The sequence below is a fragment of the Pinus tabuliformis genome, chromosome 5_2 (assembly GCF_031772625.1).
Source record: "Pinus tabuliformis cultivar Carrire ecotype Pingquan chromosome 5_2, CPIR1, whole genome shotgun sequence".
Classification (NCBI taxonomy): domain Eukaryota; kingdom Viridiplantae; phylum Streptophyta; class Pinopsida; order Pinales; family Pinaceae; genus Pinus; species Pinus tabuliformis.
In genome coordinates this window covers 1072621182-1072693270 of record NC_142306.1, presented here as the reverse complement: position 1 = coordinate 1072693270, position 72089 = coordinate 1072621182, and the positions used below count along the sequence as shown (strand labels likewise).

General features: G+C 38.3%; 1 protein-coding gene across 10 annotated transcripts; it reads right to left on the bottom strand.

Moving 5' to 3' along the window:
• Window positions 1-30063: 30063 nt before the first annotated feature.
• On the bottom strand, window positions 30064-54285 carry LOC149162940 (protein FLX-like 1). Of its 10 annotated transcripts, none has more exons than XR_016261955.1 (11): window positions 53174-53285; window positions 52261-52890; window positions 51928-52082; window positions 51620-51705; window positions 51405-51485; window positions 50533-50613; window positions 46714-46957; window positions 45173-45240; window positions 44960-45027; window positions 30939-31028; window positions 30709-30844 (listed from the first exon to the last, which is right to left on the bottom strand). XR_016261955.1 is itself a non-coding variant. In XM_089437464.1 (8 exons), exons 1-8 carry the CDS (start codon window positions 53233-53235, stop codon window positions 30832-30834), a joined length of 1137 nt encoding a protein of 378 aa, XP_089293590.1. In that variant the 5' UTR covers window positions 53236-53285; the 3' UTR covers window positions 30709-30831. The 10 variants fall into 10 exon arrangements, 2 of the variants coding, with proteins under 2 accessions (XP_089293590.1, XP_089293591.1); XR_016261956.1 differs by having other exon boundaries at window positions 31000-31028; XR_016261958.1 differs by lacking the exons at window positions 44960-45027; window positions 45173-45240; window positions 46714-46957; window positions 53174-53285 and adding exons at window positions 30064-30600; window positions 53305-53508; window positions 54096-54285 and having other exon boundaries at window positions 30741-30844; window positions 31000-31028.
• Window positions 54286-72089: the final 17804 nt, after the last annotated feature.

Here is a 72089-nt window from a genome sequence, read left to right as displayed (position 1 = left end):
TATATTATTAGGGCTCGAGTTGGGTTGGGCTGGGAGTTGTGGTCTTAAGTTGCTCTGGGGATTTTGATACAATGTATATGGTGCTGGCAGTGTAGTTTGAGGGAGAGGAATCATTCTAGCTGGCTGATTTATCGGTCTTTGCCAGTTCGACTGCCAGGTTTGACTCTGCGAGGTGGAGGGTGACCATTGTGTCGAATATGCATTATTTTGCCAAAATGGTGGATAGTAAGGGAAGTTTGGCCAATTGGTTTGATTTGTTTGATTTGGCCATGGTGATGTAGGAAATGGCTGTTGTGACCAGCTGGGGAAAGGTGGCTAATTTTGCCACATTCCATTATATTGTTGAGCATTATATGGAGGAGACTGAAAAGAAGAGAATGGATCACTAGATATACCTGTTTGTCGTGGCTGCCATTGACGGTGTTGATTGAGTAGGTACATTGGTTCTGATTCTTCTTCCGCATCCTTGTAGACTGCTTTTAGACCCGGGAGTGAGGGACAGTTTTTTGTGGAGTGGTCTTTTGTGCAAATGGCGCAGACTTGGACTGCATCTAGTCAACACTCTTTATGGTTGTGTTTCTTTCTGCATCTAGGGCAGAATATTGCTAAATTTTTCTCTGCTTCTGCTTTCTTTTGTTTAGCCTGCATAATGTCGAGCTGCGTTATCAGAGTCCCTGGAATATCGGTTTTGAAGTCTTCCAGTAGATTCCCAATTTCTGTGCGGGTTACACCTCCACCGGAGATCTTGTTGTCCCTTGTCATTATGTCACGTTCTGTCGGTTTTATCCTTGTACTGCCTCTCAAACTCCTGACACATAAATTAATAATGTCAACAAAACTTTCCTGATATATGTCACCTTTTCCCGTAATGTTTAATGTTTCAACCCATTGTTCCTTCATCCCTTTAATTAATGTAGTTTTTAACACATTGTTAGGTAAGGGTAAAGATGCATAAGGAGATCTCTGAAGATTGTATTGAAAGCGTTCTACATATTCCTCCAATGTTTCATTAGGTCTGGCTATCATTTGAAATATTTCATCCTTTAATTCTCTAGACCTACAATAATCCTGATATTTCTTTAGAAAAGCACCTTTCATCTGATCCCAGTCATTTATAACACCTCCACCTAACCCCATAAACCATCGTAAAGCTGCTCCTTTTAATGTGGAGGGAAATAGTTTTAGCTTTTGGGGATCGGTGGTATAGTCATACCCCCGGCATAATACATCGAATTCAAATAGAAATGCATCTGGATCTTCCGATGTTAGGCCATGGAATGTAGGAATATGCTGGAGAGGAATGGCCTTCATAGGTGCATTAACTGCAGTATCTACAATGGGATATTGCAGTGTGGAGGTTTGAGGTGTTCGCATATCCTTCTAGGATTTCTAGGGAGTTATTCCTAGGCTGACTAGAAGGAGTAGGAATGGCCTTAACAGCGCTTCTTTGGTCTGGATGATGAATGTTCCTTGCTTAACTATTATCTGGGGTGATTTTGGTTCTTCAGGTTTCTTTTGGATGATTTTGACAGCACTTCCCTTATCTGGGTTGCTTAGTGTCTGAACTACTTCAAGAGGGGATCTTGGTTCTTCTATTTCCCTTGTTTCTCCTCCTCCTTCACAAAGATTACTATAGTTCCCTTCTTGTAAAGAAAATGGGTGATAATTCTCAATTTCTTGGAAATCTTGCTCAGTTTCTTCTGTTTGGCTATGTACCTTAGCAAAGGTTATAGATGGTGATTATGTGGCCCGAAGGGAGCTAGTAGGTTGTCTAGAAGCAACTTTTCTAGGGCCTACTGATGGCTGAGATTTTGCTTTCTTAATGATATAGTCTACAAAGGTCGATCGGCCAAGGGTCACTGGTCCCTTAGCTTTATCAAGTTTGGGTAGTGGTTTTGGATTCTTTTCAGGCTTTTTTCTGCTTAGTCATGCACACAACTCAAATACTTATTTTTACGCAAAGTAATCAACAAATATGCAGGAAAGTGGGCGGGGGAGCAGGGTTGTTACATGCTCCGTACGCAGGTTCTTACCTTCTATTTTTAATACCCAATTCTCTCCTAGTATGCACTTATCAAACGCACACTACTCTTTTTAAAAAAAACAAATGGCTACACTCTCCCTGACAAAAGCGCCAAAATGTTGAGGTATAAAAGGTGTCTTTTGAACTCCTATTTATCCTACATTAATTATCAATCCAAGTATGATTTTTTATTTCAAGAGTGTACTCAGTCTGAGGCGGGCAATTTATTTCAAGAGTAATGTTTTCTAATTTGCAGTACAGTGCTATATACAAGAGTAAACAGTGCTTGAAATAAAATCTAATTGCAATCAAAAGAAAATTAACGCTCTGAAACTTAAATCATTCACTCAAAAAACTACAGCAATTTATCAATCAAGGATGCAGTAGTGATAACTCTTTCCTCTGTCAGATATTTTCAGACTTCGATTACGGGAAGGAGGGAACAGAAGAGAGGACGACTAGGGTTGCAGCTTTCTAAAGGGGATTTTCGCCATGAACAGATGCAGAGGAGGGAGCTCCACTCCCTCCTACAAGGAGGCAGTGGCCAACAAGGGCAAGACTGATCCCAATCGGATCCATAAACGACTGTCATAGAACCTTGGCTAAATCAAGTTGAACAAATCTTGAAGAATCCAAAACAGCAATCGAAAACACCCTGAACCAGTGGCCATGGCAGCCGGCGTGGAACGATGAGGACCTCGGTCAAAGTGCACTAACCGAGGCCCATGGAGACTGTGCAGGAGGTCAAAATAGCCCCTGGGAGCCCCGGATCGGGAAAAGGAGCTGATTTTCGATGCGCGTTAGCGGCATCGCTGGGAAAACAGGGCTAAAATGGTAAGGCTTAAGCACTCGGTCACGTTGGGAGCCAGAGGACCGTGGGCAGACAAAGGTAAATTTCCATCGTACGAAGGTGGGACCCACAACCTAGAAACTGGCGGTTTGATCGAGGCGCCCTTGAACTGTAAGCAATTTTGGAGAAAACGGAGCGAGCACCCTCAGCGATTGACGCATGGTAGCAAAGGTGAGAGAAAAACCGTCGTAATCACGCGTTATCGGTCGAGAAAGTGAACCGTGATCAACGTGCGAATGACGTTGGATCTGGAGGAGCCCAGATCGGACGGCTGACATTGTGCCCGATAGACAGAGCGGAACTGGCAAGGAATTAAGCCGCGATTTAAGGGGATTTGAGATCCGTTGACCGCCATGATGGAGAAAGCAACGAATTGATGACAGGTTGGTGTTGTTCCGATGGGGACACGTGGCTACTTCTCGAGTGTTCATGCGACGCTGAATAGGGAATTCCAAGCACGCAGGCGACAGGCGAATCGACGCAGGCGAGAGAGGAAATGAACGGGCATGGAGGTCGAATGGCTAAAGCCATGAACAGAGACAGTGAACAAGGATCAGAAGAGAGATTCAGATCGAAGAGTCCAAGCGACCAAGAGAGACAGTGAACAGTGAACCCTGAGAGGAGGACTGAGCACAGAGAGCAGTAAAGCCAAGCAGAGGAGACAGAGGGCCGAGCTGACCATAGGCAGCATCGAGCACCAAAGAGCTTGAAGAATCAAGCCTTCCCATAGAGGAATCTATCCGGATTGAGCATCACAGTTGGCTCTTTCCACTGTAGACCGAGGGTCACAGAGCTGGTAGGAAGAACAAGAGTCTGTGTACTCCAAGTGGCTTGGGGAATCCAAGAACCACCCTACCAAGCAAAATCTGCTTCAGGAGAACTCATATTGAGTCCCTGTATTGTAATTTCTCTACTCAAAGACATAATAAAACAAGGCCACCACTGAAGTTGGACCAGAGAGGTAGCCTTGGAGAATAGGGTGAACTCATTATTAAAAATTGTTTGTGTCTTTGTGTTGCTTACTGTATTTATCTGTTGTCTTTCCATTTATTTTCTGTGTATTGGCAATCTGATCGATCCGTTGTTTCAATAACACAGAACACACACCAGCACATGGGTCTGTAATACCTTTTGTTTAATCAATCTTCACTGAGGTCACTCATAGGGTGATTATCAGATCAAGTGGTATCAGATCTCTAGGCTGTAAGGTTAGACAAGCTTGTGTTGGTTTAGCTGTGAATGATCACTAGATCAAAGCTCAAATTAGGAGAAGGAGAATTGGTGGAAACTAATCCTGAAATTGGGAGAGTCTATTCTCGAAAGACAATTTCAGAAGAAGGTTTTGTAGGACCAGACTCTCAATTCCTAGAAAGCTTCCTAGCTATAATGTCCATGGTGGAAGAAATGTATAGGGACTTTAGAAAGCATAAAGGTGAAGATTCATCAGGCTCTAAGCAAGATAAAGAAGAAGATGAATCTCATTCCCATGACCACTCTAAAGGAAAGGGGAAAGAAGAAAGCTTCCCTACACCTCCTAGTAGCCCTGTGCATAATAAGAAAGCATCTTTGATTAAGTTAGATGTTAAATTTGATTTGCCTATATATGATGGAGAGCTAAATGCTGAAAAGTTGGACAATTGGATAAGACAAATTGATGTGTATTGCAGAGTACAAAATATAGACTCAGACAAGAGCAAGATTCAGCTGGCAAGCCTTCGCCTAGGGGGCACTACCTTGGTATGGTGGGAAGGCAGAACCCAAGCTGATATGAGGAAGCATGGTAAGACCATCTCTGTCTGGAGTGAATTTGTTATTGCAATCAAAAAGCAGTTCTATCCATTGGCCTACATGCAACAAGCCATGATGAGCTGGCAAACTCTTCGGCAGTTGAAAGGGCAAAGTGTACAAGGGTATACTCAAGAGTTCCGAAAGAGAGCATTGATGTTAGGTATTTCATTAGACTCACCAGAAACTCTTTTGAAGTACATTGGTGGTCTACACAGCGACATGAGGCACGCTATCCTCATGTTTAATCCCACTAGTATAGATGAGGTATTTGTACAAGCTACTCATCTAGAAGCTAGAGGAAAGAATGGAAATCCAGAAGTTGGGGGACCATCCCAACCCATTGTAAGCAAGAGCAAGGAGAAAAGAAAGCAGAAGTGGAAAGCAAGGAAGGCTAACACTGCACAAAAAGGCAAAGCCTCATGCACTCACTGTAAAAAGGAGGGGCATGATGATGAGCACTATTGGATTCTGCATCTAGAGCTAAGACCTAAGAAGTCCGAGGGCAAGAAGAAGACGACTGTTGCAGCTATTCAGAAGGATTTGGGGTCAAACTCGAGAGATGAAACAATCATAGTAGCCACAGGTATAAAAGGTAAGAATTCTTAAGCATCTACTAGTAATTTTGCTCATTCTGTTATTGATGAATAACATGAGAGAAAAAGGCGTGAGATTTTCCATATTCGAGTTGTTTCCAAATATCAAAAGATTGATACTTTGTTTGATAGTGGCTCACAAGTAAATCTGATTTCTGAAGCAATTGTAAAGAAATTGGGATTAGCAACTACACCTCATAAGAAACCATACCCATTAGGATGGTTGAATGATAAAGCAGAACTACAAGTGACTAGACAGTGCAAACTCAAGTTTTCTTTTGGGTCAGCATTTGTAGATGAGGTTGAGTTAGATATAATTCCTTTGTATATATGTGGAATTGTTTTAGGAAGTCCTTACTTGTATGATAGAAAGGCTATTTTATATAGAGCTGAGAACAAGTATCTACTTGTTAAAGATGGAATCGAATACTTTGTAAGAGCTCATAAGCTCAAGAATAACTATACTCTCATAAACTCAGGACAGATGAAAAGAATGATAAATTCATGCAAACCGTTCTTACTAATGGTTGTAAAGGAAAATGGAACTGATAAAACCAATGTATTTGAGGGTTGTAATTCTGATCAGCAAGCTGATATAGAAAATATTGTTTCAGAGTATCATGTCTTGTTTCAAGAACCTCAAGGTCTGCTACCCAAAAAGGGAATAGAACATGATATTATTTTGCAGCAAGATGTTCCTTTGCCTAACATTGGGATGTACAAGTTATCTGCTTTAGAGAATGCTGAAATCAAGAAGCAGGTGCAGGAGTTGCTCGAGAAAGGGTTCATCAGGCCTAGCACATCACCATGTGGGTCACCAATCATTTTGGTGAGAAAGTAAGATGGCTCGTGGAGAATGTGCATTGATTACCAAGCACTGAATAAAATAACGATCAAAAATCGTTATCCCCTTCCTCGCATAGATGATATTTTAGATCAATTGAAGGAAGTTGTTTATTTCACCAAGCTGGATTTGCACAGTGGATACCATCAGGTCAGAGTTACAGAGAAAGATGCATGGAAGACTGCTTTCAAAACAAAGCAGGGATTGTATGAATGGCTGGTTATGCCTTTTGGCTTAACCAATGCCCCTGCTACTTTCATGAGATTAATGAATGATGTACTCAGACCTTTTCTTGATGATTTTGTTATTGTGTATCTGGATGACATTCTGATTTTTAGTAAAACGTGGGAAGAACATTTAAAGCATGTTAAGCAGACATTAGATGTTTTGAAAAGAGAAAAACTTCATGTTAAACTCTTCAAATTTGAATTTGGAAAAACCTCTCTAAATTATTTGGGTCATATAGTAGGGGGAGGTGAATTGAAAATAGATCCCTCTAAAGTGGCAGTCATTATAAACTGGCCTAAACCCAAGTCTGCTACAGAAGTGAGAAGCTTCTTAGGAGCAGCACCATATTGGAGGAAGTTCATTTCAAATTTCTCCTCAATTTCAGCTCCCTTACATGCTTTGACAGGATTGAACAAGGTGTTTCAGTGGGGAGGCAAACAGCAGAAAGCCTTCGACACCTTGAAAGAAAAAATTAGTACAGCACCTGTACTAGCACTGCCAGATCTACAAAGACCATTTGAGATCCAAACTAATGCCAGTGACTATGCCATGGGAGCAGTGTTGACACAGCACGGTAAACCCATATGTTATCATTCTGAGACTTTTAATCCTGCAGTAGTTAACTATCCTACCTATGATAAGGAATTGTATGCATTAGTTCAGAGTGTGAAAAAGTGGAAACATTACTTAATGGGCAACGAAACAGTAATACATACTGATCATCAACCACTTCAATATCTACACTCCCAAACTAAGTTGCAACAATCAAGACATTACAGATGGATGGGTTTTCTACAACAGTTTCATTTAGTCATCAGATATAAAAAGGGCATACATAACAAGGTTGCAGACATGTTATCTAGACCCATTATAAATGCATCTACCATACTTAAGCATAATTTTGTGCTGCATGAAAGCTACATAGAACAGTATGCTTAGGATATGGACTTTAAAGATGTATATGCAACTTTGAGTCAAGGCAAAAGAGTAGAAGAATTGGACTATCATGTGAAGGACCGACTCTTATACCATTGTGGGAAACTTTGCATTCCACAAACTGAGAGAGAAAAGATAATTAGGGAAGCACACACTTCTCTTATATCAGGTCACTTTGGGGTAAGTAAAACAGTTGCACAGCTACAAAGGTTCTGTTATTGGCCAAGAATGAGTGAGACAGTTTCTAGATATGTAAAGGGGTGTGCTATGTGTGCTAAAAGTAAGCCCAGTAGCAGAAAACTAGGCTTGTACACTCCATTACCAGTTCCTTCTCACCCTTAGGCAAGCATTTCCATGGATTTTGTTGGAGGGCTGCTTAAATCTAGGAAAGGTCATGATTATCTATATGTTGTGGATAGGGTCAGCAAAATGTGTATTTCGATACCATGTAGTAAATAGATTACAGCTAAACAAACTGCAAAATTATTCTTTGAACATGTATGGGTTCATTTTGGATTACCCACTTCTATTATATCTTATCAAGACACCCGATTTGTGGGGAAGTTTTGGTCCAATTTGTGGGAACTAATGGACACCAAATTAAAGAAAAGCACAGCTTTTCATCCACAAATAGATGGCCAGACATAAGTATTTAACAGGACAGTGATCCAGTTACGTAGAGGATATTGCAGCAAACACCCTAAGATTTGGGATGAACACTTGTGTTATGTGCAGCATGCTTACAATAGAGCCAAACACTCTTCTACCTAGAGATCTCCTTTTGAGACCTGCTTTGGTTTCATACCAAGGTCTCCCTTGGATTTTGTCTTTGGTAAAGATACCATGGTTGATGGACACAATGATGTGGACAAAGCAGCTAGGTTCATCGAACAGATCCAGGAGATCCACCAGGCAGTACAGGAACAGTTGGAAAAGAGCCATGCCAAGTACAAGGCTAGGCATGGTAAGCATCGGATGGAGCATAGTTTTCAAGTTGGAGACCAAGTCTGGCTGTATATCAGCAAGGACAAGATGCAAGGTGAAGGTAAGAAGCTAAAACCTATCAGGTATGGACCCTTCAGGATACTTGAGAAGATTAGTGAAAATGCTTTTCGCCTTGATCTGCCAGCTTACATGCACATCTACTCAATCGTGAAAGCAGATTGCTTGAGGTTGTTTGAGCCTTCAATGATTGAGGGCCCTGAAGAGCAGAGTCAATTGCCTTCTGTTGATGACCTACTACCTGAATATCTTAATGAGTTGCAGGAAGATATAGTGTTGGATAGGAAGGTAAGGATGACGCGCAGTGGACAGGTGGAATACCTCAGAATTGGGCTTAAAGGCTCGAAGTCGAGTAGTGCGAAGTGGATTGAGATTGGACAAGTGAGAACCCAGTTTCCTCACTTAATCGATGCTTGAAGAAAAACCAAATTTTGGTGGTCCAAGATCTTTTCAGTTGGGAGGCCGTGATCCGAATCGGATCCATAAACGACTGTCATAGAACCGTGGCTAAATCAAGTCGAACAAATCCTTGAAGAATCCAAAACAGTAATCGAAAACACCCTGAACCAGTGGCCATGGCAGCCGGCGTGGAACGACGAGGACCTCAGTCAAAGCGCGTTGACCGAGGCCCATGGAGACTGTGCAGGAGGTCAAAATAGCCCCTGGGAGCCCCGGATTGGGAAAAGGAGCTAATTTTCGATGCGTGTTAGCGCTCGCTGGGAAAACAGGGCTGAAATGGTAAGGCTTAAGCACTCGGTCACATTGGGAGCCAGAGGACCGTGGGCGGAGAAAGGTAAAGCGCCATCGTACGAAGGTGGGACCCACAACCTGGAAACCGGCGATTTTATCAGGGCGCCCTTGAACGGTAAGCGGTTTTTGAGAAAACAGAGCGAGCACCTTCTGCGATCGACGCGTGGTAGCGGAGGTGAGAGAAAATCCGCCGTGATCGCGCGTTATCAGTCGAGCAAGTCAATCGCACTCGATGTGCGAATGACGTTGGATCTGGAGGAGCCCAGATCGGACGGCTGAGATTTCGCCCGATAAACAGAGCGGAACTGGCAAGGAATTAAGCCGCGATTTAAGGGGATTTGAGATCCGTTGACCTCCACGATGGAGAAAGGAATGAATCGACGAACAGGCTGGCGTTGTTCCGATGGGAACACATGGCTACTTCTCGAGCGTTCATGCTGACGTCGAATAGGGAATTCCAAGCACGCAGGCGACAGGCAAATCGACGCAGGTGGGAGAGGAAACGAACGAGCATGGAGGTCGAATGGATAAAGCCATGAACAGAGACAGTGAACAGGGATCAGAAGAGAGATTCAGATCGAAGAGTCCAAGCGACCAAGAGAGACAGCGAACAGTGAACCCTGAGAGGAGGACTGAGCACAGACAGCAGTAAAGCCAAGCAGAGGAGACAGAGGGCCGAGCTTACCATAGGCAGCATCGAGCACCAAAGAGATTGAAGAATCAATCCTTCCCATAGAGGAATCTTTCCGGATTGAGCATCACAGTTGGCTCTTTCCATTGTAGACCGAGGGTCACAGAGCTGGTAGGAAGAACAAGAGTCTGTGTACTCCAAGTGGCTTCGGGAATCCAAGAAGCACCCTGCCAAGCAAAATCTGCTTCAGGAGAACTCATATTGAGTCCCTGTATTGTAATTTCTCTGCTCAAAGACATAATAAAACAAGGCCACCACTAAATCTGGACCAGAGATGTAGCCCTGGAGAATAGGGTGAACTACTTATTAAAAATTGTTTGTGTCTTTGTGTTGCTTACTATATTTCTTTGTTGTCTTTCCATTTATTTTTTGTGTATTGGAAATCTGATCGATCCGTTGTTTCCATAACACAAAACACACACCAGCACATGGGTCTGTAATACCTGTTGTTTAATAAATCTTCACTAAGGTCACTCATAGGGTGATTATCAGATCAAAGACACCTCTAGAATCAGGCAGAAGTAACACTAAGGAAGGAAGAAAAAACAGGGAAGAGGAAACATAAAGTATAAAAGCGAAGGAGAATGATGGCACAAAAGGCAAGGAGGAAGATGAAAAAACACAGGGAACAAAAGACATGAAGCTAAAGGGACTGTGCAAACCCAGAGCTGAAATCAATCCCAGAGTAGTTTTAAATGACCCAGCGTTGCAGGTGCACAGGGAGCACATGCAGACTTATGCAATCATATACAAATTCATGGGACTATGGCCCATTGAAAAGGCTTTCCAAACATGGATCAGATACCACTGGAAGCCTAAAGGGAACATTGATCTTCATCTAGGATCCAAGGGATTCTTCACTGTGGTGTTTGCAAATATTGAAGATAAAGACAGAGTGTTTGAAGGTGGGCCCTACTTCTATGCAGCAGCAGGGCTCTACATGCAGCCGTGGATGATGAACTTCGTACCAGAGCGGGAAACTTTTACTTCAGTCTCAGTTTGGGTAAGACTCTATTCTCTACCTCTGGATTATCAGCAAATAGAATCGCTCACTGCCATAGGCAATAAATTAGGAAGGTATGTCAAAACTTCTGAAGCCACAAGGAGGGGAAGATATACCTCCTTTGCTATGATCTGTGTAGAGATAGATCTATCTGGAGCTCTTCTGGACGAGGTCATCTCGGAGGTTTTTTATGAGGAATGGGTGCAGACAGTTGACTATGAGCATATTCCATTTAGATGTCGTAAATGTCATGAACACGAGCACCTTCTGAGAGACTGCCCTCTTAGCAGAGTAAAGAACAAAAGAAAACCTAACACAATGAAAGATACAGATAGCTTTCACAAAGGAAAAAGTGGAAAAAAAGGGCCAAAGCAACACCAAAGTGAAGGACAAAAGGTAGGCCGAATCACTTCTAAGTTCTAGAAGAGGAGGAAGAAACAGCAATTGAAAATTAAGTGATGAAGGATGGTTATGATAAACATGAGAAGGAAGAAGAACATGATCAAGAACATGTAACCGAAAAACAGAAAGGGATCATGATGAGTGAATCAGAAACAGAAATGGATCAGGAAATGACCCATAGTGAGATGGAAATGGAGAACAATGAGTTACAGGAGATTCTTGACAGAGAAAACCTAAATCTAGAAGGGTTCTAGAGTAAGGGAACAACGGGTGGGGTAGAATCTCTACCACAAGAAGAATGCAATCGAATAAAGCAATTATTCTTATGGAAAACTCAGGCAAAGGGCTTGGAAGAAGTAAACAACATTGAAAGACAGGGTAAACAAGGAGTGAAAGCAGTAAAAACAACTTTAGCGTTAGCACCAAGAAACCCAAGAAAAAAAGAGGCAAAAAAAAGCAAAATGAGCTACTAATGGAATGTGGTAAGCTCATGGTAGACTCAGGTAAGATGAAAGATCTAACCAGTTACTTCTTTACCAATCTGTAATTATGAATTTCACAACTTGGAATATTAGAGGTCTAGGCAGCAAGAGAAAACAGAGAATGTTGAATAACAGAATGAAACAGGCAGCTCCGGATATAATTTTTGTCCAAGAAACGAAATGCTCCTTTCAAAAGTTAATGAAAATCCATAGTAAGTGGCTCAGCAGATTTGAGTTTCTAGAAGTCAAAGCAGAAAATATAGCGGGGGTATCCTCACCCTCTGGAATCCCCAAAAAATAGGAATAGTTGATGTGGAGGCATCAAGGAATTATTTATCAGTTGTTATACAGCCTGTAGGAGACAAGGACACTTATCTAGTAACGAATGTTTATGGCCCTCAAAGGTTAGATGAAAAAATCAAGTTTATTGATTCCTTGGTGGATCTCTGAACTAGACATGTAGGGCTACCATGGGTTATAGGAGGAGACTTCAATATGATTAGATCTCTCTCGGAGAAAAAAGGGGGTACAAGAGCACTAAATAAAGATTCCTCAGCCTTCCAAATCTTTTCAGAAAACATGAAGCTTGTGGACATTGAGACAAACAATGGTCTATGTACATGGAACAACAAAAGAGGAGGGGATTCCCAGGTAGCTTCCAAGCTAGACAAATTCATGATCTCTGAGGATCTCATGCTTCTAGACAAGGAAATAATAGCAGGAATTCTTCCTTTTGGAGGCTCAGATCACTGGCCGATTCAAATGGAGATCAAGGGCATTGGCACCCCAAGAAACAAACCGTTCAGGTTTGAAAATATTTGGCTTTCACACCTAGAATTCATCAGCAACATTGAAAAATGGTGGGTGGAGGACTTGCAGATTCAGGGATCAACTATGTTCCTACTACATAAAATATTAAAACACATCAAGCTAAAGCTAAAGGATTGGAACAAGAAGGAATTTGGCAACATTTTTACAAGTAAGAAAATTGTAGAAAACAAAATCCTAGAACTCAATCAAGCTTTGATCAAGGACGGCTTTGATAAAGACAAAAATGATCTAGCAGAGAAACATCATCAAGAATGGGAAATGTTGTGTAAACAAGAGGAAATTTTTTGGAAACAAAAATCTAGTGTTCTATGGCGAAAAGAAGGAGAACGAAACACTAAATTTTTCCATAGATCCACCATTGCAAACAGAACTCACAATAGAATCTCTTTGATCAAGGACGAGGATGGCCAGATTCATCAAACCCATGAGGAGATTGAAGCAGTGTTAGTAAAGCACTTTCGTGAGATTGCCAAGGAAAACTTTTTAGTAAGAGAACATTTCATCAAGGACTTAATTAAACATATCCCTAAACTGGTATCCAGAGAGGATAATTGTAATCTCAACAGACCTGTAACGAAAAAGGAGGTCAGTGAGGTCCTCAAGGAAATGCAAAATGGCAAGGCTCCAGGTCCGGATGGGTTCAATGTGGATTTCTTCAAAGCCTGCTGGAATATTGTAAAAAAGGATATTTTAGAGGTAGTCGAAGATTCCAGGCTAAACAAAACCATTTTGAAAGCTCTCAATACCTCCTTTATCACCCTTATTCCAAAACAGGATAATGCTCAAACGCCAGAGAGATATAGGCCCATCGCTTTATGCAATGTAGTTTACAAGATAATTTCCAAGGTTGTGGCTAACAAACTCAAACCCCTGCTGCCCTCGCTGGTCTCGGGGGAACAAACTGGTTATGTGGAAGGCAGACAAATTCTAGATAATATAATTCAATCTCACGAGGTGTTTCACTCGTTAACAAGTAAAAAGAGAGCAGGTATGATCATGCAACTGGACATATCCAAAGCATATGACAAAGTGAATTGGATATACATCAGGAAAGTGCTCACAGCGTTTAGTTTTGATCATAATTGGGTCAGATGGGTCATGGCCCTGGTGACTTCATCCAGCTATTCAATTTTAGTTAATGGCTCTCCATTTGAAATTTGTCTTCCTTCTAGGGGACTTAGACAAGGAGATCCGCTCTCTCCTTTTCTCTTCATCCTCATGATGGAAGGGTTGGGGCGGTCCATTAAGCATGCTAGAGTAATGGGAAGAATTCAAGGACTCCAAATTTCAGAGAATGGTCAAGTTCTGACTCATCAACGGTTTGCATATGATACCATGTTACAAGGAATTCCCACAGTTAAAGAAGCGCTTGCTTACAAACAAATTTTGAATGACTTTGCTATGGCAACAAGTATGGAACTCAATCTTTCCAAATCAAAAAAAAAATTCTTTAACACCCATATTGCTATCCAGAGAAATGTCTCCAGAATTCTAGGCTTTCAAAGAGAATCCCTTCCCTCTAAGTATTTGGGAGTACCTCTAACAGCTAAACCCCGACACAAGAGCATATGGGATCCGTTGATAATTAAAATGCAAGACAAGGTCAGGAAATGGACAATCAGATCTCTAAATCTAGCTGGTAGATTGGTTCTTACAAAGGCAGTACTCCAAGCTATCCCAATCTTTATGCTATCAGCCCTCCCAGCTCCAATAGGAGTCTTGCAACAATTTAGAAATATTCAAAGATATTTTCTTTGGGGTAAAGAGGAATCAAGGAAAAAATGGGCTTTAGTTTCATGGGATAAGATCTGTAAACCCAAGAACCAAGGAGGCATAGGATTGGATAATCTAGAGATTCTTAGCAAGGCTCTTAGGGCCCAAACTTTGGTGGAGGTGGGTTAAGGATCCTAAAGCTCAATGAGCAAGCATCTGGAAGGAAAAATATGCCACTGCCTGGCCTGCTTTTGATATCATACGTATGTCTGGAATTGTGAAAGGCTCTCCCATATGGAACAAGGCCTGGGAGAACAAAGGAGTTGTTCAAAAAAACAATTTCTGGGAAATCAAAGAGGTTGATCTGGCACTTTTCTGGGAGGACAAATGGCAACAAGAACCCAATCTACTGAAGGAGGAATTTTTGGGCCTCAAGCATGAGACAGACAAACAAGGATTAGTAAAGGTGAAAGACTTTTGGGAGCATTCACATAATGCAGGAAAATGGAGAACATGGAAAAAAATAGAGGGCAGAGAGGATAGAACCCTCAACAGTAAAGTAGAGTCCCTTAAGAGGATGCTGGATCAGAGGATGATTTTAGTAACTAAAGGGCAGGACCAACTAAGATGGGGTAACAACAAAGAGGGCAACTTTAATATCAAGGAAGAAAAAGGTATTCTCCTTGATCTGGAATCCCAAGCTCCAAATAAAACTTGGCAGAAGCTATGGAGGCACAAAGGCTGGATGAAAATCAAACTCTTTATGTGGTTGGTTCACCACAGGAAAATCTTAACCTGGGACAACATTAAAAAAATGGGTATGCTGGGACCTTCCAGATGCCAACTCTATGAAGCCCAAGAGGAGACTATGGAACATCTTCTCAACCGTTGCATTTTCACCGCCAGGTTATGGGATTTTTTTACCAACATCTTCAATCAGTCTGATAGAGACAAAGAAAGTATCACTAACACTCTAAACAACTGGAGGAATAACTTTTCGGATTATGAAGTTCTCAACTCTGCCTGGGCTCTCTTGCCAAGTTTCATTATATGGAATGTGTGGAAAGAAAGAAACAAAAGAATATTCAAAGAGGAAAAGAATTCCTCTCTTCGCCTGGTAGAGCTGATCTTAAAACAGCTTAAGGAGACAGTTGGTACCATAGTTAGGGATCTCCCAAAAAGTCCTCCCTCAGAAGAAGAGTTAAGAATTCTCAGGCAGTTAGGCATGTAGGGGCTTATTCCACAAGGCCTAGACAGGAAAATAATCATGAGAGAAAAGGTTGAAGAGTTCTGGTATCCTCCCCCGGAAGGTTTTTTAAAGTATAACATCGATGGAGCTTCTAAAGGCAACCCGGGGAAGGCTGGCTTTGGGGGAGTTCTCAGGGATGATTCTGGTAGCATAATTTCCCTCTTCGATGGACACTTAGGAAAAGCCACCAACAACATGGCAAAACTGATGGCTTTGGAACAATTCTTAGAACTTTTGATATAGGACAATTGCCAAAATGTCATAATTGAAGCTAATTCAGAGTTAGTAATCAGCACAGCCAAGAGAATCAGTGATGGAACAGGGCCGGAAAAGGTTACAAAACACTGGAGGTTAACTCGAGTTCTCCATAAAATTCAGGTACATCTACAGGAACTACGCACTCTCAGATTCATACATGTGCGGAGAAAGGCCAACAAATTGGCAGACATTCTAGCCAACCAAGGTGTCAGCTGTAGGGATAGTGCAATTTTAATGGAGTGGAACGCAATGTCACAGAGCAACCTGAGAAAACTCTACCATAACCAAGAAGAAGAGGACAAAAAAGTGTATAGGAGAAAAACTAAAGAATCCAACTCGTAATGGACAGACGTCAGAGGGTTTCACAATTTTGGACAGAGAGGTTTACGATGGAAGGTGGGCCAGGGTTGGCCTTAGCAGCCATGGTGACCACAATCCAGAATATTCCCAGCGTAGGGCGAAAGGTTTTCTCAGACCGAAGGAATGTTAAAGGTAACAAGTGAAGGCATCAGTTTAAGCAACAACATTACCCAATTTTTCAGTGGCAGAAGTCAAAACCACTACCGGAGTGGTTTTGGTGCGATCGCACCACTTTCATGACAAAGGTGGTTTCAAAAATTTGGCTGTGATGCCATACAGAGCATGACACGTGGATGAGGACCCAGTCTAAAAACCACCCTCATCGCACACTAAAGTTCGACGGCTTCGGTCGCGCGATATTCGGCTTAGCCATCCGATGGAGCAAGGCAGATCAACGCTTTAGATCGAGCGAGCATTTTGGTGGGGCCCGGGGGTTAATCTTCTTACCTCTTCAAGGTGTGATGTATACCTCGGTCGTCAGATCAAAAGATAAGATTGAAAGGCAGCGATAGAAAGATAGGAAGGGTTTGTGTGCATGGTTACATGTGGGGAGGGCTCATAGGACCTGAGATGCCCGATGATTTTACTTGTTTGTAATCTAAAAGGGTTGGGAGGGTACTTTTTGGGAAACTGAGGGTTAGGCTTTAGATGGGCATTTTCCTTTTTTCTTATGACCACACAGTGTGATGGAGTTTGTACATATTGTAATTTTTGTTTGATTTAATGATAAGAAGGCACGACTCTTGCTTTAGCAAAAAAGATAACTCTTTCCTCTGTCAACTGATATAAATGAAATCAAATATAAACAAGATCCGCAATCTGAGAACTTAGGTAGCGATAGCCAATGTCCTTTACAGTTGTTGATCTTACACTCCACACTAAAGCAATTAACTGGAAATTATGGATCACTATGCTACTAACAAAAATGTAGTAAACGCGCTTACTGCAAAATACTTAAAAGCAAAACCAAATACTTGCAGGAAAGAAATAACACCTATCTAGTATGAATGAACAGCAATTCTAACTTAATAGAAATGAACATCAACGCTAAATGGAAATGAACAGCAATGCTATCTTACTGGAAATGAACAGCAATGCTAACTTAATAGAAATGAACAGCAACACTAAATGGAAATGAACAGCAACGCTAACTTAATGGAAATGAACAGCAAAGCCAAATGAACAGCAATCTGTAATGAACGGCAGAGTCCGAAGTGAACAGTGAAGCTTTATAACCAGAATGAACAGCATAACAATTTAAGTTGTAATGAATAGTAATCTTGTTATGGTGGAAGAAAATGGCAACGCGATCCAATTATGATTTCATGCACGAAACGATTTCAGGAAAATGTAAAGGAACAGGAAATTAGAAAGCAATGCAATTCAAAGCAATGAAAAGTAAATCAAACCATCACACAACTGGAACTGTAAAATAATGGTATAGGTAGCTAGTGGATCCACCAGGGTCGGGCCCTTAGCCGCTAGTGAAGCATCGTCGGGCTAATTCAGTAGGAAGGAATGGAACGGCAACTAATTTATGTATTAATCATGTATAAAAAGTTTACAAGCAATCGTACTCTGTTTTAACCAACAAGAGTCGATGATCAAAGTAACAGCACAACAGTAAGTTCTACAAAATGATAATACATGCCCCCTAGGCTACAAGCGCTATCCCTTTTTATAATGGCCAAGCAGATATATTGAGAGTACAGATAAGTTTTGAAGCAGCGATCCCTCAGGATCAAAGGATCCTGAGGGATTCACTCTATCTTTGATTTCCAGTTTATCGTTTTGTCTTCTTGCGCTGATGTCGCGCTTTCCCTTTCTTCTCCTGGACTATGCGCTCTGATCTTGATCTTCTTGTCTAGATACGGCTTCCTAGGCAAGGGAATGCAGTTGCTTCTGCTTTGCCTTTTCCTCCTGAATAGTGGTTTTCCATTTTCTTCATTTTCTATATAGAAAAAGACAATAATCAGTTATTTTGTATCAATCACAAATTTCCTTAATTCTACCATAATTCTTTAACATATTACCAATTTAGAATGTAAAGGATTTATGATTCAAAGGAAAAGATAAAGAAATAAATGGCAAATACATACCTTTTCCATTGCTCAACAACCATGTCAAAAATACATGAATCAAATTTATTAAGAAACCTAAGCAGCTCACAGGTGTGGAACACCACCTGGAGACTGCCTTTGCAGAACACGCTCTGTTTACATGCATTACATGAGATATACATATAGTTTACACACATTTAGGGAAGTTGAAACAACGCCCTAAAAAACAGGAACATACTCCTAATCTAAGGTTCGGTATGAACCGTCACTCCATTAAGACATTTCTACATTAATCTCAACATGTGTTTGGTTGTTGACCATCAAAGGCTCATCATCTGATGTGTCAAGGTCATTAGAGCTTTGTGCTTCTGCGTCCACAATCTCTTCTTGGGTCTCAATGGAAATATCCTACAATATAATTTTCTTCTTTTTATACCAGAGCTTCATGAATTTCTTCTGCACATTAATATTGACAATACCCACAGATTCCATCCAAGGATATCCCAAAACAACATCTGTATTATCCATATCTGAAGTATTAAAGTCACAATGCAACACATGCTTATCCATAAAAAGCTTCAAATATTTATAAATTTGAACATCCTCATTATGAACCTGTGACTTTACAATATGTTTGTTGAAGCTTGTAATTTTTTTGCCACATTAACATTGATTAAATTATACTTGCAACTAGGATTGATAGACACAATGATCTTCTCCTTCTGAATACATCCATCAACCTCTAATAAGGAGATACCAATAGAAAATAACCCTTTAGGTATCTTGGTTTCCTTCTTATTAGTATGAGATATTTTTCAATATGAGACCATTTGTCCAAAAATATTTTTTCAATTTCTTCAGCACGACATAACTTCAGAATCTCCTTGTCAAGTGATTTCCACCATATAGCAGTCTCACCTTTCAAATAATACCCTATGGAGTCCTTCCAACACCATGTGCGGTCACACTTCTAAGTTTGTATAAATTTTTCAATAGTCAGCCCATCATCTTTTCCAATAAAAAAACATCTTGCTAGAAGCCATGAAGAGGGTTTTAAAAAAATCACTTACTTTGGCGAAAATTTAAAATGGACACAACTCGATCAATATGGCTAAGAATCCTTATTATAACCTATTTTTGGAAATGGAATGACCATTCTACATTTTCCCATGTGATAGAAATCTCTATCTAGGCACTCTAGAAATTCAGATTCGCTCTGCAACTGTCTCGCTGTCAAAAAATTCTTAAAAAAAAAATTCCCCACAAAAACTACAAAAATTGATTGGATATATGTCATCCACTGATTTTTAAATCAACGATATCTCCCTCATCCGAACTCCGATTTGGTCGATTTTTTTTTAAATTGGATATTTTTTCACAAAGAATCGAGATCTGCAATTTGTTTCTGCAATTTTTGGACCAGAAGTTTCAGATCTGATCTGCGAACTCGCCACCCCAAAAAATTCCTGCAAAAATATAAAAATAAAAATATCTCTCCGCTTTTCCCAAGAAAGTGTTCTAATACCACTTGTAGTAGATCTGACCTGCAAATATATGAAAATAGAAATATTCCCAAAAATAATAAGAGAAAAATAGATAAACTTCATATCTTTATTAATATCAAATCCTTAAGATAGGGTAACGCCATACAATCACTCCTTAAGGAAGAAGAACATTCCACTAACCATATGATTGTTAATACAATAACCCTTGACATGTCTCAATGGAGAGTCTCTAGCTTCTATATAGGCTTCATACATATAATACCATGATTCATTACCATGGGTCTCTCAATACCATATATCTAATACAATGGGCTTATCACATTATTCCTAACTACTTGTGGTCCCTTACATGATATAGGTTAACCATTTTATGTATTAACTATGGCCCATTTATTTATTGTCCTTACATATCATTAGTACCTTGGGTACCTCCCCTTGTACCCCATAATATCCCCCCTAGGTATACTACAATGTGTCTAACCACCACATGGTCACCATGACTTCCACTGAGTCGCCCGTGTGGATATGGGCCTCAAGACGTTTAAAATGTTTGTATGACCCCTTATACCATATTAACACCCTAAACTAATGTAAAAATGAATAAGGTTAAAGGTGAAAGACTCACTTGTCTCTATGCAAAACTTGAATTAGGTCTCTAAAGGCCTTCAAACAACACTAAGATTACTTGGGAGCTCTCTCATCACCACCTCACCAAAGCAAAAATGAGGTGGCGTAGTTGGCCCCACCACCCTTTTAATACACGTTGGATTGGAATTTTTAGTGGATCGTGTGGGAGCTGACGAGCTCTGTTTTAAAATCACTTGTACCTATGGAATCAATGCATTTCACACTTCTCATTAACGCCCTCCTTTTGATGTGCTAAATTTTCACCTTCGGTCCCCCCATTTCTCTAAGGCACGTCCTCAGGTGCATCATGCTCTTATCTTGTCTTGTTCAAATACACACTTTCACTATTTTTTATATATATGGTACTTTCACTTGGGGTGTTTGGCTCATCTGCCACGACTTTCCGAATATAAGGCAAAAATAGCACTCAAGGTATCTTTTTCTTTAACTAATGTGATAGATTCTCCCTCATAGAAATTTGCATAACCCAGTTCACTCCCTTGAACTCACTATAATGCCCCCATATCTTGACCACATTTACCCACACCTTTCTCTTGTAACAGGTGAGTGTTCACACATGGACGATAGTTTTCCCACCCTTATGGGTTGCCCTACATAGTAGTATCCTTTGCATTACTAGTATTCATGCTATCACACCTTGCTTGAGAATCATTTATTTGCATGTCTTAAACCATGGCTAGATTTATGTTTCTTGCTCATTTCTAACCAACCTTCTATATTCTTGGTCACCCATAATTTTTTATTGTCATCAATGCACCACTAGATTCACATTTCGCCTCTCACACCTCCACAATGTAGTATACCATTTGCACAATCAGCCTCCATTCATTTCCACCATGTTGAGACTAGCCAATGGGACCCCCACTCTATGTAATTACTCCCTTGCACCTTCATGTAGGCTATCACACATTAGGGCGACCATATTCATGTTTCTACATCCCAAACCATTGTTTACGTTTTTGTGGCAAGTGCACAAAGATTCTTTTTGGAAGCAAGGAACGAACTCATTTTCATATATACTACCTAGTGTTAGTCCCAAGTTTACCTTGGTTGAATCACTTATTTTTTCACCCCACCCGCTCAATATCGGTTTCATGTCATAACCCTCCACCACTTTTGGCCAACATATCATATTGTTGTAGACCTACCTCACTTAGTCAAAGCAACCATTTGTCACTTTCTTGGATGTCCTCTGACCCTAGGGGTTTACCTTAGTTCATTTTTGTTGCCACCACTCGAATCATTCTCCAACCTTGGGAAGTTTACAATCTCAATCTCATTCTATTAACCTCACTCATCGTGCCTTTTTCATAATTCCATGGTTCTGTATCTATATCTTCATAAGTGGATTTTTCCAAAAACCTCTTTTTTGGATGATTGCATCTTCCTTCCTATTGACATCAATTCCCAATGTCCAAGAAAGAAGCACTATCTTGGTTCTCATTTTCATTGAATGTGAACCTCAAATGAAACAATGGGAATCATCATTATGCATTTATTTTAATCACGCCCTCTGAGGTTGTGGGAGTCATAATGTAATTATTGTGAAAACATAACAAAAATAATTTGATATAATATTGATTTTATTAATCTATTAAAATCAGTGTTTTAAAAACTGGCCGGCTTGAACTGGAAACCGGTCAAACCAGTCAGTTCATTAGCCAACCGGGTCAAATGGTAGAAAAATCGGGTTTGACCCCCCACTTCGCTCAAAAACCACAAAAACCAGTGCTAACAGGCCAATTTAGGACGAAACCGGTCAGTTTATGGTCAAACAGGTTGGTTAGTTGCTAAGGCCGTGAAGGACCCACACAGTGAAATTTAGGAAGCTTCTAGAGTGTTTTGGAGGGAAAATAAGGGTTGTTTCCCTCTAAAAACACCCTCTCCAAGCCTTTAAAAGGAGCTTGCCCCTTTCATTTAGTTCACACATCTCATGTTGAGAAATGGCAACAAGAAATTCGAGTTTAATTTGTCCTTGAATTAAACTGAAAATTAAAATCGAATTTTATTCTTATAGCAACTTGTAAATAGTTAATTAAATTTAATTAACTTAATTAGCGTAGGAATTTCAAGTTGGAAGTCTTTCTGAAATCATGTATATGTTCTCCCTAAGTTGTAGGGGTCCAGTATGAATTTAAATTGAGTTGGAAATTAAATCCCTCAGTTTACTTAGTTAAGTTCAGTTAAATTAGTTCCAAACTGTTTGTGGAACTAATAGAGAGTTAACAGTGAGTTGGTGCACCAATGCATCCACAAGTGTCACTCTAGTTAACTGAAGATTCCCTCATAGACCCAATGGAGACTAGAGTGCAGGAACAGTGTACTATCAATAGTATTATTTACTGGAGTGTAAATATCATGCATGCATCAGAGATTGATCCTATGTTTGGATTGCATGGTTTTGGAAGCATGAATTCTCTTTAAATACGAGTTATTCATCCTAGGAATTACGCAAGATATTAGGGTCTTGGAGAGTTACAGTTTGCCAAGAGCTTGCTTGTGAGCTGAGAGAGTTGAGCATACTTGTGCAGAATTATTCTAGTGAGAACAAGCTTTGTATCTTCACTCAAATTTCTGATATATGCAATACAAATAGCGGGGTTTTGAGTTGTGGCTTTCCCTAGATACATCTTTTGTTATGTGCCATTGATTTATCTTCTTCTTGTTCATATTTTTTTCATCGATCCATTGGCTTTCGCTAGGTGAAAGTAGTAGAGTCTTGCCTGTGCTTTAGTACATTGCATGAACTTGTGAATCTACAGGATTTTCTACATGGTATCGGAGCTGAGAACAGTACATTAGAGGAGATTTCGAAGTTTAGAGTTTTGGGTTACAAGGGGAATTCAAATTTGCAATACATATTTCAGGATTGGTAGATGGCATTCTACGATTGCGGTTCAAGTATGCCTTGGAAGGCAGCTCGAATTTTATAGCCTGGAGGGACAGAATGGAGGTTGTGCTAGAGGATAATGGCTTGAAGGAATTCATTGATCAAGAAATTCCTAAGCCATCAGCATCAGATGCACAGAATTTGGTCGAATGGAAGAAGTGTGTGGCGAAGGCGAGGTAGATAATCCTTAAGGGAATTTGAGACCACATTGTCTTGAGTCTCCATGGTAAGGAAACTTTGTATGCTATGTGGAAAACATTGATGAACTTGTATCAGAACGGCAATGACAAAAGGAAATTGGCACTGAAAGGCAAACTTTGAAAAATCAAAATGGAGTAAGGCAAGACGATTCCAAAATACTTGGCCAAGTTCACTCAGTGTTGTGATGAACTTGGAAGTGTTGAAATCGCGGTTGCCGAGGATGATATGGTGAGTCTTTCTCTTCTAGGACTCCCAAAGAGTTGACATAGTTATCAGGACTCTGTCAATGGTTGGGAGAAGATGTTAGATTGGGAACGATTGTGGTCGGCTTTGATGCAGGAGGAGATCAGGAGGAACACCAGGAATGGCTCTTCATCAAAGACTGATGATAAAGAGAATTGTGCCTTAGCGATTAAAGCGAAGAAGGGGAAAGGGAAAGATTCCCATTCCAAATTGGATTCTTATCATGGAGGTAAGAAGAAACACATGACGAAAGTTAAGTGCTTTCATTATCATGAGCTGGGCCATTCTGCTACAAATTGTCCACTCAAGAAGTCCAAGAAAAAGTCCTCAGGAGGAGCGGCGGGTGAGGCTTTGGCCTCTCAATTCAAATTGGATAAGTGTTTTCCAAGAGCTTGCTTGTGAGCTGAGAGAGTTTAGCATACTTGTGCGGAATTGTTCTAATGAAAACAAGCTTTGTATCTCCACTCATATTTCTGATATATGCAACACAGATACAGGGGTTTTGCGTTATGGCTTTCCCCAAATACATCTTGTGTTATGTTCCATTGATTTATCTTCTTCTTGTTCATATTGTTTTCATCGATCTATTGGCTGTTGTGCGTTGAAAGTAAAAGTAGATTCTTGTCATGTGCTTTAGTACATAACATGAGCTCATGAATCTATAGGATTTTCTGCATCACATTTGGACTTTTTGTGAGTTTGATTGGGATCTTGGAGAATGTTGATTTTTTTTGTAGTCATCTTGGAGGCTTGGAGTTGCATTTGGAGTTGGAGCTATTTTGGAGATAGTTTGGAGTTGTTAGTGGAGTTGGTGTGTTCAAAAGGATGCTAAGGAAGCTAGTTTGCATTTCCATGTAAGGATTTTCACTTGAAAAACTCCTCATTTCACTGTTGTCCATGTATTGAATTTGTTTATGTGTTCTATGCTATCAAATATCTAGTTCTGTGCCAAATTTGTAGGCTACATGTGCATTTTTTTCCTAAATTTAACTTTGGTTTTCCATGTTTCTTAGCTACAATTTTTTTTAAATGGTGGATTTCTTTGCAAATTTTAATTATTTCAAGCCAACATCGCTCCAAAAGCCAAGGACAATGCATGGGCTCATTGTGATTTGATTGATGGAAAAATGATATGCAAATTTTTCCATAAACCTATTGGAGGTGGGGGTATTCTCAGAGTGAAACAACACTTTGCTAGAATAAGAAACCAAGTAAATGCATGTGAAGCACCAAATGAAGTGTTAGGTCCTATGAGGGCAGAATACCTTTCCAAGTTTGAAAAGTTTGAGGAGAATAAGGCTAGGGATAAGGTCATCCAAGATTACATTGCAAGGAAGAGGGAATTATTAGAAGCCATGAAAGAGAGTGGGTATGATGATTATAATATACAAGACTCCTCTTCTATCCCTTCCACCAATTACCCATTTCACTATGTTCCTCCTTTTGGCCAACAATCAAAAGGAACAAAGAGAACAAACATCCAGAGTTATTTCTCATCCTCTGTCAGCATACGCTGCCTCTTCTAATCCCACTTCCTCCCAGCCAAGTCATCAACCCACTTTGGATCAAAATTGGAAAAAACAATGCAAAGAAACTTTTTATCAATACATTGCTAGATGGTGGTATGACGCAAATATCTCATTTAATGTTGCTTGCTCGCCTTATTACCAAGCTATGTGGGACTCTGTTATCGCTGCATGAACGGGCTTCAAAGGCCTAGTATACATGACTTGAGAGGAGCTCTTTCGCTGAATATAGAGATTCATGGCTCAAAATAAGTTGTTCCATCATGTCAGATTGATGGACCGAGGGAAAGAAATGCACTATCATTAATTTCTTTGTTTCTTGCCCTCAAGGAACCATGTTTTTTATATCAGTGGATGCATCTGATAAGGTGAAGAATGCAACCCTTCTATTTGAGCTTTTGGATGACATTATTTAGGAAGTGGGGGAGCTGAATGTTGTGTAGGTCATCATCGATAATGCCTCAAACTATGTTCTTGCTAGAAAGATGCTTGAGTCCAAATATAGGACCATATTTTGGACTCCATGTGTTACACATTGCATAGACCTCATGCTTGAGGACATAGGCAAAGTGGAGTGGGTAAAAAACACAATAAAGCATGCCAAGTGCATTACAAAATACATTTACAACCACTCAGGAGTATTGAACCTAATGAGGAAAAACATTGGGAGCAAAGAGTTTGTTAACCCTGCAATTACGAGATTTGCAACTCACTTCCTCATGTTGCAATGTCTCAATGCTCAACTAGAAAACCTGTAGAAAATGTATTCTTCTGATGATTGGATTGAATCTCGGTGGGCTCATAGACAAGATGGCAAAGACAACAAAAAGAAAGTGTTTGACAATTATTTTTGGAAAAGGTCTGCAGAGCTTGTGAAATTACTGAGCCCCTTGTTAAAGGTGCTAAGAATGGTGGATGGGGAAAAATTGGCCATGGACTACATTTATGAGGCTATGGATCAGGGAAAGGAGCAAATACGGGCAGCTTGCAAGGACAAGTTAGCGTATATGGGAGATCATTGGATAACAGATAGAACAATCAACTACATCGTCATATACATGTCATTTGGTAGTTTTTTAACCCAAAGTATCATAATAAAGCTCAGCTAGGAGATCTGTAGGATGGGGAGGTCAGAGCTGGATTGATTGATTACTTGGAGCACATGGTCGTTATCCATGCAAACCAGTTGGAAGTACATAGACAACTTACCCTTTTCAGTATGGCAGTTGGTACCTTCAGCAAAAACTTGGCAAAAATGGCAATAGATGTGGATGAACCAAGGAAGCAATTCCAATTTCCAAATTGTTTTTCTTTTCAACTTAAATTGTTTACAAATTTACAATTCAAATTATCTATAAATACTTGTAATTTGTAAATAAGTAATGAAATGAACTAAGTTACTAATTAATGTCTTTTTCTTTGCAACACATTGGTGGGAGTCATTTGGCGGCCAATATCCTCAATTGCAAAAGATTGCAATTAGAGTCCTCTGCCAAACTTGTAGTGCTCCAGGTTGTGAGTGCAGTGGGTTAGTTTTTGAACGCATACATACAAAGAAGAGAAATCGTTTGGAACAAAAACAGTGAAATGATTTTGTCTTTGTGCAATACAACCTTCGACTAAGGCGAACCAAATGATGAACAAAACACCTAATCTAGATCCCATTGTGTTGGACGATATTGATCCAACATCAGAATGGGTGGAGGAGACCGAAGATCATGTGTTTGATGTTGATTTTGATATTGACATGGCATTAACGGGGGATAAAGCAAATTTGATGGCACCATCAAAAACCAAGATCAATAGCCGCATCAAGGAAAGGCAAACAACCAATGGAAAGCACTAGTCATGCAGTTCGACCAACTCCTACTTCCATTAGGTCCACTTCTATTATTATTGGTGGCAGTGCTACTGAGGTTGTAGATGAGGCTAAGGTATCCCCAAGCTCTGAACCAAATGATGTCTATGTAGCTTATGTTGATGATGATGATCATGTGTCTAGTAGTGGTGATGAATTTGATGATTGATCACGTGTAGAATCCAAACTTGTAGTCTTGTAGTAGGCCAATGGTCGCCTCATAGCTTATAACATTGTTTTTTTACGTTATAAGCCATTTAAAGCCTTCTGTATTTTGCACTCAATGCCATTTTGATATATTCACCTTTACATAGTATATAAACGAACAAACTTTACATATTATGTCTCTATTAGCTTTGGAATCATGGTTTTAAATCTTATATATATATTATTTAACATATATTTTTTTAACACTAGTTCATTAGGTGGACCGATTCGATCACCCCTTTTGGTTTTTAAAACTATGATTAAAAATATATTCATAGTCAAACATATTCTTTTATTACATACTTTTCATTAAATTATAATTTTATTTTACTGTGAAAATTAAATCATATCGAATATATTAATATTTATTTTATATATTTCTTATTTATTGAATTATTTAGTATATAAAATCATTAAAAATTATTTATTTATATTTATATATTTCTTATTTATTGAATTATTTAGTATATAAAATCATTAAAAATTGTTTATTTATATTTATATAAAATTTGATTGATTAGTCTAAATTTAACTCATATCAAATATATTAGTATATTTTATATATTTTTATTTATTGAAATATATAGCATATAAAATTATTGAAAATTATTTATTTATATTTATATAAATAATTTTCATCTTTATATAAAATTTAAATCATTAATTTAAATTTATCAGATTTATTTCAACTTTTCAATATAAAAAATAAATTATATTAATGATTTATGTAATTATTTATTTATTAAAAATGTAATACTTAAATATGTTTGGAAATTCATTTATGCTATAAATTCTAATAAAATAATTATTAAAGGTTACTAAAAATCCATCTATAATAAATATCTAATTAATACATCACACATGGCTAAAATTAAAAATATTTATATAATTACATAATATAATAATACTAAAATTAAATTATTTTAATTTTTCCATAACATTAAATACAATTTAAAAAACAATCTAAACATTAAGAAAAAAATTCCTTTTTACAGTCCCTAATTCTCATTTTGCATTTTTATTTTAATTTTCAATATATTTTCAAAAAGGCTACCACATAAATTTCATTCTCTATTCAAAATTTTAGTTAAAAAACAAATCTCCTGAATTTTAATATATTTTAAATTTTAGTTAAAAAAACAAATAAAATTTACAACCATATAGTATTAATATTCAATTTGCCAAGGAAAAATAATACATTATCTTACCATAATAATGTTTTATCTTCTCAATGTAAAAAAATATATTATATTAATGATTTATATAATTAAATATATTATATTAATGATTTATATAATTATTTATTTATTAAAAATATAACATTTAAATATATATGGAAATTCATTTATACTATAAATTTTAATAAAATAATTATTAAATATCAAAAAATATCCACATAATAAACATCTACATCATACATGGTTAAAATTAAAGGTTAAAATTAAAAATATTTATACAGTTACATAATATAATAATACTAACCTAAATAATTTTACTTTTCCATAGCATTAAATACAATTTAAAAAACAATCTAAACATGAATAAAGAATTTCCCAACCCTTTAGTTTTACAATGTCCCTAATTCACTATATTTTCACAAAAGCTATCATTCACTAATTTGCATTTTTCATTTTAGTTTTAATTATCGCTATATTTTCAAAAAAGCTAATAAATTTCATTCATGCTTTAATCATCAATTTAATTTATTTTTTCATTTTAATTTTAATTATCACTATATTTTCAAAAAAGCTCACATAAATTTCATTCAAAGCTAATAAATTTCATTCATGCTTTAATCATCAATTTAATTTATAAGCTCACATAAATTTCATTCGTGCTTTAATCATAATTTTAATCTATTTTAGAAACATACAGTATCAATATTCAATTTGATAAGAAAAAATAATACATTATCCGAATATTGATAAAAAAAAATAATACATTATCCTACTATAATAATGTTTTAGGTTGCTAAATCATTTCCCCCTCCAGTATATTACATTAAAATTGATTATCCAATCACGACCAAGCCCTACAACAAATTGGTATATGAGGCACTGTGTCTGTGGAACAAAAGACCTAACTCATCACAGCGAGCTGTGTCTGTGGAACAAAAGACCTAACTCATCACAGCGATACTCTACCCAGATTTTGAACTTGTGACATCCTAAGAGGAAACACATGCTCTTCACCATTACCCACTCAAGCTATCCATGATAGAAATTTACTACATATTTAAAATAACTATAAAAATTAATTAAATCTCATCTTTATTTTAAATTTTTATTATTAATAATTATAAAAAAAACCATATATAGGCTAAACATATATGCATTTAGAAAAACATATAACAAGGTTCTTAACCATGACCATTAACCACCATTAATCTTTTCAGCCCCACTTTATTATGGATATTTTTAACCCCAAGCCAATAAAATGACTTATTCAAGTAACATTTTTTTAATTAATCAATTTAATTAAAATCTAAAAATGGCACTACTTTTAAAATAAATATCAACCTTTCTCCTATGTATACTACTTAGAATATCTTAAAATACTATGTGGAAGTTAAATATCTACCATCCACCTAATAATTATTGATAATTAAATTAAAATTTTAAAAATCATTTTCAAAAATACACACCATCTTAATAACAAAAGATATCATGTGAATACATGTTTATCTCTTCACATTTGCTTAATATGGTTATGAAATTACCATGCAAATTGTCAAATAACAAATAAATGGATTTATAAAACAAATGGTTGTGCTAAAACCATCAATTTTAAAATGAGAAAAATGACACTCAACATATATTAACCACATTACCACATTTACTAATATGATTGTGCTAATTAATAAATAAATCAAGCCAAAATCTTCCAAGAAAATTACATAAATTACATAGAAAACCTAAGGTGGAAGATAAATTACATAGAAAACTTAGGGTGGAAGCATTTTGAATTACACAGAAAACTTAGTGTCAAAGCATTTTGAACCTCTATTAGAGGTTCATCATCAAGACGAGGATTGATGCATAAAAATTAAGACACTAATCTTAAATAAAGAAGAAAACAACAACGAAACAAAAACAAACTCAATGCTTGTGTATCATAGATATCGAGGAGGCATGGCTCAATACCATTGAACAAGCAAAACTGTTGGCCAATGAATATGTTAAGAACGTTCTGATGGGGACTTCGTTAGCACTCGGCTCCGTTTCAGATTTGACAGGCCAGATAACGATTGCAAAAAACTAATTAGTATCCAGAAAGAGGCTGACGCGCAATTGAGAAATCCCAGCGGGCTGCAACCTCCTTGTTCCATCTTTCAAACATTTCACACCAGCATTTTTGCAGCAGGGACACCAAGTAGATGTTGGTCTGAGAAGCATATCCCTCAAGTGAAAGTATAACTTTGCTGGATAACCTCGATAACCTCGATATCGGAAGCAGGCACTGCATGGGAAAGCACAGTAGCAGAAGACCTAAGAGATTGGATCTCCAGATGCATTAAATCCAATTTCCCATCCACGGTTCCCATCCATAAATTTGAACGAATTATACTTGGTTTGTGAGAGAAAATTTCATAAAATTACCATTACTAGGATCATCAGTTCTATCATATGTTGGCGAATGAACAGTGTAAATGGCTAAACTGAGAATTCTACTGCTTCCGAGACTGACTTATTAATTTTCTGTCCTGCACATCACCCAAATCTGACATTAAAATAATGCCGAATTGTACTACAGACTTATTCAAAAGATCATCGTGTCATGCTGCCAGATTGAACTACATTTAGTAGTAGATAGAACTTCCATCCTTGTCAACGTTGCCCAATGTCAAATGATATTTACCGCAGAGTATCTGAAAGGGACATTTCTGCCTGCGAATAAAATAAATATAATCAGCTTTGAATTATTGAATTTGACACCTGTGAACAATAAAAATGATCAAACCCACAAACAAAAACTTACAGTCCAAATGAAACAAGTCCGGAACATCCACCCATTATGTATTGAAACAGAAAGTAAACCCTCTTTCTGATAAAAGAAGAAATATCCCATTACTTCAAGACGGCCATTTAATTTTTTCAAGGAGATAGTTCAGGACAGTTTGTAGATGTATAGAGACTTGCCACGGACAAGCTTTCGAAATATATGTATCTGAAGTATACGGAATTCTAGGGACATAACCTATTGGGTTAACTGCATCATTTAAACAGTTCTGCACCAATCCCTTTAATGCGAGAATATCCTCGACACACCTCTTATCTGAATGGGACCTGACGCGTGGAAAAAACCGGAAGAGTAAAGAATCAACTGATAAATCTCTTCATTGTTCAAACGCTGGTTTCCAACAATTATATACCACATAAGAAATTACTTCCAGACATTATCAACAGTTCTATCTCATAAATCTCATCCTCCACGGGCGCTCTAACGATATTCAGATCTCAAGAAGTCTCCTGATCCACGTAAATAGCTTTTCATTCATGGAGCGTATATTTGAAAAAATGTCATCGCTATCTGCTAAAGAGTTTTGAGTGGTCAAGAAATAGCGCTTTCCAAGAAAGATGCATGTACTAATTATGTGCATTGCAAATTGGCATGTTTCCTCAGTCATGTTCACTGCAAGTTGACACTGGAGCACTAGCAAAAGCTAATACATTGTTCATTTACACCTCATGTTTTCACGGGATGGAAATTGAAACATTCCTTGAGAAATTATGACTTTGATATACTACTATACTTGCTTAAAACAATTTGGGAGTGTTTCCTGTCATTCTAGGGAAGCCAAAAACTGCCAGAAGAGGGTTTCATGTGCCAGTATTATTGTGTTTATTGCCTTTCTTGTCTCACTCACGCTGTTCCGAGTCTTGACAGCTACACTGTCCCATGATATTCACAGGAAATTCTGCCATAAGGTAATGTCGGTGCTGCGTCGTAGCCACCTTACGACCACCTTACCACCCATTACACGGACAGTTGAATCTGAGAATTTGCAGGAAGGAAAAATGCACAAGTAGGACACAAATGCAGCTATGATCCTGCCAGAGACACCACAAAGATTTGTTCCCCAAGTACTCCTTGAGGTAATGACATTCCACCAGATCAAAACCCTGATGATATTACAGTTGATGCTGCATGTATGTTTGCATGGTCTCAAACAGCATACCCTCCTAGTGTATTTCGTGGGGAGGGTCCTCTGAATCTGTCATTAAGACCCAGCTAAAAGATACATAGGAGCTACATGACCGGTTTTGCACAGACACTCAAAGCTGGCAAATGTTTTTTTCCTAGTTTTTCATTTAGAGAAATTTCCCATTGTGCCTCTTGATGTTTCTCCTGACCCTGGATATGCCATAATCCCTTGGTAGTTTTTCCTAACTGGTACAAGTCGTTCTCAATGGAAACCACCCAACGTATTGTCTAGAGCCTGGAGGGGATTGAATCTTCTAATCCCTTATGCTGCAATTTTGGTACTTGCATTTCTGCACCAATAGGCAAATTTATCTATCATAAGCCCGTGAGTTTTTTTAACCCTTGGCCTTCTTAGGAAGTTTGACTAAGGGCTAACTTACCCAAGGATCTTAAAGAATCTGTGTACTTTCAGGTTTGGGGAAAGGTTCTGCATCATCCTGCAAGGTATATAGATATCCTGAACATGTGTTTCCAGTATAAAACCCTAGAGCAATGTATCTAAGACTATCCCCTCGTGGCCAAACAAGACACCCCCAGCACCACCAACTGATAATACGCAGCATCATGACTAAAATGGCTCAGACACTAGTGACAAAGAAGATCAGGTTCAAGTGGTTTTAAGAAAAAACAATAGCGCTTGAACTAGCCCAAAGGTGCAACTAACCAAGCCTGCTGCTGCTTCTCAATTGGCACCAATCAAGTCTGCAGCCCTGGCAACAGGAAAAGAACTTGTCAGTTCTTCCCAAACTACTACTTCTCAAGGAAATGGATGTAAACTAGTCTCATCCACCTCTTTGTTAGAAATTGAGAGATAAGTGACACAAGATAGCCACAAAATAAACATCAAGAACACTAGACGCCATGATTTATCCTTAAAACCCTAAATTGGAAAAATCAACACCTAATAGATGTATTACCCTTGGCTATACCAACTAAGGTAAGCAAAAACCAGACAATCAACACATCTTACAATGGAGTATCTCGAGCCTTTAAAAAAGCTCCAATGTGTCTAATACCATGGGCAAAACCATGGGTTCATAAGCCACTATTGGTAAACCCGTACATGACTATTATCTTCTACTCTATGACCAAGCTAAAGTTTATTTATCGGGTTTCCGAGAATATAACATGGCCCCCCATTACCTACGCCTATTATCTTCTACTCTATGACCAAGCTAAAGTTTATTCATTGGGTTTCCGAGAATATAACATGACCCCCCATTACCTACGCCTATTCTGGACTTTACAAGTGAAGCTTCAAACTAGGTGTATGCATCCCTAAATAGGTCTTAGGCCATTTTCCCACTTACACGTGAAAAATAAAATTAACAACATAAAAAATATTAAAACTGTGCCATTTCAAAAGCATCTACCTTGACTGGAGCAAATGGTGCTTCTCTCCAAACTTCTTACAATTGAGTCATCTATTGTAGTCCCATCTATAACCCCTATCTTCGTCTTTTCTTTGCTTCTTTTCCTCAACTACGAATATTTTCTCTAATTTTTGGGGAAATCAACGCCGCCTTGACATTTGTTCCCATTTAAGTAACAAGTGCATAAAGTGGCAAGGTGTTATAACTACACAAGAAGTAGACAACAAACCCCAAAACTAGATGCATATACACAAACAGATAGAAATAGAACATGAATGGAATCAAAATTGCCACCAAACCCAAAAGAATGCATTCTCTTAAAGGATTAGAATAATAGGGATAAAAAAGATCCAGAAGTATAAATTAGTATCATGCACATTGAATAGAATAAAAGCGATGAAAAAACCCCACAAAAGTGCATCGATAACAACAATCTGCTTGAATTCATCCTCCATGGAACAAATCATATAGAATGTGCAATTGTACCACATTATGAGTAGCATTCTGAAGAAGTCGCAGCCAAAGAAACACTTCCAAAACAATAGTTGACTAATAATGCTCAAGGACAAAATGAGGGTGTATCACGTTGTGCATGCTTGATACGACATCAGTCCCTAGAGGCAAATGAACGGGCGACTTGAAGTGTTGTCATAATATATAACACTTGGAGATTAAGCAAGCAAGCACATTGGCACTCCTGAAATGTAACCTGAAATAAATGTGTTTGTTGCAGACATCGTGATCTTAGCCATTCATTTTACAATTTATTGATAAATACAATGTTGCGAACATCAGCATCGGGATACAATCGGCAAGGGTCTGGAAAACCAAACAATCGTAAAAATTGGGAAAATATCAGTAAGAAATTGGCAAACATCGGCTACGCCAAAAAATCGTTATTTCAAGATAAAATTGGGATGTTATCAAGATGTTCACAACACTGGAAAAAAATATACTCTACATTCATCATCAAAACCCCAATGCATTCCCAGCATTCATTTATTTTATCTTTGAAGAAATTATTAAAAACCAAAACCAGCAACTAATTTGGAATTTCTAGTTCAAGATTAATCCTCTGTATCATTCAAGAATGCCCAACAATCTCCTTGTGGGTAGGGATGGCCTACTTCATATTAAGCAGAGGGAGGAACACATGGCAATCATGCATTCTTACTCTCTCCAGCTAAACCAGATACAACTCCTTTGGGTACGGAATCCACTTCCACCTCATCAAAGTTCTTTTTCTATTTCTGCCATTACTATACACAAAGTCCTCGTAAACAACGGCCAATTCTGGAGACGAGGATTCAATGACAGATCATGAATTGAAGGACCACAACCCTTCTGAATTATCCTCCTGAAAACCCTACGATCATCATGAAAAAAATCAAGTTGGAGTTGGAGTGAAAGAAATGCCTATACCCAAGGTATTTTATTTCAAGAGACTCTCTTCTCTTCCAAATGCAGTCTGCCCTTCACTACAGACCAAATACATGGATTGGATGCCACTTGAGGAATGCCATCAAAATTTCCAACCTTAAAGGCCATTCTAAGCAACCCCTATCAACCCCGTCTGATGCAGATGGCTTTTAAGGGTAGTTCAAATCTCGTTTTTTTATGATCTCGATCCTGAAACCTGTGGTTAATGGCCACAATATGCTTCCGCTGCAGTTCAATCTTCATGAATGATTGACCTGGATACTTTCACAAGAATGCAATCATTCATTGGCCACGTCTTCAAGGCTGGGCACTATCTTTTATGCCATGCATAATGGCTCCACCATGGATTCCAATTACAAAGAATTCTTGGTTTTCAAAATCAACCATTAATACAACCAACGCTGAAAGTATCACAACCAACGATCCGATAATGGCCAATTTCCAGCAAGAGCCATGTAATTTACAACGCTAAAGCTTCACACAAAAATACACAGATCCACATTAATACAATCACACAGAAACCGAAATTCTAAATACCATTTCTCTTATACAATCGAAAACCTCTCTCAATCATTATCATAGTTCTAATTACATCACACACTATGCCATGGCTTGGTGGCCTGATTTACATTCAAAAGGCCATGCATTACAACACGCAGTCTTACAATTTATAGGAATAACTACAGAATCATGGATCATTCTAGATCCATCAACTGCTCCTAAGATCATTCAACAACTCCCCTACAATCTCTAAATGATTTTTTATGATCCCTTGAGGATCTCTACAATCCAAATTACAAGGCATTTCGAATGTGTATCCATGAGGATCTAATCCTCTTACAAACAATGTGGCTCTTCTAGAAGTCAAAACTAAGATTTGACTAAGGGTAATCGATGCTCCTACATCAAACTCCCGAGGAAAAGAAATGGCCTCCTAGCTAAGAAACCGGATTCATCCAAAACCCCCCCTCGTGTCCTAAATCCCGCGAATCATACATGATTTGTTGGGACACGTGTCATGAGTGTGTTCGTCATGCCTGGATCTTAGAATTCAACGAACACGCGAATCCTGAGCTCATGCCCAGCGTGTCCCAATTTCAGAACACGTGTTCCACAAAAGGTGTGTCATGCGGCCAATAAAGCCCAATTTGGGCTCATTTGGCACTCATTCTTGAGTGTGCCTTATATTGTGCGTGTGGGAGCATTGGAAGTGATTCAAGCAACAGGTAAGTGCATTTTGCTTATATTGTTTTTGCATTTTTGCTACAGCAGTTTGCATGTGCATTTTTTTTACAAGTTCGTGCATTTTTTCTTTATTTTTTTTACAGCATTCATGGTTCAATCAAGGGTGCCAGGGAAGAGGCAAAGGAAGGGGAAGAATGTCCTAATTGGTGATACCCCTCTTATTCTAATTTCATCAGGGTCTGCAAGTGTTCACTCTATTGGAAGTGGGATTGCAACAACAGCTTCAAATGTTGAGGGCAGAATGAATTAAGAAAGACTGCAGGCTCAAGAAGACAAATATCCCTTGTGGAAATATGTCACAAGAGATCAAGGGCCAGGCAGCAAGTTGAAGGGAGGAGGCAATGTTGCTTGGAAATGCGACTATTGCAACAATCATTTCAAGGGCACTTATCACTGTGTGAAAGGTCATTTGTTGGCTTTACCAGGTTGTGGAATTGGAGCATGTACACAGGTGTCTTTAGCTAAGAGGAAAGAAATGGAAAAAGAGGCCAATGTTGGTGTGGCAAGGGTGGTTGCATCATCTAAAAAAAATAATGACGATCCCCAACCATTCTTGAGGAAAAGCAGCAACAAATTTCCATTTGAGAGTTTTGGTTGGTGTGTGGGTCAAGCAACAAAAAGAAAGGCAGTGGCACTTGGTCCAATGGACAAGATTTTTTAGAAAGAGAGACGGGAAGAACTTAATCTCACCATTGCATTCTTTTTCTTTTGCACACTCACCTTTATTTCTTGACATGTGTCGAGCTCTAACTCAAGGGACTCCATCAAGGAATGTGCCTCCTGGGTCAGAGAAGCTTAGAACCACATTGTTGACTAAGGCAAAGAAAGAAGTGGACAAAATTGCTTGAGCCTATTAAATCAGAATGGGCAACATCTGCGGCTAGGATTGTTTCTGATGGATGGACAAATCCAACACGCCACCCACTCATCAACTTCATGGTGTCTTCCTTGAATGGACTTGTTTCCTTGAAATCAGTGAATGCACTTGGACAATACAAGGATGCACAATATATTGGTGAGTTGTTCATTAAAGTTATTGAAGATGTTGGTGTTGATTCTTGTGTGCAAATCATTACAGACAATGCACCGCTTTGCAAGGTGTTGCCATGATCGTGGAAGCTAAATATCCACAAGTATTTTGGACACCTTGCATTGTTCATTCCTTGAATTTATCACTTAAATCTATTGCTTATGATGTGCCTTGGATTGGAAGTATTATTGAGGATGCACGACATATCCGCAACTTTGTACAAAATCATACAAATGCCCTCACAGTCTACAAGGAGTACCAATCTATCATTGTTGAAGATTGCAGATACACGGTTTGCCTCTTCATTCATCATGTTGAAGAGGTTGAGGGAGGTCAAGACCGCTCTTAGGGCCATGGTTATTTCAAAGTTTTGGTCTTTTTGGAGAAAGACATATCAAGTAGTCTCAAAAAGAATCAAGGACACAACGTTAGATGGTGCTTGGTGGAGAGGGTGGATCTCACTATTAAGATCATGGACCCTATCATTGTTTTGCTACGATTTGCAGATACAAAATAACCCATCATAGGAGAGGTTTATGAGGGCTGGGATTCCATGATTGAGTACAAAATCATCAAAGGCCTCCTTCACCACCATACAGGATATTCTTGTCAGCAGATGGGGCAAAAATTGCACACCTTTGCATTGTTTGGCTCGCTCATTGAACCCAAAATACTATAGACATGAGTTAATGGTGGACCTTCCCACAGATTCCCTCCTGATGGTGAAATTTCACAAGGGTGGAAGGACGCATTGAGGCGAATTTTTCAGGATAGCTCATCGCTTGATTGGGTGGAGGATGCCTTTGCAAAGTTTTCCACTGGCACTGGGCGATTTGCAGGATATGATGTAATTAGAGATAGGGGGCTAAGAATCCCTATTCTTGGTGGGAAACTCATGGGGTAACAAGCCCTCCACTACAGCAGTTAGCCATGAGGCTCCTCAGGTGACTTCATCCTCTTGTTGCAAGAGGAATTGGAGCACATATGGAAATTTGTATAGTGTCAAGAAGAGCAGGCTTGAGTAGTACAGAGCAGAGACAATGGTTTATGTGCACACCAACCTTCGTCTTATTTACAGGCAAAAGAATAAGTGGTTGAAGGGAAAGACTAAGATGCGGGATGTCTTTCCTGATGATATGGGTTTGAATAGCAGTATTGAGTTGACATTGGCCAACTTGGATCTTAATGAGCCAGTGCTAAAGCCTGTCACTTTTGATGATGGTGATACTCGAGGGGTCATCCTCCACACCAATAGATGCAAATATGCCATTGGATACAGAAGAGGAGAATGCAGCAGAGGAGAGCAGTGGTGACCATGACAATGATGTTGATTTGATGATGATGATTAATGACTCATGCGCTACCTACTACCTTGTAGTTGTTTTGTATTTGCTATTTGTATTTTCCATTGGTATTGCTACTACTTATGTAACACATTTTGATTTTGATGACTTAATGAGAAAACTGCAGTTTCTTGTCTTTCTCCTATTGAATCATTGATGAATCTATCACAAATGTATTTGTATGCATAATGTTACTTTGTGAAACTTACAAATTTTAAATTTACAATGTGGAATCTAAATCTATTTTTAAATTTGTATCATGAATGAGAATTTACGTAAGAAATATCTATTTAGTATTAATTTTTAAAATATATATAGAACATGTACGACGTGCCCTATTCCGGGGGGTCAAATTGCCTGTGTCGGACACTCGAATTTTCGTGTACTGCTTGTCATGTGTCCCCGTGTCAAGTGACTTTAGCCTCCTAGTCATATGCTTCATCGTTGTAACTCATTCCTCCTTCAATCTTTCTCCTCAGGTATCAATATCAATAAGTTGCAATGGCTCTCCTCCTCTGGCTCGGACTTTTGGCATCTCAGGTTCACCACCATTGGAACCTCTCGAGCTTCCTTTGCTCTATAGGTTGTTGCACGCTAGTCACTTCTCTCGACAATTCAACCCACAATTGCAGTTGCAATTGTTACAACAACTTCTACCCAACTGTAGTTGGAAGTTATTATCTCACAAGAAAAAAAAATCCCTGCTCTGATACCCCTTGATGAAGATGGTTTACGGGCCACAATATGATCTTCTATGCTTCAATCTTCATGAATTTCTGAACATGTGTACTTGCGCATCAAACCAAAAAAGAGCTCCTTACGGATTGGATCACGTGCCAAGCTAGCACCACGATTTTGTGGACCTTTCAGGATTATTGAAAGGATTGGGCCACTAGCCTATCGACTTGCACTGCCTCCTACAGTGAAAGTCCATGATGTTTTCCATGTGTTATTACTTAAGAAGTATGTTAAGGATGTTGATCATGTGATCCACTGGATTGTATTGCAAGTGGAGCCAGATGGCGAATTTCAGCCAGAGCCTCAGTGTATATTGCAGAAAAAAGTGTTCATGCTCCAGAACCAAGCAATCGAGCAGGTTAAAGTGCAATGGAAGCACTTTGGGCCCGATGAAGCTACATGAGAGATGGTTGATCATTTCGGGATATATATCTTTCATTGTTTGTCGGTTGAGGTAAAGCAATTTTGGTATGATGTTTTGTATATTTTTGGCATATGTTTGGGTGATGTTTTGATATATGTACATATGTATATGGATGTAAATATCGCCATGAGCTAATGTTATTAAGCTCGAATAAGCGGTATGGGTGTCATGTCATTATAGTTGTCATGTTGTTATGTTGTCATGTTGGTTTGCTTTTCAACAGGGTGATCATTGTAAACACTGCATCAAGCTATGTTATAAAGCTCCATGGGCGGTATGTTTTCTTTTCAACGGTTTCGCTAAGGTATAGGTGTGGTTGAACACCGAGGACGATGTCCCCCAAGGGGGAGGGTTCTGTAACAACCCTAGTGAAAATTCCATGTAATAAAAGTTAATAAAAGCAAAATAATAACCACGGTTGATGGGACACTTATTCTAAGCTTAATGTTGGGCAGGACATCTTAGTGTGGGTCTTCATTTGGTTTATTATGGCTATGGCAATTGGCATAGGCAATGGTTAAGGCTTTGGAAAGGCAAAATGACATTTTTGGCATATTTATTTATGAAAATAATGGAAATTAGGAGAAAAGGAAGGTGAAAGGTCACAAGTTGCATGTGAGGCTGAAAATAAACAAAATAGAAACCTAATTGATAAAAAGGCTTATGAAGATCAACCCATAGTCTAGGGTTTTTTTCACCTAGCTGCACCAAAACTTACCCAACAATGGGTATTTTGGGGTTTACCCCTTTTTTGGTGGACTATATAGCCTACAGGAACAGATAGCCCACTGCAAAGTTATCATCATTATGGAGACTAGCTTATTGAACAGTTTGTCTAAATTAGTACCTTTGCATCATTTAATTGTTGCCTTCTGTCATCTCTTGAATATATGTGTTTGGTTGTAGAATTTTTCAATACACATCCACAGTATCTGGTTGATTAAGTATTCGTTATGAATGTTTAATTATTCATGTATCTTCTTCGTTTCCTCTTTCAAAATCAATTGAAGGATTGTATGTTGTTAGGAATGAAAATCAACCCTTTGAAATTCTCAAGAGTTTTTGGATTATACAAGTGCTAATGGTTTCATGCATTGGTCATCCAATTAAATTAAACCCCTTACTTAGATGCTTTGGCACAGTTCCCAAACCTAGAACGGTCCTCATTGATACAACAAAGCCTATTGTGATACACTGTGATAATCAGAGTTGGCATTAAGCACTCTAAGAACCTAGTGTTTCATGATCGCTCCAAGCATATCAAGATCAGGTATCATCATTTCAAAGATTGTGTGCAGAAAGGTATAGTGAAGCTACCATACATTCCAACAAAGGAGCAGACAGCCAATATCTCGACCAAGGCATTACCAAGAAGCAGTTGTCTATTTCAGAGATAAGTTGGGAGTTGTACAAAATCCCTTCCTCGCTAAGAGGAAGTGTTGAAAATGGTAGCGTGGAAGGTCTCCTTAACTTGTGCCTTAGTCAAAAAAGACCACAATCAATCCTTCTTTTAGCATGGACGAGTTTGTGGAAATTGGAATCTCATCCGTGGAGTTGGAGGAACAGTTAAGCAGACTTCTAAGGTAGTTTGTATTTAGAAGAGAATGAGTTGGAGAGATTCAATCTTGATTATTGAGTAAAACTGACTGCAGCATTTCAAGGCAGAAGCAAAATGAGTGAGGAGCTGAATACCTATTTTCAAGGGCCAGTGCAGAGAAAGGAGCAACAAAGAGCAGAAACAGGTTTCCAGGAAGCAATAACAAACAGCACCCTCGAATAGAGTGCTGAATCTGCAAATCAGTTTCAGAAAATATATTTTTGTATTGTATTAATTTGATATATCCAAATCACTTTGGATAAGACTTTATTTTGAAAGGGATTGTATTAGATTAGATATTTTTGAATTACACTCTAAATATTTTGTAATTCGAAGTAAGAAAGGTTGAACACTTGTACATCATTGTACTTTTCTGACAAACAAACAAACAAACAAAATTGAAGATAATCAAAGGATTATGACTTCAGTCTTAACCGAATTTGTATTCATGTGAGTTTTTTCTGGTATATTCATATATGTTTTTCATCATATGTTCAAGGTAGCATATGAGTTAGGGTAAGGCTATGTCAAATATTAACTTCCTTGACAGCCCACTGCAAAGTTATCATCATTATGGAGACTAGCTCATTGAACAGTTTGCTTAAATGAATACTTTTGCATCATTTAATTGTTGCCTCTGTCATCTCTTGAATGTATGTGTTTGGCTGTAGAATTTTTCAACACGCATCCACTATATCGGGTTGACTAAGTATTCGTTATGAATGTTTAATTATTCATGTATCTTCTTTGTTTCCTTTTTCAAAATCAATTGAAGGATTGTATGCTGTTAGGAATGAAAATCAACCCATTGAAATTCTCAAGAGTTTTTGGATTATACAAGTGTTAATGGTTTGATGCATTGGTCATTCAATTAAATTAAAACCCTTACTTAGATGCTTTGGCACATTTCCCAAGCCTAGAACGGTCTTCAAAGAAAAAACAAAGCCTATTGTGATACACTGTGATAATCAGAGTTGGCATTAAGCACTCTTAAGAACCCAGTGTTTCATGATCACTCCAAGCATATCAAGATCAGGTATCACCATCTCAGAGATTGTGTGCAGAAAGGTATAGTGAAGCTACCGTACATTCCAACAAAGGATCAGACAGCAGATATCTCGACCAAGGCATTGGCAAGAAGCAGTTGTCTATTTCAGAAACAAGTTGGGAGTTGTACAAAATGCCTTCCTCGCTAAGAGGAAGTGTTGAAAATGGTAGCGTGGAAGGTCTTCTTGACTCGTGCCTTAGTCAAGAAAGACCACAATCAGTCCTTTTAGCATGGACGAGTTTGTGGAATCTCTTTCGTGGAGTTGGAGGAACAGTTAAGCAGACTTCTAACAGGTAGTTCGTATTTAGAAGAGAATGAGTTGGAGAGATTCAATCTTGATTGAAGCAAGGACATGTTAAATTAGCAGTTGACTTAGTTAACAAGTCAAACTCAACTTGTGTTCTAAAATTGTAATCGCCAAATATAGCATATAGATTGAATTGATAAAATGAGGACAAAGGCACATGGTTGTATTATTATTGAGTGCACAAAATTTGTGCGTGAGCTTCCTAATTGTGGTGTGAGTATTATTAAGCACCAAGTGCACATAGATTGAGGGATTTCCACTACAAAATAGGAGGCCATGTGGCAATGAATTTAGGAGCCAAGAAAAAAGGCCAGTGCGCAAAGAATTCAGGTCTGGTTGTGCGCAAAGGATAGGAGCTGTGATCAAGTTTCTGGGCAAGTCTAGGCTAGGTTAGCAGGAGAACAACTCTGTTCTCAATAGACACATTGCTTTGTATTTGATCTATTTACTCTATCAATAAAATACCACAGCAAGGAGAGGGGTTTCACAGTTGGGTTTCCCAAGAAAAAATACTGTGTAAATTGTGTGACTGTTCTTTATCTCTGTGTTTTATTCCACTGCTTATCTATTGTGGGGAAATTATGTGTCTTGATGAAAAGAAATTAGTTTCAGTTTGTTCATCATAGCAGTTGCAGAATTTCATTGAAAACCTACATAGGACGAACCCCCTATAGTTCCTACATGTATTCCCCTACCACAGGTTTACACACTTAATGTCAAACCTTTGTGTTCTTTATAGATCTCGAAACAAGTCTCTAGACAAAAAAAGATTCTTAAAAGAATGTCGAGGAACGTGCTCTGAAACCACTTGTAAAGTACAAAACAAAATATTCAGAGCAAGAGAACAAATATTATCTAGATATATCACCGAACGAAACAGAATAGAGAACACAATGACAATATGAGTCAATAAAGATATCTTTATTAATATGGAAGCACAGTTCCCCTGCCTCTTCGAGAAGGCAACCTCCAATAGACCAGAGAGCTCAAATTACAAATTATGCCGCAATGAAATATTTATAATGCGTCTACCTCTAAATACACTTTTTCTTAAGGACATTCTAAAGAAGCATGGAACCTCCTAGTAAGATTTTTACAATAGTTGTGTTCACACTACTACATAAGCCTTCTTTACAATAATGGCCTTCATTACATAACAATAAATAGTATTCTATCTACTTTAGGGGTTAGGACACTAATAGACTTCCACATAAAGAGATAAAACCATAAACTTAACTAATATAGGATACACTGTACAGCCAAGTGGGAGGAGAATGCATGAAGCACACCATAATCCTCCTACAATAGAAGAAAGGGTAGCTGGAATTTTGCATATTCCACTCTAGGGAATAAGATGTGATGTCTACTAGCAAATTCACATGCAAAGACAGGATAGGCTTACAGCATTCGGGACACTCACTCATGACAACAGAGAGCTTAAATATATCATCTAGGCTGTGAAGTCACCTAAACCTGGTAGAAGATATTCACAACAGTATATTCATATTGTCAGACTTGAATCACTCCCAAGCTAACAGGAAGGGAAAAGATTTCCCATTATCAATTTCTTTAATCATTTGTGAAAAATTATTTAAAAAAAAATATCAATCATGCAAAATAGAAGAAAGACCTTACCCAATGGCCCCAGAATTTTTTCATATAGTCAGGTGCTTCCTAGGACAATAAACTTAGCCCACAATACCCTGAATAATAGAATGTATACAATCAACAAGCAAAAATATCAGGGCTGAAATCTATGCAGGGGGTGGTCTCTCTGTATGTAGCCCGGTATTCAAGAACATTGTTTAGCAGAAAATTTGTCAACAACGCTAATAAGCCAGACTTAAACCACTCCAGCAGCTAACAGGAAGGGCAAAGATTTCCCATTATCAATTTGATCTTTGATCATTTGTGAATGCACACAAACAACATGCAAAAATACTTAAGAGACACTTCTTTATCAATTGGATGCTTTACAATGTATAAGTTTTTACAAGAGTATCTATAAAAGGGAATTGTTTGCATCAATAGAGACTCAATGGGTTGAAATATGAAGCAAAGAAAGTACCTAGTGGTGCAAAATATCTTCACACACTGAGATATATTCTTGGAACCAATAGGTTAGAATCCTGTGACCTGAATGATTGATACAAAAAAAGGTTTGTAAGCAAAAATACAAAAAAAAATTCAAATGAAATGGAAATGTTGTTGACATTCATTAGTATAAATGAAAGTTCTCCATAAATACTCGCCATTTTGAAATATGAAGCAAAGAAAGTACCTAGTGGTGCAAAATATCTTCACACACTGAGATATATTCTTGGAACCAATAGGTTAGAATCCTGTGACCTGAATGATTGATACAAAAAAAGGTTTGTAAGCAAAAATACAAAAAAAAAAACCAAATGAAATAGAAATGTTGTTGACATTCATTAGTATAAATGAAAGTTCTCCATAAATATTCTCGCCATTTTGAATTTCCTAAAAGATATTTCATTTAAGAAAAAAAAAAGCTAACATACATAGTAAAGACATAATGGACAAAACAATAACATTGAGAAAATCCAAGCTGCATCCACTTTATGTTTGCAAGCACTTCCCTACTCAACAGACTCAAAAGACCTCGACATCCTATTTTAAGGTCGATGTTTTCATCCCCTAAATTAAGCGAGAAAAGTTGGCCAAAAGTAAAAGAACACCAGTTAAACATTTAAAAAGTTTAATAATTCTGATCAGTTGTGATACCAAGCCCTGAAGTTTTTTGGTAATTTACAAACAACTTAAGAGTAGTTATCGGACCACCATTATTCTTGGATTGAGATTTTCAGTTCAAGCAATAATTCTGAATTTGAAATATTGATCCTAATCAAAGAGGGAGAACTTGTTGGGCAGATCAGACCCCTCCTACAAAAGTCTGATTAAGCAAATGCCAGTGTTGGGCACTATAACACAACCACCAGCATCTAAATCCATTGACATGATCAGATTGAAACTAAAGGTACCTTCCCTTCTCAAAAACCCACTGTTTTCAATTCAACTAAAAATTTTGGAATGGAAAGAATGATCCTAAACAAAGAGCGAGGAAACCTACACAAGGCAGACCCTAGCATGTAGAGGTACAGGTCCATTGGCATAATCACATCGAAAATTCAGGCACTATCCCTCCTAGAAGTGTGATTAACCAGATGCCAGCGTCAGGCATTCTATACCATCACCATAAAAATGCAATTGGCACTTGTCAAATGCCCTATACCATCTAAAACAAATTAATACGAATTACATGACATCAGCATATCTAAACACATCTGATAAGTAGTGAACATGCAGTCCCAAGCTAGCCTAAAACTTTAACGCTTCACGTTTAACTTGCTAATTTGCTAACCAGATTTGGTACAAGGCAGGTATTGCCGATATATACGTCACATCATAATATCTATTGCCTATAAACTAAACAATTAGGCTAACAATCAGCTAGGCTTAATTCTAAATATCTAACTCTAGTTAGTAGCATCATGTTGGTTTATAAACAAAAGTAGGCATATTCACTTCTAGACTTGGGATACCTATAGGAAAATAATGGAAAGCCTCGAGTCTGCTCATCCTAAAGGCAGGATACCCTTTCATTGATATCACAGACCAAAAAACCAAGGAGATGTGGCAAATTTAGAGCTTATGTGATAGAATGCGGCAAATCTAAATTTAACCATGCTTACAAAGGAATTACAATGTCCAACTTTTGATGTGGCAAAGAGAGAAAATAAAGAAAACTACATAAATATTATAAATATAATTAAGAACAGTTTTCAGGTTATAAACACTTACTTGCACTTGTGAAACTCAGTAGCATCGTTCCATCAGACTTGCAGCACCAAACCACTGACAGTTGTCATCAATTTTTCTCAAACACTTTTGAAGCTGAAAATCTTAACGGGTTTTGCGTTTATAGATCTGTTACATCTCTGAAAATTCGTCTCTTCATCGCACTTAAGGAAATGCAAAGTCAATTGTATATGACTAAAATGTACTCCCAGTGTAGCGACTCTTATCTAGAAATCCTGATATATAACTTGAATACATACCATATAGTCAAAACTAGTTGAACCAAGTAGCCTCTAAAATATATGTACAGTGGTCTATGCCAGATGAAAATGAACAGAAGCTGATACCCTTAAAAGCTGCCTACAGTTAGACTTACATCTGGATTCTTGTTTGGAAAGACATCTTATCATAATTGCATAAGACTTTGTACCTACCATATATATTTTCCCTAGTATCAAGTTTCAACCACACCTACTCATAGCCATGTCAACTTCATCAGACAGTTACAGGTATGCAAACAACACAATACTGAAACAAGGTTTCTTTAATTCACATCTAGACAGATCAAGGAGCCATCCCATTCTACCTTATGACAGCTAGATAAGCTGCTGTTGTACAACAACAGCCTACATATTTAAAATGTATTCTGGGCCAATATGCAAAACCATTAACTGACATGAAACTATTTTTTTTTAAATCAGCTGCAGGGCACAGCTACTATTTCCCTTTAACAAATACAACAGAAGAAACATAAAAGTATTCTATCCCAATTGCTGAATATTTAGAGGGTCATGTGAATTGGCTCTCCTATCATAAATTGCAAGGTCACCTCAGATTCCTACTCCAACAATTTGAAATTTACATACACAATTACCTGAGGTCCTGATCTACCAGTTTTGTAAATGGAAATGGTTAGTACCATACCCAATAGAACCTCACTTCTATCCGACAAATTATCATTCATTTGTTTCATATTCAACCTACATGTTGAATATGCATAGTTTGATATGTTATGCTTTTTTAGCCATTTTATTTTTGTCATCTACAGACATATACACGAAGATCTTCCCCCACCCAACTTTTAGGTACCAAATTGAACCACCACACAGTATGATGCAATACAAGGAAACAAATAACTTCAAGTCGCAAGAAGAGAGGATGCAATTATTATTTCGAGCATCTAAATTGAGAGAGAGAAAAATGTGCATTGCTTTACTAGCAGGTTTTTTTATATTTCTTTTAACCAACTTGATAAGATGCACCCTACCCAACTCAATTATAAACATGTTATGAAAACCATCTTTACATATTCGTCATATTATCAATGTTCAGATGGAATATAAAGGTATGGACCTAAAACAAACAGAATCAGATATCATAAAAGTACATTCTTCTATTAACTGTATTGACCCTAAAACTTTACTCCAGTCTTACAAGGCAATCTATTATTGACAAATCTGTCAATAGATAATAAACAAATAATTGCACAATTTCTTTCACTTCATCTCTAAATGTTCTCATGTAGATCATATGCCACTGCAAGTACTTTTCGGATGTGCACTGAAAGCAACATCTGACTTGATCATTCCAATAAAACAGTATATATTTATTTTCTGGTCTTTACCCTACCACTAATATTTGCAACAAATGTAAATTTTAAATTACTAATATACATTAAATGTTATATGATGTACATTTCCAAGACAACTTCAGTATCGTACCACCCCATCCTTTAGTGCATAGATCACACTGTAGGTATATTATACAAGTAACTTCAAAATTGAAGATTAGCTGTTCCGTATTGCCAAACAACTAAATTTCCACTATTGTCAGTCTTGGTTCAGATATTTGTTTACATAAAGCTTAAGACAGGAATCCACGTAGGATCTAATTACATTGTTGACTAGTAACAATTAAGCAACAAACTCTAATCTACTGTTAATATTATAAATACTTCATTTCCACTCTCAGAATTTTGCCATCTGATTCCCAAAATAACCTCCAAACTAACTGAATACATACTAGTTTTAATGAACTATTCCTTCTACACAGCTAATGAGCTGATTGAGATGGTTTCAACTGGTCAAAACCAGATACAGGAAGTGATGATATTAACAGCAAGTCACCTGATAGAATCAACCTACCAGATGAGATAACATGATATAAGGTACAAGACAAATGAAATGCATGCATGTCTTACTGACGCCATAAGAAAGATGGTCGATATATTAATAATCTTTCATCATTTAACTTTCCAAATGACTTAACTATTTCCAACTGGATTTAAAAAACTCTCGACTCCACAGTACCACCAAGAGAATATTTTGCACAGTGATTAGAATTTTCAACAATGTTACAAATCTCGGCTCAACAACAAGCTCAAACTCTGCACTAACATCTTAGGGGTCTTTATTTTAATCTTTAGCAACATATATTTTACCCTGGCTAATTTTTTCCTTTTGATCACATGTTGAACTCATCAAGCAACAAATATCTCACAAAGGCCAGAGTCTGACCTGCAAGTTAGTTGCAACACTGACACACTGTTGGCTAGTTTGATATGCCAAGAGAGAGCCAGACACGACACTGACTTAACTCAACTCGACAGGCCAGCCAAAGAAACAAGGGGAAGACTCCATTTTCTAACCTTTTATGAAAGGGGTTCACGACCAATATCAATTTTTCCATTTAATAGTCTTGCATTTTGGCCTTGATCCATTTCTCAAATATGACCATCGATTATCCAACACTAGGACGTCCATATTAACACCCATGTCTGTTATTCCAGAGGGGTTTTAGAAAATTTGATCTGCAATTGCCAATTATCAACGTCAAGGTGCTTATCTACCTCAGGTATACCCAAATTGGATGTCCACAACCCATTAATGTTTATGGAATGCCATTTATTTTTTATTTATAGATTTACCGGTCTATGGCATGAGGTATATTACTAAAAAACATTCATAAACAGGTTTACCATATTGTATCTGTACTAATGGAAAATTCACCAAATTTTGTATTACTACCAAATTTTCTTACAGCAAATGGCAATACAACCAAATCTTACTATTATATGAATGCTCGTGTATAAACTAATCCAAGACTTTGATTATAGTGAATCTGTCCTTGTACGTAGACTAATCTAAGCGTCTAGATATCAATTGGAGCATCAATAGTCAATTGAACAATATGCTCAACTGTGTAAGCCTACAGTCCAGTCCCCCACGGATCAGTATGACTGATTGTACTTAATTTTCTTATTACTCATTTGTTGAACATTATTAAAATTATTTAGATAAAAAAAATTCAGATAAATTGGAAATTTTTGCAATACATTACTAATTTCTATTTTAATTCTAGGCCTCTTCCATATACCCCTTCATACTTTTTATCTTCATATTTTGTTTCTATTTTTTTCAAATTGAACCTAAAAGTTGCATTCCGCACTTTCATCTTATCATTATGACTTTCATGTTCAACTCCAATTAACATATTTTGGTCATTTGTAACAATTATTATAACTTGTAAACAAGGCCTTTCAATTATTAAAACAACAAAAAAAAATATTACTCTGTTTACTCAACTCCATGTTTCATACAGGCTAAAAGCTAAAATCAAAATATTTAGAACTGCCTAATACTAAACAACTCCAATAAAGTATCAATAAATAGTCCTTCCTCTGGTACATTATTATCTAAATAAGTTTCTTTGATGCTTCAAATCCTGGGTAGTGTCAACCACAAAACACTAGCTAAATAGTAATGCATCACATGACACAGTGCATTTCAAGTCCATATTGTGCTCTGCCATTTATCTACGTACATGGGAACGCTGCGTTTCATATGCTGCCCATGGAGCAGCTCTAGCTCCATACTGACCACCACTTTCTTCAGCCCCTTGAACCTACAAAAAAATTTGAAAACACCAAACATAGATCAAGATGATATCAAAAATATAAATTTTTCAGCATCTCCAAATATAGCTCAATTTGTGAAAATTTCATCCAATCTTGGGTTTGCCAGTCTATAGCACGAGGTATATTACTAAAAACATTCATAGACAAGTTTACCAATGGAAAATTCACCAAATTTCGTATTACTACCAAATTTTCTTAACAAATGGGAATACAACCAAATCTTACTATTATGAATTTAAGATTAAAATGGATGATTTCTCGTGTATAAACTAATCCAAAACTTTGATTATAATGAATCTGTCCTTGTATTTAGACTAATCTAAGCGTCTAGAGATAAATTGGACCATCACGAGTCAATTGAACAATATGCTCAACTATGTAAATCTATAGCCTAGTCCCACACGGATTGGTATGACTGATATGACTGATTACTCATTTGTTGAGAGAAATTGCAAATTCCTAAAACACTATTTTAATTCTAGGATTTACCTCTTGTATCTACCCCTTCATACTCTTTATATTTTATTTCTATTTTTTCCAAATAATGAAAGTTGCATTACACACTTTCATCTTATCATTATGAGTTTTATTTTCAAGTCCAATTAACATATTTTGGTCACATTTGTAACAATTATTATAATTTTTAAACAAGGCCTTTCAATTTGTAAAACCAAAAAAATATTATTCTGCTTCAACCGAAAAACACTACTTAAATACTAATGCATCATATGACAGTGCATTTCAAGTCTATATTGTGCTCTGCCATTTATCTACATACATGGGAACGCTGCGCTTCATATGCCCCCCATGCAGCAGGTCTAGCTCCATACTGACCACCACTTTCTTCAGCACCTTGAACCTACAAAAAAAATAGAAAACACCAAATATATTTCAAGATGATATCAAAAATATTTATTTCCAGTATCTCAAAACATAGCACAATATGTGAAAACTGCATAGAATCATGTTTTGAAAGGAAAAATGTAAACACACCGGGTGCATTCCATAACCATCACCACCATATGCACCACTAGTGTAACCCATCTCTGCACTACCATAGTTCCCACCATATGCTCCACCTGAAGATTGGGCACAAATTAGGTTAACCTTAGGGGTGCCCAGACTTCGTTAAAAATAACTTTAAAATTATTTTTGTAAAAAACTGTCGGGAGATTTTGATGACAACAGTTTTGATTTCCCCTTCTGAGTTTTACTTATAATATAGTTTAAGACGTACAGATATAAACTTCTGATACAAATTAAATTATTAGAGAACTCTAGTAAGCATACTAGTAATATACCTGTGTTTGCAGCACCACGCTCTTTCTTGTCAACATTTGCTAGTTCAGCACGGAGTTTCTCAACTTCCCGGGACATTGAGATGAAGTTTTTCTCCATAGTCTGACCTTGCTCTAGCCGGGCAGCACGTGCCTTTCTCTCATATTCAATGGCATTTCTGCAGTATCATGTTCGAGAGTGGAAAATGCGAAACCACACATAAATTCATTAGCTTTGGAGTGTCTTGCGTTTATTAGAAATAACAAAGCAATTTATTTTCTAAGACTCAAAGAACCAGAGCAAAATACATGAACATATGTATAATATTAGATGTGCTGCAGAAAGAACATAGGTACCTGGCCCCCTCAAATTCCTCATGCAAGCTTTGCATTTCTGTCCTCAACGCAGCTGCCTGCTGCATATCAGACCATACTCTTGTCAACTCTTGTGTAAGTGATTGTGCCTGGGTCGTCAGTTCTTGCCCGGCCGAACTCATTTTCTGATTATCTGCACGTAACTGCATAAGTTCTGCTCTCATTGGCTCCAAGGCACGCATTTCTGCTTCTAGCTTCATAGACTTTTCATACAATTCATTGAGGTGGTGATCTTTATCAGCCTGCATACTATTAGCTACATGACTCAGGTGTTGCAGCTCCTGGTTGGCTGAAGCTAGTTCCTGTCGTAAAGCAACATGGGTGGCAGCAAGCCGTTGGTTCTCCACGAGCATTCCCTGAATCTCTTGATTCTGGGCTGCAAGCCTCTCCTGTAGCAGTGCAGGATGTGGAAGCAGAGGACCCGGCCCTCTGCCATGAGGGCCATTGCGCATCTCTTCAACAAGAGCGGGATGAGGTGGCAATGGCCCTGCACCCCTGGCATAAGGGCCCTCGTGCATCGGTGGCATTGCTTGCTGAGCACCCTTAAGAGCATGTGCAGGTAGGCGATTTCTCCCAGCCATTATAAAAAAATAGATAGAATACTCCTCTTTCCTGTTTGATGAGATGAACACTTCCATTAATTGTTTTTTAAAGTCATATATTAAAAAAATATAAAATTCACTAATGTCATAAAACGCAAATATCCTTCAATTTAAAGGTCCTATAGTCCAAGTAGGTCTACTATAAGGACAATAAAAACAAACCAGAAGTAAATAGAAAGCAAGAGCAAGCAACTAGTGGCAAGAAAAAGAGTGTTATGCTAGAGAATTACTAAGGTCACTATAACGTCAATCAATATTGAAAACCCAATGCATTGTAAGCAAATGATGGTAACCTGCCATGAGCGGCAAAGCAAAAGATCACAATGTTCTCACTTCTTCTATACTCCAGAAGCATTGCATTGGTGTTAATAAGCCGAGCACAACAAGCAGATCATTTGTGATTCATATTTAAAAGTGAGATAACCTTTCAAGAGCAAAGTATACCATCCACGAGCAATTTCCTCCGGCTAAACTGCAGTAACAAGGGTATTCTCTTCAGCCTGAGAGATTATGAGAGATTTCCTTTCTGCCTCCGCTCTAGCGGAAGTAGTTTGATTCAACTCAGATTACTTCCATGCTCCTACAAGTCCAGGGCACTCTCCTGATGGCTTTCTTAGGCAAGCACTGACTACAAACACCCACATTATTAGTTTAGACAATAAGTAAGGCCTGCTCCCTTCTCTCTTCATTACAGGTTCAAGTTTTGACAATAACCCCACACCCTACCCAGCCCTTTTTTGTATAGGCTTTTCATGGCTGGTTTACTCTGTGGTCCATTTGACCTATTTTATCTTTACTGAACATTAAAATGAATTTCAGTTTAAATTTCAATTTCTTCCATTAAAAATCACTCATATAGAAAGAAACCTAGGTGGTGGCATGGAAACACAGCCGAACATCTCAAAAAACCGCGCCTCATATGCAACATAGGTAAAAATAACCCCGGCTCATATGCAACATAGTAAAAATACGACGTTTTCAAACCCTCGTGCAGATCTCGTGAATAAACAGAGAAGCCTGGATAACTTTAAACACTACCCACCACAAATATAAAGAAACTCAATAGACAAATGACGGCCATGGCTGAAACTTGAATATATAAGCAGAAAGGCCGACAGAACAAGCTGAGAAAATCCATTATTTTTCACTGATAGGGCATATGATTTGCCCCAGAAAAGCATTAAAAAACATAGTGAAAAGATGAGAAGTGACAACCTGAAATTTAAGCTAGTGGCGACGAAAAAGGAAGCGAAGAAAGCAGGTTTTTGCCTTATGTTGCTCTCCTTATTTTTGAGATTGATAGAATTTTCTTCGTTCCACTGCCTTCTGATTGTCTCTGGCAGCCCTACTCCCACTGGACCTTCTAACCTTTGATGCTTGGGGGAATAGTGGAGGAATATAAATAGAAAAGTAGAATTGAGCTTAAGAATGTGAAGGTATATATAGAAAATAAAATTAGGTCGGCTGATTTCCAAAAAAATGCATGTTTTACATTTTTCCAATGCAGGTGAGGGAATTAATGAGTTTTTACATTTTGGAAAAAAAAATGATATGATATAAAATTATTTATTATTGGTGGAAGGTATATTTTTAATAGTTTAGTCATGGTGTATATTCGGCTATTAATATTTGTGGAGTTATAGCTTTAGTAATGTAAAATTTGGATTTAGTCAAGTACCAAATTTAATGGGTGGCATATATTGCTTCATCTATATAAAATTATTATTAGTAGAAAGTATATTTTTAAATTGCAAAAGTAGATGCTTAGTGAAAATTGGGTTATCAATATTTGTGGAATTATAATTTAATTAATGTAAAATTTGGATTTAGCCAAATACAAAATCCAATGAATAGCATATAGTGCCCTATGCATTAATAAAGCTATTAATATTGGTGGTCTATAAATTGTGAGTTCTTAAGTGTGAATGTTTAGCCATAAAAAAAATGATTAAAAAAGGTGAATAAAATTTTGATTTATTTTTACAAATTTATTGATTTGATTCTTTTATATTTGCATTTTAGGTTTAAGAATTATAGAGGAAATATATATAAATTAAAAATAAAGTTTGTTGAATAAATAATAAGTTTTACATTTTTTAAAGATAAATAGTTAAATAAGGATATTAATGGATTTTTATATTGTCAAAAATAAAATAATGTAAAAATATGCTTTAAATAGTTTTACTTTCAATTTAGAAAAAATAAAATAAATAAATAAATAAAAAATATGCAACTAACTTTGATCCCTATATGTTATTAGTTTGATTTCATTTTCTCCTAACTTTGTTTTATATTCATCTTAGTTATATTGAATTAATTTGAATCTCTTTAAACTTTATTCTATAATTATTTTAGTTATATGGTAGTTCTACAGCATTATTTAAAATGTAAAATGGTTGATGTGAAAATATGCATTCATAGTTTTGAGAAAAAGAATAGCAAATGTAATTTTGACTTCTTTTTTTATTTATATATGTTATTGAATTGATTTAATTAGCCCAGGGAAAGCAGAATATGTGATGATGGGGTGTGTTGGTAAGGCACTTTGTGATGTGAAGGTATTTGTTCAAAACTTCATGGCAAAAATCCATGGGGCCTAGGCCAGGTGCGATCCCCGCGTGATTTTGACGGTTTAGATGCCCCTCGGTCATGTTTTCTCAAGCCAAAGGTTAAGCCTGTAGTCATCTCACGACTCACACCACTCAGCGAACAAACAAACAAACAAAAAATGGATTTGATCATCTGACTACTTCCTCTTTTAAAAAAAAAAAATGTTATTCCATTTTGGTTAGGAAATGTGGTTTATCATGATTTATATATCTCAATGTAATATGTTATGATACTTGTATTCACAGTGGTGCTTCCTATTAGCATAATGATTAATTATTGTAGAATGAATGTGTGCACTTGCTTGGGGTGAAACCCTCAATCGAAATACAACATTTTCAAGCCCTCATGTAAATTGTGTTAACTACTAGAGATCCTTGTATTACTTTAAACACTGCCTATTATAAATATAAATAAACTCAATAGACAAAAATCAATTGGATGTAGCTCAATTGGTTGGGAGAAATGTGATTACCCTCCCTGTTATAGGTCATTTTGTCACATCCAATCAGTATGCCTCCTAATGGGATCAATCAACATCTTATTCCCCCTTGTCATCATCTTACACGAAGCCCTAAGCATGCCTCTTTCATTCCCCAAAATTTATGCCTGAAACTGCATCATCTAAGCTAGTTTTAGGACCAACGCTCCCTAGACTCTTGTTGGACAGCGTTCACCTATAGGTTGTTCTACAATGGCCGTGTTGGTCACCTACAGGTTGTTCCCCTTTGCACCTACATTGGTTCTAGAAATTCGAGAAAAAGAGAGAAATTTTGGAAGCTTCCAAATTTTGTTACAACCATTTACCTCAAATTAAACATTTGGATCCTATCCTACCCTACTTTGGAGTTTCAATCCCTTATCCTTTGATCCCATCCTCCCATCAAATGTGGATCTAAAACCTTAGATTGGTAATTGAATAAGAACTCCCAACTTACCCCACTCCTCTATATATTTACAGCCTTCCATATGCAAGGGGGTGTGGAATTTGGAGAGTGATTCTACACTTCTGATGTTGTGGTGAGAGGTTCCATTTCATGCATTTAGGGTGATTGGAGGTGCACATTATGACAAGGAAAGGACAATTCAACCTTGGAGGAGCTCTTCTACAAGATAAACACCTATTTATGGTTGTAACTCCTTCCATTTATATTAAAGCAAAGAATTCTTTGTTTTCCTATATGTGATGTCGTTATTTCATGTATTTCAGTACCATGTTGATCTATTGAATAGAGTATTTAGGTGATATTGCATAGATCTTGTAGTTTCTTAGCCTGTGTTATCTGACTGTGCAAGTTCTAATTTTGGCAATTGGAGCTGGAATTGGAGCATTCAAACTAAATAAGGAGCGACGCCTACGACAGATTCCATGTATTATTCATTCCATCAGCTATTTACTTTAAGGAAAGCATTGGGTTCCTTGTTTCTTTGTTGTTCTAGGTTAGCCACCAAACCTAGGGGAGATACTTTTGTCCGCAATCATAAATCCCATATAACAAATTGGTGACTCCAATGGGAATCGGTGTATTCCCTTGGTGGTTCCTTTGTCCATTGTGTTTTATTACCCCTTTGATAGACCTTTGTTTCTTTACCCAGCCAAGAACAGACCTAAGAAGTCATTTCATTGGTCTCTTTTGCAATTTTGTGTCGAAATCCTCTAGTCCTGGACCAACGCTCCCCCAGTGCCTCTGACAAAGTGTTGCACCTCACCTAGGCCCACTTTGTACCAGCGTTGCAAAGCACTGGTGCCTCTTATGCACTAGCATTGGCCCCTGTTTTTTCACAAAACTTACCCTTGTTTTTTAGGGTTTCTTTGATCAGCCTACTTCTAGTTGACCTTCCATGAGTCTTGAGTGTCTTGTGGTCTCTTTAAAGCCTCCATTTGGTTTGAATTTGTGTTTGATTGCCTTTAGTAAGAATTGGTTTTGATTTTTCTTTGTTCTTATCAGTTTGTCGCTTGCAAACTAATTTTGTTTGGTCATTGATCGCTTTGATGAATTGTTGTTTTAGTCCTCATTTTGAAAAGTGCATTTGAATCAGTGATTAAACATTTGCTTCTTAGTTTTCTTCATTTTGAAGATTAAATGTCTTGAAACGAAAAAACTTTGCATTTGCATCTAGGGTTTCGCGTGTGAAATTGGAATTCCCTATTGTGAAATTGTGTGTTTTTGCTTTCATTTTTGCAAAAAAAAAACCTAAGGGGGGTTGAATTGTGTATGAGTGTTAATTGCCTTTGAGTGTCATCTCTTTTGATTTTTGAATTTTTCACACAGTTTCAATTTGAGTCCTTTGTTCATGAATTATCATATTACGTTTGATTTCATTGGAATCCTCTTGTGTTTGTTTTGAAGATTTATCTTGCATAGATCACATTTGCATAGTTAAAATTCTTATTTTCACAATTGGAAAGGAAATTGTGCATAGATTACATTTGCATAGTTTTCAGGGGAATCATGCATAGATTACTTTGCATGGTTTGGCATCTTTTAATCCCTTGAATTGAACTGGAATAGTGAAATTGAAAGATCTAGTTATGAAGCTCTTGTTTGTTGCATATTTGATTATTGCGTCATTGTTTGCACCTCTTCCCTACACTAGATAGCTTCCATTGAAATTGAAAAGAGTTAGTAAAATTTGTCGAATCAACCTAAGGATCATTTGTAACATTAACGCAAACACTTAGAGGTCTAGGCTAGAGATGTGTTACAATGTCGTTAAACGTAGGAGTTGTCATTGTTTTCCAGCGTTGCATCCTGGGGGTGAAATCTCGTTCCATGTATGTGAGTGTATAGGATCATTCTCCACGTACCTTTGGGTATATTGGATGGCGCTCCATGCACGTAAAGTATATGGGAATGCTCTCATCGAATGGTTACGCATTAGACAACACTACTATGGACTACACTCCCACGTACTGTCGAGTATATTTTGGGAGTCCCTTATAGGTTGCTATCCATCCATAGGTAACTAAGTCGGTTGCCTTATATATTGTGATACACCAAACACAACATTCAGGAAGATTGCCTGCACGTATGTTAAGTCCTTGGTTCATCAAGGTGTATATTGCAGTTCACGGTTGCTTGGTAAACCTTTACGCCTAGTTACCCCTTTGTTTTGTTTGTGTCTTTAATATCTAATATAAATTAATTGACCGTGGAACAACTCCTTAGTGGATCTTAGGTTGAGACTAATGGAAACAGTTCCAGAGTTTACCAATCAAAGGAACCCCTTTGACGAGAATCCTGATCCTTTTCCTTCTTTTAGAAATATTGGTGCTCCTTATATAGCAGCATTATCTCTTCCCGAATTTACCATTGGTTTTCCAATTTGGTTATTTTTGACCCATATGGTTCTGAATGTCCAAACTGCTTCTTAACTGAGTTCTCCTCCACCTAAACAACATCAACCTCATGTTGATCCTAAAGTTGACCCCTTTCCTTCTTCACCTATTGTTTCTCCATCCCTTTCTTCCTCTTCGCTTGGTGAAAGTCTTGATTCTAGTAACCAGGAAGCTGAGAAGAAGAAGAAAAGGAAGAAGAAGCAAAATAAGTAGGGGGGAACCAAGCAACCATTGCTACGGACGCAACTAGTATGGATAAATCTTCCAATCAACCACGCAAAGTTAAATTCCATTGCATGTTATGTAAGGGTGACCACCTTCTTAGAGATTGTCATGGTATTCCTAAGGTATTAGAAGTGTGGTCCACAGGCTCACATCGGCCTTTGTCGTCAACTTCTGGAGATCATGTTGGTGACAAACCCTCAAATAGCGATAGTAAGGTCCATGGGAAAAAGGGTAAAGTCAAATTTCCATGTCAGTTATGTGAAGGGAATCATCCTATTCACCTTTGTACTCATATGGAAGAAGCCTAAAAAGTGTTGGAAGACCTTACAGCTTCTCAGCCACGACTTCCAACTAGTTACCGAAAGCTTTCTCCTAATCCTCCACTAATTGATGAAGTGATTTATCAGAGTCTAAATCCAATCCATCCTGCTCTCTCTCAACGTGAAACCAATGAGTTTGTTCTTGACCAACCACTGGTTGAGAAAATTCTTGACTCGATTCCACCTTTAGTTGATTGTACCTTTCCTGTAAAGAGAGAGTCTCATACCACTTAGATTCTTCTTGTTTCTTCAGATTTCAATGAACCCGGGGAAAATCCTCCCATTCCCATGACAGCCCCTCCAAGTAGTATGGTCACTTCCTTTGATTGGAGTCGATTGGCAGGATATCGTCTTCCTCCATACATGCTCTTCCATATCATAATATAGGCTTATAATGTGGTTGTACCTAGCACAATCATATATGAAGGCGCATATGTTAGTAATATGTCCTCAACTACTTGGAAAGCTTTAGGTTCTTCACAGCTTGTGCCTGTTACCCATAATCTGTTGGTTTTTAACAAAGGAACAAGTCAACCGTAAGGGATCCTTCCTAAGTTGCCTATTACTTTGGGAGGAAAGATTGTCTATATCGATGTGATGGTAGTCTAAGGCCCTTTAGATTTTAATTTAATCCTTGTGCATGACTAATTTTATGTCATGGGAGCTCTTGTCTCTTAACTCTTTCGTGTGATGTGTTTCCCACATGAAGGAAGAATCGTGACTATAGACCAACTTTTGTTTGTTGGTCCTGATTTGACTACCAATCATCCTACTTCCCTAAGAATTTTGAATGTGCAAGTGGTATCTTCCCCGTCACATGTAATTATGTGCAAACCTATCCCATTGATGTACCTGTTGTTGAAAATGAGCCTTTCATTGTCTGCTCAACTTTTTTCAACCTAGATCTGGTAGGTGATATGGTGAAACATTTACTGGGGGCATTGGGGCATGATATTGCCATTGGATCCCTTTATATATATATCCCTTCCATAGCGTTGCTCTCTCATCTGATGAGAACCTATTGGAATCCATGGTCTCTTGGAGGTCATGATCAGGATTGGAGCAGAGATCATTTTCTTGTGTCAAGCTCATTAAAAAATTAAACAATCTCTTATGAGGATAGTTCTTTTACTATGTCAACCTCGTTAAAAAATGAAATAGGTTCCTATGAGCATAGTTATTTTCCTGTGTCAAGCTCATTAAAAAATGAAACAAATCCCCTTTCAATTAGAGTCTTCAATTAGATCTCGTAAATTCCCAGTCGAATCTTTCACTTGATCTCGTAAATGAACCTTCATTCCATCCACCTGCTGGTACCCAGTAGTCTACTTAGGTGCATGGAATGAAGCTTGGGGGGCATGTACCTCAAATTGAGTCATTATGATGGGGGCATGCAAACTTATTTCAAGCATATTTTCTCATGTTTCAAGCTTGTGTAAAAACGAAACCACTCTCAATCATATTTTTTCTCATGTTTCAAGCTTGTGAAAAAATGAAACCATTTTCAAATATTTTCAAGCATAGTTTCCCATGTTTCAAGATTGTGTAAAAATGAAACCATTCTCATCCTATCTCTCGTGATTGCCATTTTTTATCTAATCCATAAACTACCATGGATATTCCACTGGACAGTTCGTCACAACATACCTGATAATATTATATTAAAAATATGAGGTCCTACACTATTACAGTTTCATTTAATTTATAGGTCTGTAAAATTAATTATAATTAGTGCATGCATGTAAAAGTAAATCAAGTAGAAAAGTAGAGAACGAAAAAATAAGCTCACACACACATAATACACAAGATATGCTCTCTAGGAAACCCTTTTGGGAGAAAACCCAGTTGGAAGGTGAGGTCGCTTCACTCTCTTTCTCTGTTTGGAAATATGGATGCAAGTACAAATAAGTAATGTCTGTGGCCTGTGGGCTGCTACAGTGCACAGATCCTCTATGTTTTCTCTACCTCCTATCTCTCCTAGCTATATTTGCTAAGTTATGGAACAAAATGCTCTCCAAAGAATGGAATGCATCTTCCTCCTAGTGGCTCGGTTATAGCACAACCCAATAACCTACCAGTAGTTAAGTTTGACTACATCAACTCTTAACTAGAGTTACAAAATATACTCTTCTAGAGTAGTTTACATCACAAACATGTGGCTAGCCCATTTTCCATGAATAATGGGGGCTGACGCAACACCCTCCTTAACAATAGGTGTGAAAACATGAAGGTCAACTTCTGAGTGGCATAACTTTTGCATACGGACTCCAATTGACACAATTCTTGCGCCATTGGAAATCTTTATGTGTGTAGAATAACATGAAAAGGTGTTGCACTAAGGTGGTAAGTTTTACACCCAAAAAACGTTTCTTGATGCCTCAAAATGCTCCTGGAAGGTTTCAGACATCGTTTCACCAAACTGGGTCCTGCTGGTAAAAACGGTCTTGTGAGATGATTCCTCCACTTTTTCCACTCCAAATGCATCGAGATGGACGACAAACAATATAATGATCCAATTCAGATCACTATCAGTCTGGTTTTGCCAGATGAGGCTTGGTTTTCTCATTCCATTGTCACCATCTGCTTGGCTAATCATACGCTTTCACTTGGTTTTTTTACCCTTTCCCGAGGAACCGCTACGATGAGTGGTCTTATTAGCCAGCCTTGACCTCTACGTGTTTTGAGCAATTCCATCATGACCGGAACCAATTGCTACCCTTTATACCACTCATTCCTCTTGGAGGATTCCCCCTTCAGCTCTTTTCAGACTCCCAAAATATGAAAAGATTATCGAGCAATTGTCTTTTCAAACTTGTAAGGGTAAACGAAAAGATGTCTACTCAGTATAAGTTTAACCCTTTTCCGGGCTGAGAGAGATTATCTCGAAAAATGAATACCTTATCGAACATGGCTAAGAGGTTGTCTCGAGCATTCGTTTCTACCTTTTTCGGACTTGAGAGAGTATCTACGAAAAGGGACATCTGGAGTTTTCTTTTTCGCCTCTTTTTCAAACTCTCTAAACATGAAAAGCATGTCAAGTTTTACCTTCGTTGGACTCGTTAAAAATAATAATAATAATAATAATTAAAAAAAAAATGGTGAACCTCTCCTTCTTAGGGTTCATTAAATATACTCTGAGGGATTCATTTGAAGGGTGAACTTACAGATCAAGCATATGTTATCCTCCTCAAGCTTGTTAAACAATAAAGAGGCACTGACCAATATGGTTGGGGAAATTGGGAAAATAGGGTATTCAATTTTTTAATGGCAGTGAGTCGCTCTTGAACACGACACTCTTCCACTTCTTCTCCAAAGTTGTTGGGTTGGGTAATCTACTTGTCTTTTGGTTATCATACCATTTTCAGATTCTCCATTTCAGTTTTGGGTCAATGTTTCCAACTCCATTAAGTGTCGACGTTGTGTTTAAGAGAAGTCAATTCAGTTGATATCTGTTACAATACTCTTAAGCCTTCATTCCATGTTTGCCTTTCCTGATCCAGTTTTGTATCAACATCATTTTGTCCTAATCACGATACCCGTTTTGTGACATTTATGGGGAATACATCAAGGCTCTCCTGCGACGGGTCGTTTTCTGTCGACATCAGCACATTATCCAGGAAGTTGACTTAGAAATACCCTTTAGTACCTTGGTGCTTGCATACGTCAATGGAAAATTTCCTCGCTCTCTACGATAGGTTTACATCAATGGCAAATTTCCTCGCTCTCTACGATAGGTTTACATCAATGGCAAATTTCCTCGCTCTCTACGATAGGTTTACATCAATGGCCTTCAACTGAAAGACTGTGTGTGGTGTTCGACATCATCTCATTTATTCACACCATATGGATTGTACTATAGTACTGATCTGATACTGAGATCTAAGACAATTAATAAGGTATTACAGACTCATGTGCATGGATTTGTCTATGTTATTTTATGCAACAGATCGATAAGATTGCGAAATAACAGACAATGAGGCAATAAAACAAAAAAACATAATAGACAACACATAACACAGCGAATTTAATAAGGAGTTCACCCAATACTCCTGGGCCACATTTTTCTGGTCCAACCTTCAGTGGTGACCTCTCTATTATGTCTTCAAAACGGAGTTTTATAACAATGAGCTCAACTTGAGCCTCACACAACAGATACAACAATGAGAGTTTACTTGAACCTCTCAAGCTTCTCTGAGTACACAGACTCTCTCGATCACTCTCTGTCTTTGTCTTTGCTCTCTGTCTTAGCATTGCCTTCAATACTGCCTTTTTTTTGTTTGCTCTCTGTCTGTGGCTTTAAAGCCAATCTGCTTTACCTGTTTAGTTCCGCTTCTCGACTTTCTGTCTCCCCGGCCTCTATCTGTTTGAATCCCTCTTCTAACGTTAAACAATCATTGTGTAACGTATTAAGGGGAGGTGGCCACCTATCCTGCAATGGATGAGTGCACTGGGCTTTTGAAGTCCCTGAAACAGTCGCTTTTTGTTAACACAGAGAAACACAATCAAATACAGGAAAAGTCCGCCAAACATTCCTATCAGACTTCAAATGTCCATCAATCTGCCTTATACTCCTATCGAATCCGCCTTTGCAGCAATACCATATCTCCATCGTTGATCTGGGAGATCTAGATCTAACGGTTGAGATCCATTTTGGGTGGCTCTTTCGTTTGGGAGTTAACCGCCTGATGAGGGTGGTTTTCTCTCTCCTCAACCTGGACACGTGGCAGCCGGTGTGTGGGATCGGGCGAAGCCCAACCCAAACCACTTACCGCCTTTGGTCCTCCCGAAATCCCGCCGGTTTTGTGATTTCCCTTTATATTAAAATATGGAAATCCCGCTTATATCGGACTTGAAATAACATACAATAGCATTAAGAAACCCTTTCGGGTCTGTGACATTGCATATATGTATAGATATGTATAAGCCCCGCGCCATCGTGTTTGTCGATCGCAATTTGGTGATGCAACGTGGGCTGTCGATTTGCGCGCTTGATCGACGATCCTCATTGACTCCGCTGATCGCCATCGTAAGTTCCATACGGTCTACTCCGATATCCACCGATTGCCACCGTCGATTATGATTTGCCAATCGGATCTGGGCCGTTGATCGGCCAGATCCGACGGCTCCTGTGCAATTACTATTCAAGCGCTGATAGCTCTGTTTTCACTGATTTCTTTGTGTTTTTACCTCCCGATAGTGTAATCTGAATTTTCCATAGGTTTTCCTTATGCGATAGTTTTGATCTTTTAAATGATTTTTGAAGACTTAGAGAGTTCTTGGATCCATTTTGGATCAAGTACATTGAGATCCATTAATATCATCGGTGGTTTCTCTTGCGTTTGTTAATGGCTTACATCATTAGTCCGTAATCAGATGGTCTCTACCATGTTCGACCTTAGCTCATTGATTCACATGTTTAGACTCGTACATTGGTTGGTCATGTGAAGGAGATAGAAGACCTCAGATCTAGTTTCATCCATCTGGGTTGTGATTTCAAGAGTTATACAAAGATCACAATGTATGATGGCCATGATCATACAAGATAGTCATCCAGTCATGGGTCCACCAGTTTTCATATGTGGGCGCGTCTTTTGATCATTATACATGTTATGTTAGCTTATGTGTTGAGTATGGGTATGCCTCCCTCAGCAACAAAGATGTCATGATGAAAATGTATTGTAACAGATGAAGCTCGTTGGTTGTTCTTGATCTCGACTTGTCACAAGGTAAAGCACTTCAGTCATCAGTCGTCATCCATGACTTTGCGCTTTAGGGGGTAATCTGTTATAAGTCGTTTTGTCTCATATGGTCAATATGCCTCCTAATGGGATCAATTAACATCATATTCCCCCTTGTCATCATCTTGCAAAGATCCCTAAGCATTCCTCTTTCATTCCCCAGAGTTACTACCTAAAACTAAAACTGCATCATCTGAGCCAATTTTAGGACTAACGCTCATTGGCCTCTTGTTGGATAGCATTCACCTATAGGTTGCTCCATTGTGGCCTGCATTGATCACTCATAGGTTGCTCCATTGTGGCCTACATTGATCACTCACAAGTTGCTCCACTTTGCACTTGCATTGGTTCTAGAAATTCGGGAAAAAGAGAAAAATTTTGGAAGCATCCACTTCTAGAAGCTTATAGAATTTGTTACAACCATTTATCTTCGATAAAACATTTAGATTCTATCCTACCCTACTTTTGAGTTTCCATCCCTTATCCTTTGATCCCATCCTCCCATCAAAGGTGAACATAAAACCTTAGATTGGTAATTGGGTAAGAAATTCCAACTTAACCCACTCTTTTATATATTTATAGCCTTCCATATGCAAGGGGTTGGATTTTGGAGAGTGATTCTACCCTTATGCTGTTGTGGTGAGAGGTTTCATTTCATGCATTTAGGGTGATTGGAGGTGCACATTGTGACAAGGAAAGGACAAGTCAGCCTTGGAGGAGCTCTTCTACAAGATCAACACCTATTTATGGTTGTAACTCCTTCCATTTATATTAATGCAAATAATTCTCTGTTTTCCTATATTTGATGTCGTTATTTCATGTATTTCAATACCATGTTGATCTATTGAATAGAGTATTTAGATGATACTACATAGATCTCGTAGTTTCTTGGCTTGTGTTATCTGACTGTGCATGTTCTAATTTTGGCAATCAGAGTTGGAATTGGAGCATTCAAGCTAAAGAAGGAGCGAAGCCCGCGACAGATTCCAGGTAGGCTTCATTTCATCATCTATTTACTTTAACGGAAGCATTGGGTTCCTTGTTTCTTTGTTGTTCTATGTTAGCCACCAAACCTAGGGGAGATATTTTTGTCCACAATCGTAAATCCCATATAACACTCCCCACCCAAGTTCAATTCCCGCATGATAAAGAAAACCCATTAATTAAACATAGAGAAGAGATGAGAAACAACAACCTAAAATTTGAGAAGGGAGGGACAAAGAAGACAACAAAGAAAGTATAATTTTATTTATGTTGTTCTCCCTCTTATTTTACTTTAAGTTTGATAAGTTTTTTTTCACTACCTTGTGATAGTTTATGGTCACTACTCCCATGCTATCTTTGATGATGATCAATTTATCTGGGTATAAGAATAGTAGAGGAATATATGGAGAGATTAAAGTTAAATTTCATCAAATAAATGAGATATTTTACATTTTCAAAGCCAAATAACTAAGTGAGGCGATCAACAAGTTTTTACATTGTAAAAAACAAAAAGTGATTGATGTAAAACCATGCATCACAATAGTCTCATTCTTAAATGGGAAAAATATGAGCATGACAATAGAATGGTGCATAGAACTTTGATCTCTTTCAAAAATCCATATATGTTGTTGAATTGATTTAATTTTATCTATATTTATTGGTTATAGCCAGTATTCCCACGCTGACTTTTTTTAAATGTAAGAACATTAGAGAAATGTATAAAGAGATTAAAGTTAACTAAAAATATAAGAGGTTGCATTTTTTTAGCTAAGGGGATTAAAAACAAAAAGTGATTGATGTAAAACTATGCATCACAATAGTCTCTTTCTTAAATGGGAAAAATATGAGCATGACAATAGAATGTGCATAGAACTCTAATATCTTAAAAAAACATACATTTTATTGAATTGATTTAATTTTATCTATCTTGATAAGTTATAATCACTATTGATTCCAAATGGTTTGGTGAGTTTTCTTTGATGGGGAACGATGGAGGAGACGGCGAGGGTTTGGGCGCAGGTGCATAGGCCGGAACCAGGGCCAGCCGGGTCGAGGACCTAGGGCCCAACAGTAACCGACACCGGATTGCGTTGAAGCGAGGATCAGCACTCCGGTGGATAGCGACAGGAGGAAGGGCAGCTGGAGGTTGGGAACAGCGTAGGGTTGACAGCTGGGAGTCATCGCGTTGAAGCACATTAACAAGGGTTTTACTGAGGATAGCAAGGAGACAGGACCATTGTGCTGGCAACGAAAACGATCGGCGAGTAATCTGTGAACCCTCACAGTAACCATGGTTAACCCTAGCGAACTTGTTGACCTAGACCCGGCAATGGAGGATATCCTATCGGTCTGGGGGAAAGACCCAACAGCCCAGAACATTGAACGATATTTTGGAGCGCCAGAAAACTTAAGTTCCGACCCTCTTTCACCGGAATCGCTAAGGATTAACCATCCCTTTCTTCAGTCGACAAAGAAGTTGGAGGGGAACGTCTATTTTCATCAGGACTCCAAGGATCTGCAGCAGTCAAGCAGGGCGGGCGGAGATGAGTTGCATGCAGGCCCTCGACAATCCTTCCAAGGCAGCAAAGGGAAACCCCCTTCCATCGGTCCGGTTCTCTCTGGAGGTTTAGAGGATATCGTAAATTTCGGTTCAAGCATAGGGCAAAGGACTGAAGGGGGTTTTGGAAGGGTTTCGGCCGTTACTAGAGCATCCATAGCCAAAGGTCAGGGCAGCCCCAAAAGGATTGAAGGACGGAAGGAAGCCGAGTCTGAAGGACTTCCAGGTTGGGGACTCAGGTACTAAATCAATCCCTAGCAGAGCCTTTCAATTACTCCATAAGCAATTCGTTTCTAGCCCCATTCGAGCCAAGGCTTTCCCCTTTGAATCCCGGCCTGGAACAGCAAGAAAGGAACGAGACAAACAAGGAAATAAGGGAGGAGGACGTCGGGACAAGGAAAAAAGGGGAGAAAAGGAAAAAGCAGAGACCAATCAACTCGCAGGATTTGGAAGGGAATTTGGTTTTGGGAATGGACGTGCAGATTGAAGAGGCCCTGGAGGTGGCTGAATGCACCTTGGTCGGCAGGGCGAGAGGGAAAAAATTCACTTCCAACTTCATCAAATCATGGGGGGAACAAAATTGGCAGTCTGATCTCATTAGAGGATTTGAGGTTTCGACTCTAGCAAAAGGCTGGTTTATGGTGCGTTTTGAGCACAAAGAGGCGGCAGATTGGGTGGTCGAAAAGAATTGGGCTTTCGGGAACATCCCTGTTCTTTTAAAAAAATGGAGTCCTCTGTTTGACGCTGTTCATGAGAAAACAGATGTCTTTCCGGTTTGGGTAAGGGCACCGGGGCTGCCTTCCTTCCTGTGGGTCGAATCAGTTTTCAAGGCAATAGGGAATAGGCTGGGTACATTTCTGGAAGCGGATATGTCCTTCCTGCAAACCCAGAATAAGGCTATGGCGCGGATTCTAGTCAGCCTAAACCCAAGCGGAGGACTAGCAGAGAAGATCAATCTCCAGTACAAAGATTTCGTCTTCGAACAGATCCTGGACTATGAATATTTGCCCTTCAGGTGCCATAGATGCCACGTCTATGGTCATTTGGCCAAGGAATGCCCCTTAGGTAGGCGACGGAGACGATTCCAGAGGACATCAGCTCAATTGGAGAAGGCAACCCGTCACAATCAGACTTTCCAGAGAAAAGAGGCCTCAGTACATCAGATAGAAGAAGAAATGGAGATGGATTTTCAACAGGGGGGGCAGACCCCGTATGTAGCAAACCAAGATCCTCTGATCAGAAGGGCAGACAAAGATCTCGAGCTCGGGAGCGAAAAAGCAATTATGGAGACCATTGTGGAAACGACAGCAACACAAAATCCCATCGAGAGCGAGGGCGCAAAGGGTATGTGCTTAGATCCAAAAATTTCCCCTATTCTTAATTCAGAAATAAAAGAAGATTGTCTGGTCCCTGAATCTCTTTCAAAAAATTTCATTTCTGATATCAATGAATTTATTGAAAGTCATGAAGGAAACACTGTGGAAAACTGTATTGAAATCATCTCGGCCGCAATCCCCTCCTTAGATCTGAATTGTGAAGGTGTTTCTTCTGAACCAATCCCCCCGGTCCATCATCCCATATGCCCATATAATCTTAGATCCCTGGACAATAAATCTGATCCCTTAGATACTGTGGGTGGCATAGGTCTGTCCCCTCCTCTGAGTCTGAAAAGGAAAAAAAAGGAAGGAAATCAAATCTTTCCATGGCCCAGATAAAAGCAAAGCATGATGTGGCAGATGGGAAGCAACTGTCAATCACTGGGGCACTTAGAGCGGTGCAGGCCCCTGAGAATGTTTTGAAATGATTCTTACATCATGGAACTGCAGGGGTTTAGCCAGTAAACCCAAAAAACTGGCTCTTAGGGAGATGGTCATGAATTCAAAATCAGATATCCTTCTACTTCAGGAGACTTTGGGGAATGGAGCAGAAGTAGAATTGGTGCTAAATGCCCTCCTTCCAGGCTGGAAATTCTCAGCTATGGACTCAGAAGGACATTCAGGAGGACTGGCGGTAGGATACAGGGAAGGGAGAATCAAGATAAGGAACCAATGGGGCATGAAGCAGGTGATGGGTATGGAATTTCAATCCCCTGAATTCGACTTCCCATTAACAATCTTAAACATTTATGGGCCTTGTCAGGGGAGGGTGGCCTTTTGGAACGAACTGATGTCTAATTCAATAATGAAGAGCAAATACATGGTGCTAGGCAGAGACTTAAACTTCTCAATAGGAAGAGCGGAGGCCTGGGGACCCTCGGCTAGGGAAGATCCGCTAACAGATTTCTTCCAAAATCTCTTAAATGCCAACAATCTAATTGATGTTAATCTTATTAAGTTAAAGCCGACTTGGAGGAACAGGAGAGTAGGAGAAGCAAGAGTGGCAAAAAGACTGGACCAGTTCCTCATTAATGAAGAATTATCCTCCACGATCCCAATGTTTCGGCAATGGGTTGAAGAGGGAGGGCCTTCAGATCACTTCCCAGTTTATTTAGAACTCTCTAAACCTCCTCCAAAGCCGCCAGCACCCTTCAAGTTCAATGCATCTTGGTTGCAAGAAGTTTCTTTCACCAAATTATTTAAAGAAACATGGAGACATCCTGACAATAGCACCTCAGAGGATAAAGGGTTCCTGTTCATGGAAAACCTCAAAAGACTGAAGAAAGCAACAATTATATGGGCGAAGGACAGAAAGGCAAAACAGAACGAGGAAATAACCCGGATAAGTGAGGAACTTCAAAAGCTGGAAAGTATAGAGGAGGACGGATATGCAACACAGGAATCAAAAGAGAGGATCCTCCACCTTGAGAAACTCAAAAATCAAATTCTTCTGGCAAAAGAGGAGGAATGGCGGCTCAAGAGCAGAGCGATTTGGCTTAAAGCAGGGGATGAAAACACAAGTTTTTTCCACAACTATGCAAAAGGGAGGAAGACTGCAAACACTATCTGGAACCTAAAAAATGAAGAAGGAAGGGAGGCAAAGACTTTTGAATCTCTGTCAGCGCTAGGGCAAAGTCATTTCCAGAACTTATTTGCAGATCAAGGAGAGGTCACCATCGCCGAGGTTATCAAAACAGCGCAATGTTTCCCAAGGTACGTGGAGGAGGAAGAAGCGGAGGAATTGATAAGCCCAGTAACAAAGGAGGAAGTTGAAAGTGTCATCAAATCTATGGCAAAAGAAAAAATCCCTGGGCCGGACGGATGGACCATAGAACTCTTTCACCATTTCTTTGATCTGATAGGAGCAGAAATAACTGAAGTAGTAGAAGAGTCCAGGAAGAAAGGAGAGGTTTATAGTCCTTTCAATGCAACATTTATAGCCCTCATCCCAAAGAAGGAAGTTCCTGAAACCTTTGAAGACTTCAGACCAATTTCATTATGCAACAGTATATACAAGATTATTGCAAAAGTGATTGCGATCAGAATTAAACCAATTCTGTCAAGGCACATTTCAATGGAACAATTTGGGTTTTTAAATGGACGACAAATACATGAAGCTATCGGTGTGGCACAGGAGGTACTGCATAGTGTCAAGCAGAAGAACAAGAAGGGTGCAGTTATAAAAATTGACTTATCTAAAGCTTATGACTGGATAAATTGGATATATATCTGTTTGCTTCTAACTCATTTAGGTTTCAAAACAGATTTCATCAGCTGGATCATGGGGTGTATTACAAATGTCAGCTATGCAGTTCTCATCAACGGCGCAGCCACTCCATTTTTCAAAGGACAGAGGGGACTGAGGCAAGGCTGCCCCTTGTCCCCTCTGCTTTTTCTTTTAGTAGCAGAAGGTTTAAGCCAGCTGATTCAAAAGGCCAAAAGGGAAGGCAAGGTAAGAGGTATAGAAGTAGCAGTCAACTTGTACATTTCTCATCTCCTTTTTGTTGATGACATATTGGTTTTCACAAATGGAGAGTCTAATGAAATAAAGGAATTAAAAAACATTCTTGATCTGTTCTTGAAAGCAACTGGAATGCAGATAAACTCCAGGAAATCTCAGTTAATAGTGGAAGGACTAGACAGACAAGAAAGAGCACAGATGCATTCGTTCTTTCCTTATCAATCGAGTAATATGGAATCCCCTTTCAAGTATTTAGGTTTCTGGCTAAAACCCAATGCCTATAAGAAAGAGGATTGGAACTGGTTGATCGCCAAAATAGAAGCCAGAATCTCTCATTGGAGCTACAAATGGCTGTCCAGAGCTGGGAGATTGACTCTAATCAAATCAGTGCTACTGGCCATCCCAGTCTACTGGGCAGCTTTAACATGGGTTCCTAAAGGAATCTTGGAGAAAATAAGGAGAATTTGTAGCAGATTTTTGTGGGCTGGCTCAAAGGAGAACTCTGTCCTCCCATGGGTTGCCTGGGAGAAAGTGGCAAGGCCAAAAGATTGGGGAGGATGGGGGATAAAAAGTCTTCCTGACTTCAGCCTCACGCTGGCT

Excerpts from the sequence above, each read along its gene's own strand:
- LOC149162940 (XM_089437464.1), bottom strand. The coding sequence starts at position 53,235 with ATGCTTCTGGAGTATAGAAGAAGTGAGAACATTGTGATCTTTTGCTTT. Across the intron at positions 51,486-51,619 it reads ATGGTTATGGAATGCACCCG|GTTCAAGGTGCTGAAGAAAG; the intron begins GTGTGTTTACAT and ends TTTTTTTTGTAG. Across the intron at positions 50,614-51,404 it reads ATGAAGCGCAGCGTTCCCAT|GTTCAAGGGGCTGAAGAAAG; the intron begins GTATGTAGATAA and ends ATTTTTTTGTAG.